Below are 72,089 nucleotides of genomic sequence, written 5' to 3' on the forward strand. Positions count from 1 at the left end.
AAGTTAGAGTACCCATCTTAAAAAAGAGGTGAAAAAGATAAGCAAAATTATTGAGGAGCATATAGTGGAATGGAACAAGTTTGGATGTTCCATTATGATGGATAAATGGATAGCACGGAATGAAAAAATGGTCATAAATGTGTTGGTGAATTTTCCAAGAGGGAGTATTTTTCTTGAATCTTACGATGCTAGCAACTCTTCTACGGATGGAAGCAAAATGTACAGCTTATTTAGAAAGACTATTGATAAAATTGGAAAGGAAAATATTGTACAAGTGGTTACCGATATTGCTAGTGAGAATGTTAGTGCGGGTAAGATGATGGAAGCTATGCATCCATACATTTATTGGACTCCATGTGCTGCCCATTGTATCAATTTGATATTTGGTGACATATTCAAGGAAAACCCATTAGCTTCAGGTAACTTTAATATAGTTATATTTAAAGCTTTAGCTTTATTTATACTTATGTCCTATTAAGTATTAACTATAAAATTGTTATTGTTACTTTTACTGTTTTCACTAAGGTCGTCAAGATATATTCTTACATCAGTCAGAGGCCATTGTTGTTGAATTTGATGAGGAAATTCACAAATGAAAGAAATTTGGTGAGACCGGCAAAGACTAGATTTGCAACGGCTTTCTTGACTTTGCATAGTTTTTACTTGCAAAAGAAAAACTTGAGAAAGCTAGTTCTTTCAAATGAATGGAAAGATAATAGATATGCAAAGGAAGCTGCGGGGAAAGAAAATGCCAAAATTCTTATTTCTCCATCATTCTGGAATAACGTCGTTCGGGTTCTTAAAGTTGATGGTCCTTTGATTAGGGTGCTTCGTATCGTGGATGGGGAGAGAAAACCACCAATGGACTATCTTTATGAAGTTATGGATAGAGCCAAATAAACTATTGAAGCGTTTTTTGAGGGAGATGTTAGGAAATATGAGAAAGTTTTTTAGATTATTGATAGCAGGTGGTCGAATTAACTTCATCGGCCTTTGCATGCAACATGCCATATTCTGAACCCGGAATTATTTTACAAGAATAGTAGAGATGGCACTTTGGATTCGTAAGTGTGGGTTGGATACCATAAATGTCTTGAGAAGTTGGTCCCCGATGCAGCGATGGTAGATCAAATAGGGGAGGAGTTTGGTAGGTACTCACAAGCAGATGGCCTAGTTGGTTTACAGTCGGCCATTAGAGCTAGAGACATAAGGTCGCCAGGTAACTAACTTTAATATAGATATCTTTATAGCTTTAACTTAATTTATTTGATTTATTTATACTTATTAACTTTTAAAATAATTTTCTACAGTTGAATGGTGGATGCAATTTGGTTATCACACTCCAAACTTGCAAAAGTTTGCCGTCAAAATACTAAGCCTAACTTGTAGTGCATCTGAATGTGAGAGAAATTGGTAAGAAGTAGATTTATTATATTAATATATTATATATTGTACTATTATTAGTATTTATTAATTAATCTAAACAACTTATGCGCAGATTCACTCCAAGAAAAGGAATAGGCTTGAGCTATCGCATATCAATGATCTAGTGTATATTAAATACAATAGAACATTGAGGTGTCGTTATAAAGCTCTCGATACCATTGATCCAAATTTGTTGGATAACATTGACGAGGCAAATGAATAGTTAACTGGAGCCTCATAAAATCATGAAAATGAACAAGTGTATGCAGGAGATGATCTTGATTGGTCTACTGTTTCTATGGCGGCTAGAGTTGAGCAGAATATCTATGGTCTTAAAGGGAGTTCTTCAAATTCAAATTATAAGGGAAAGGGAGTAGCAAGTTCAAGCCGGTACCTAATTGATGAAGACTCCGAGGATGAAGAAGACGATAGCCAATATAATGCTAACATTCTTGAAGTTCAAAAATTTAAAAATCATGAAAAAGAATAGATGTAGCTTGTTTTAGACATTTAATTTATGAATCTACTATGACTATCTATTAATTTTTGAATTGATATATTTATTAATATATTATTACTATTAAGTTTTTAGTTATATATATAATATTTTATTTTTTTGTATAAATTGTTGCTTCACATCAAAAAGGCGAGCGCTTCGCTGCTCGCCTCTCTTCTCAGTGAAGCGGGCCCTCGTCGCTATTTGCGTCGCACGCTATCCAAAATACTGGAGCCTTCTTATTCCGATACGTGACTATTCATCTTCCAAGGTTTAACAGCCACGTCTCAATTAAGCATTGTGAAAAGTCTCAAATATCCTCAAATAAAATTGTAAAGACTTTAAGCTAACACGTTGAAATTATAGCTTTTCTTAAATTCAAGTTTATTAGTTGCCCCCTCTCTCAAATCCAGCATAAGAAGTTTTGCCTCATGGCGAACAACTGAGAAAACCAAAAACAATCCAAAGTTGAGCATGCGTCGAGTTTAAAAATGCATTGTTATCGCTCGATTTAACACATACCAACCATGGAGTTGCAAAATTAAATTTCATCAAAAGAGCCCAAAAGAAGATAAGGCAAAACATAGAAGAAGGGGAAAAACGATGAGGAAAATCAGCCATGACATTGCAAAATTTAGAAGATATGGAGAATCTAGATTTTCTTCCTTTAATTAGCCATGGTACCCATACCAGTATTATCATTGATCTCAACCAAAAAATTTACATGTTGGATGAAACTAATGAAAAAGCACAAGAAGGAGAAACAAATACAAAACTACAAAATTGAAGTTGAAGATTAAGGGATTGTTTAATATATTAGATGCACAACAAAAATCATTGGCAAAATTGATTAAAATCGTACCACTGCAGGTAGAAGGAATTTGAGGAAGACGAAGAGAATTGGAGAAGCAATCCAGAATTTGAAAGTTTATTTTATGCACAAAGAAATCTGGTGAAAACCTAATATGCTCTATAGAACACGCGTGGATTCATTTAAAACATCCACGTATATGGTTTATTTGTAAGAATTGATGTAAAATAACTTAATTGCACTCAATTTTTATTAAAAAAAATACTTTTAAGCATACATGTCGAAACCATCAGCCTTTCTAATAGTAAAGTAACATATCAAAATTCTTGCAAAATTATTTATGACAAGTGACGTGAATATATCCTTGTCTTTTTGTGTATCATAATCACATGACATCATAACGTGTATGCAATAAAGTTAATATTTTTATTAAAGTGTACCTAATAATTGCCCAACACTTGATACTAAAAGAGACTGGACCGGCTAGAAGATTTTGTTCTTCTTGGGCTCTACAGAACTAAATTCATTTTGGCCCATATCTAATTTTTATAAGTCCATATCTCATGTTGCTCTAGATTACACGCCCCAATAACAAATTCAAACAACTCGAGCCCAAATCCCCAACCAACATTGTCCAATCAGCAACTCATGTCCCTAACTTAATCTTGATAGCTCACTCAATTATTCTAATCACACTTTTTTTATTTTGACAAATTTAACAAAGAAAAGGAACCTTTCTACTACAACATTATGAAACAAAAAATGATAAAAACCCAAATGACTATCACATACTTTCGGAACATGATACTTGAGAATACAATAATTTATAAAAAAAATTGGTTGCTGCTAAATTTAAACACTTCAATGTGTATTTCTATTTTTTTGAGTTTTGCTTAATTTAGACACTAATTAACATTAATACATAACCCGAAGAACAAGATAACTCTTGTTGGATTAATAATGCAATTTTTTCCACACAAAAAAGTAATCGGTGAACCAAAAATGACAAAGTGTTTAAGAGCAAAAATAGATTAAGTTATGGTATCAATTAAAATGTAAAGAAATGTTATAGTTTTAAATATTTATTGCATATGCTTGATATTTACATACAAAAGTATAGAAGAAGAAAATATTTTTAAAGCACGGAATAAACTACAGAAACTCAAGTCATTTTATTCCCCCTTTCAGGAAGAAATCACCGGCGAGCCGCTAAATGCAGGATTTTAGGGCCATCTTTATATGAGCAACACTCATTTACTATGGTTTACTGTTCACTTTCAAAGGCACTCAATTTCAAATGGATGGAATCATTAGCCTTGCCCTTCGTCAGCATATAAGCTAAAACATGTATTGAACACTTAAATCATGAATTAACACATGTAATTGAGCATTGACTAACGATAATACTGTAACTACATAATGTTTGAAATTTAGATTAATGATAACACTACTAACTAACATTAACGATTGAACAAAAGTTAAAATCTAAACACAAACAAACCGTCAGAAATCAAAAAATTAAGAATAAATAAATAAAACAAGGGATTAGGTTTTACCTAATTCCGAATTCAAGTACACGGGACATTTGGCAGTAACATTAGTATACGACAATGTAGCAGTGTTTCGATCCGAGCCAGATCAAGAAAAATAGCTAAAATTTTACTAAAAGTTAACCCAAAAAATTATAATTTAGATGATTTAAAATGGTACAAAAATTAGGTATTTACAATACTGTCTCCGATAAATTAACTTTGAGATTTACTCTAATATTTTCTTCTACTATTAATAATACTAGTTTAAGGATATGCGTGTGTACCTTATATGTATGAGTATAGCTTTTTAAAAAATTAATAAATAATATATTTGAGTTATAAAATAAAATTTAAAAAATATAAGCTCTTGCAATGACAAATATTGATCCTATTTAATAAAAAAAATAACATATGACCTAGATAAGCATGGAAACAATTTAGATAAATTTAAAAGCTTAATGATCTATCACGTATCCGCTTCTTTTATTTTAACATTGTATGAAAATGATTGCTTTAGGTATTGTGTATTCTAGACAGGTCAACTAATTGAAAAAATTGCATCAAATAAATTATGTAGCTAAGAAAATCCCATCGCTCAATAAAAAATAATGACAAATTATCAAAAATCACATCCAATTCAAGGTCATTAGTTATAATATCCTTAATATCATTAACCGGATATAAAGATTTTGATCTTCCTGCAACAATGCTACTAAATTTAGTTATTATCACCATCCTCTAAATTACATGATCATTAAGAAGTTAGATAAAATTTGTCAAATTTAATTTGTATTTAAAAAATTAGATAGATAGAAGAAATAGAAGTGGTTTAAAAAGAAAGTGGTCAAACACCATATAACCTGTTTATGCTTGTAAGGGTTCCTTTTTATGTTGGAAAAGAATAAGTAGTCCTAAGTATTAGGCCTACTAACAAAATCTTGTACGAAATCGTGGAAGCAAATATTTAAATAATGATAATTAATTACTAAAACTTATTGTAGCAATTGAATTCGGATGTCTTTATTAAAAGCGTCTAAATTAGTTAAAATATATTGCTCTTATGCCTTTTAAAATCTTGGAATTGTATTCAAATAAGGAAATATTTTTAAAATATTGAAATTGTATTTAAATAAGAAAATGTTTTATAGTAAAAATCATTAGTTAATTTTGAAATCCTAAATATTAGGAAAATCATAAAATAATTATTTTGTCTAGTATGAATTCTATTTTAAAAGGGTAAAAAGGCGAATAACATTTCACAAAGGGCCTTCGTGCTTTTAATATAGTACTCGCATTGCGCGTGTTCCTCATATTAATAAGTGCATAATTTTTATAAGAAATACATGAATATTATTACAATGTATTTAATTTATGAAATAAAAAATTAAAGAAAAAGGTATAAATTCCTAAAAATAAAGAATATTGATCTCATTTAGCTAGCTCAATAAGAATGAAATTATGCCCTTAGTTAGAAGTCCACATATGACTTATTGTATATTTCTATGCGGAAATTTTTTTTTAATGACAACCCATTTAGAATTTATTTTATCTTCTACTATTTCATCCTTACTAGTTCAAGTTTGCATTTTTACCAATTTGACTCTCGATCAATTTCACTATCGATATTATACTATAACTGATTTTACTTTATTTTCTGATTTCTTTCGCCCCAGTGCTCTTCTTATGGAAAATAACAACTTGAAAATTAATTTTACTTATATATTGAATTTGGGAAGGATTGAACTGGAATTTTTAACTAATTAGCTGATTCAAAGATTTTTTTTTTGTAAATTCAAAGACTTAATTATTTGTTATCAATATTAAAAAAATAATATTTTTAAATTTAAATCTATAATATTAGCTCATTCCAAGTTTTAAATATTTAACTATACGTATATGTTTATCCAATAAGAATTCAATGTTCAAAAGATAAAAATTGATCTAACAGTTTGTCAGAATACTTTTAGTTAATTTTAAAGTCCTAATATTATAAAATAATTAAATTATGTTTTTAAATATAAAATCTACTTTTAATGTATAAAAAATTGGCTACACTTTATTATAATAAATTCTAAAATTTAATTATTTCTTTAGCTTCGTTATTAGAGTGTGAAAATTTAAATCCATCGAAAATGTTTAAATAAGATACCAAAATCAAAAGAAGACTACCTTGAGTCATTATGTCAGTATGTGCATACGTTTGGAGAACTTTAATTTGGATGTGATTAATAATACTAATATTAAGATTTCTTACCTAGTTTAATAAAGAAAAATTCAATAATCAAATATTTAACTTATAACAAAGTCCTAAATAGTAGAAACGTAACTAAAATTATAATTTTGTCTAATGTGAAGGCTATTTTTAAAGGGTAAAAAAGGCGAACGATATTTCGCTAAGGGGCTTCGTGTTTTTAATATAGTACTTGTCTTTATGTACATGCTTTGCACGTAAATCTTCGGTCAATTATTTACATAGAGGAGCAAAAAATTAAACTTAAGGAAAATTATACACGAGAAATAAGTTTGTTTGAAGATATGATCTTTTTTAAATAAGTTTGAAGTATCTTCAGTCCATTGTTTGTTTTTTAAAATAAATTTTATTTTCTACTATATTTTTTATTTTTAAATAAATTTTTTGAACCAAAAAAAGCAATTTTTGAAGTTATGGTAGTAAGTTATTTAAACAATTCACCTCAATTTATACAATAAAAATTGAGTAATTACATATACCTATTATAACCTCTAGAGTTTTCATAGAGCAATTTAAATACAATAATATTAAGATAAACTCGATCGTAATAAATAACATCACATTATCAATAAAACTCAAAAATATTAGAAGACAAAAGAAAAAAAAATACTCTATGTATAAAAGCCTATCAATATTTTTGCATCGATTCAAAAGAATAAAAAATTAAACACAAAACTTACACTTCATAGACAAATTAAAAAGCTATATTTTTGTCATATTAAGATGTCTATGTGTTGTCTTTTGACAAATAATTATCTCTTCTAGAACTCTGTACGTAAAACTTACACAATGCAACATACATTCATATATATATAGAGAGTCAAATAGTCATGTAAGTTTAAAGTTATATACAGTCAAATATAAAATGAGTAATAAAGAACAAAAATTAATCCAACATCCATTCAATAAAGAAGGAAGTACTTAGAAGTAAAAATATTAACAAAGGTGCTTATTTAAACAACTCTGTGTCCTTAGCATGGCACCTATATTGGTTTTTTTTTTTGTCAAATCTAGGTCCTTTTTTGGTCCCTCTGAATTTCTTGTTTATTTTTAAATACAACAAATCTGTTTTTTTTTACCATTTCAAATTGTATTTGATGTCAATTTCTATGTCTTACTTGAAGAGACTCGAGCACTATAATTTATCCAGGAACATAATTTTTTACCATTATAGTTGTCTAGACCTATGAATTATGCAGTCGCCATCTTTTCCATGCTAACCCCATAATTAATAGGAGTACTTTGATTTTCTTTAATTATGATAGGAGTACTAAATAAAATTTCTACTCATAAGAATAGAGGTAAGAGTTGTTAAAATCGCTTTTGTACTTGTAGAGTTGGTATGCTTTTAGAATTTTCAATTATAGGTAGGACATGATATTCCAAATAGCTAAATTATTGGAATTCGATAAAGATTAGAAGTCCATATAATTAAATTTATTAGTTAAAGTAGCACTTTTAGTGTTGTGCTTTTATAATAATAAGAAAAATTGTACATTAAAATGCTAAATCTTTAACCCAATTATGTAGAACATAAATAAAGTATACAAAAAATTATCACATAATTATTATTAAACTGTAATTTAGTCGAAGAAAGAAGAGTGGAGAAATTAGAGTGGAAACAGTTGCAACTTGAATTGGGAACGGTTTCAAATTCATATGGGATTGACCAAAATTCAAGTAGACAGAAGTAGGGTTGCGAATCGAAACTGTTAACCGAATCGAATCGATGGCTTATCGGTTTATTGGTATTGGATTATTGGGATAATGGATGGTAAACGGATTGAGATTTTATAATTAACGGCTTATGTAACGACCCGACTTGTCATTTTAAGAATTAACGCCCCGTTCAGTGACTTAAGGTCTCGAGCAGCTTCATAATATGTATTATGACCCGCGAGTGTGGTCGAGTTTGATTTTCGGAAGATTCGGAATTTAATTAAAAGAACAATTCTCATTTTTGAAATTTAAATGAAAAGAGTTGATCGGAGATTTGACTTATGTGTAAACGACCTCGGATTCGAATTCTGATGATTTCAATAGTTCCGTATGGTGATTTTGGACTTAAGAGCGTGTCCGAAAAATTATTTGGAAGTCTGTAATGGAATTAGGCTTGAAATGGCGAAAATAGGAAGTTTAAGTTGGATGCTTGATCGGGGAGTTGACTTTTTGATATCGGGGTCGGAATCCAGTTCTGAAAATTTTTATAGGTCCGTTATGTCATTTATGACTTGTGTGCAAAATTTGAGATTAATCGGACTTGATTTGATAGGTTTCGGTGTCGAATGTATAAGTTGAAATTTCTTAGTTTCATTAACTTGAACTAGGGTATGATTCGTGGTTTTAGCATTTGTTTGATGTGATTTGAGGTTTCGACTAAGTCCGTAATAGGTTTTGAGACTTGTTGGTATGCTCGGACAGGGTACCGAGTGGCTCGAGTGAGTTTCGGGGTGGTTTCGGACCATTTCTAGACCATTTTTTAGTTGTTGGTTTTTAGCCACAGAGGTATGCATCACGATCGCGGATAAACGGTCGCGATCGCGAAGAGCAATTTTGTTGTTTCGACACTGTGAATCGCGATTGCGGAAGACTTTTCGCGATCGCATAGAGGAAACTCCTGCCGCACTGATCCGATTTTGGAAACTCATATCTCGCAATATATAAGGAATTTGGAAATGATCCAAAAATAAAATTTATAGTCCTTTATGTTTAGTTTTCGAAAAAGTAAACCATTTGTCATTTGGAGGTATATACAAAAAGTTGTGGTAGATATACTACAGGTTATCCGGGAAGAATTTAGAAATCTCTGTTGTATAGGGCTGACTTTAGATGCCTATATCTCGAAATATATAAGGAATCGGGAGATGAGAAATAAATAAAAGGTATAGTCCTTGAGGTCTAGTTTTCAGAAAGTTAAACCATTCATAATTTAGAGTTTTGTACAAAAAGTTATGACCATTATACTAGAGGTTGTCTCGAAGAGTTGGGGAATTTGTTCTTCGCGATTGGTTTTCCCCGATCGCGAAGAGCAATTTTGGGGCTGAAAAATTTTGTACTTCGTGATCGCGAAGAGTAAATACCTGGGCAGTAGCTATATTTTGAGGTTTCAACTATTTTTAACATATTCGGAGCTATGGAGCTCGGATTGAAGCGATTTTTTAGGCGATTTTTCACTATATGGATTGGGGTAAGTGTTCTATATCCTAAAGTATTTATATTTCATGAATCTATGATTATATTCATCGTTTAATTCGGATTTTAATGGAAGAAATCAAGATTTTTGTAAAATCTTCCAAAAATAAAAATTTAAGATTTGGAGGTCGAGTTGTTATTGGAATTCGATAAAATTGGTATGATTGACTCATATCGGAATGGGTATTCGGATTTCATAAAAATTATATCGGGTTCCGAGGGGCGGGCCCCACGTTGATTTTTGTTGACTTTTTGGAATAAATTTTTTAGTTGACTTATTATTATCCGGAATTATTTTCGATGAATTTTAATGAAGTTATACAATTAATTTGGATAGATTTGAGCGGTCCGGAGGTCAATTCAAGCAAGAAGGTGATTTTGAAATATCGGCATAACTTCAAAAATGTAAGTATTTTGCTTAACCTCGAGTGGGGAAAATACCCCTTATGCATTGAGTATTATGTGCAAATTATGTAATTGAAAACCATGTACGCGAGGTGACGAGTACATACTTGGTTTATATGTGCAAAATTCGTTGATTAAAATCCTTAGATGCCCTTAGGTATTAAATTGAAAATTATTGATACTTATTAAATCCTCTATTTGTCATGCCTAGGACCTTGTTTGTTGAAATTATTTTATACGATAATTTGGTGTGATTGCCACCTTGATTTTATGTGAAATATTATTTTGTTGAGCTGTTCACTCCCGGATATTTTTATTGAGATTTTGTGCACATTATGGTCGAGCCATGTGCTCCTTAATGTGGAAAATAATATATTATTGATTTCTGTGGCAAGATGTAATATTTGGGCACTTGATGTGCAATTTGTGATATGTTGTAAGATTTGAGCACTTGATGTACAATTTATGATATGTTTCGGCACTTGAGGTACAAGTTGTATTATGTTGTGATATTTGGGCACTTGAGGTACAATTTGTGGAATATTGTGATATTGATACGCATGCGGTGAGATAAGGGTGGCTTGAAACGCGTGGCTAGTAGGAGAACTACTAGAAGTCATGCGGTGATATAAGGTCAGGGTGTTGAAACACATACGGTGAGATAAAGGTGACTTGAAACGCGTGGCTAGTAGGGGAACTACTAGAAATCATGCGGTGAGATAAGAGTGGCTTGAAACGCGTGGCTAGTAGGGAAACTACTAGAAGTCATGCGGTGTGATAAGGGTGGCTAAAACGTGGGATTCTATTTCGAAAAAAAATAATTTTTTTTTAAATTAAATGTTAAGGCTCCTGCGGTGATATAAGAAAATGAGATATTTTGAATTTATTTATGATTTGGGACTACGAGGCGGTACCTCGGGAGTGCCCTGTTGATATTTCTTTATTTATGTTTCTGTCTTGTGTGATTTTATTTCATTTAATATGTAAATTATTGTCTTCTTCTGTGATGTACTAGTTGACTTTGTAAATTATTACGTGTTTTGTGCTCCTAGTTATATTGTGTTGGTTTTGGCTTTTTAGCACGTGACTCTGAAGAAGTATATTTTTGGTTTTTCTTACTGATTTTCGATGATTGAGTTGATTTAAATAAAATAAATTATTATATTTTAAATTAAATAGTTTTACATCCAAATTAGTAGTTGACTGATGCTTTAATTTAAGTGCAAATGTTATTTTCTTCACCCAAATGATTTCTAAAATAAATTCATTTCTTTGTTGATTTCTTACTTGATTTAAAAATTATAAATTTACTTTATTGAGAATAAATTGATCATGCGGATCTTATATACATTTATTATTGACACATAAGTTGTCCGTGTGATTGTGATAGAAATATGGGCACGAGGTGCCGTAAAAAATATGAAAGTAGGATGAGACCCGTAATTTTTATGATTGTGAAATGAGGTGTCACGTGGTGACTTTTACTTGAAAAATATATTTATTTGAAAGAAGTTCATTCAAAATATATTTATTTAAAAGAAGTATATTCGAAAGATATTTGTCTTAAATAATAATATGTGAAGGAATTATATTTGTAGGACTTGATTAATTGATTGTACTTGTGTTCCTTATTCGTCTGAGCAATAATTATGATGTTCTTGTTGCCCTGATGTTATATCACTAGTTGATTTTATTGTTATCATTGTTAGTTATTTTCCAGTACTTTTGGTATACTGCTGTATTGCACAGGTTAGTTAACTAGTAAGTGTCTTAACTGTACCTCGTCACTACTCCGCTGAGGTTAGTCTTGATACTTACTGGGTACCGACTGTGGTGTACTCATACTATACTTCTGCATATTTTTGTGCAAAGACATGTATTGGAGATATCGGACTTAAGTAGAGTTAAAGCGGGATCGTAAGGATTCAAGGTAGAGCTGCTTGATCGTCGCAGTCCCTTGGAGTCTTTTCATTTCATTGTACTGTTAATTTTTAATCAAACAATATTGTATATTCTGTCCTCGTGATCATCCCATGTATTCAGTTAGAGTTCGTGACTCAATACTACCAGTCTTGGGAGGTTGTATATTCATATTTGTTACGCTGTTAGTTTTAATTATTTATTTAATTTAAAAAAAATGGCTTCAAAATGTAATTGAAATCGGCTTAGCTAGTCTTAGAGACTAGGTGCCATCACGACGCCTGTGGTGTAATTTTGGGTCGTGACTAGTTGGTATCAGAGCTCTAGGTTCATAGGTTATACGAGTCACGAACGAGTTTAGTAGAGTCTTACGGATCGGTGCGGAGATGTCTGTACTTATCTTCGAGAGGCTACAGAGCTAGTAGTAAAATTTCCACTTCTTTCATTCCTTATCGTGCGACATTTATTCAGCTTGAAGCATATATCTTATGTTCTTTTGCATCTACTCGTGTATGAAACTGCGCACTCGGTATCAACTATGCGCCAATGGTTCGTGATACTACATAGTGGTTATAAGGGAGCCCGGGTTGCTCAACCATTGTTATAACGTGTCGTCCAGATCGAGGATGCGGAAGTATTGAGAGATCATTCAGTTGTGCACATGGGGTGCAACAGGTTCTGACATTTGGTTGATAAGTATGATCTTGAGAAGGTTTAATTGATTTCCTAATCGTCACAATCGTGGTAGGTTCACGAGGTAGATGTAGATCTGAAGATAGTTGGTGGTATCAGAGACTATGTAGTTCGTATGAGATTTGTATTTAGCGAAGGGTACATACTAGCAGCCAAGGCACTGGAGGAAGCGAGTTTAACTGTCACCAGGATGACATGCGCCAAATAAATGGCTTGAGGTGTCTTATGACCGGTGTCGTACGAGCGATGCAGGTTAGTGTTGTGGATCATCGGATTGTGTCCTATAGTTTCGCGGCAAGTGAGAGGAGTCCACTATCAACGATCAGATTGTGGGGTCACGTGTTATATCAATTTTGTCCTGAGATATATTTATGTGGTATTGAAAGGTTCTCCGGAATTTGTATATGATTAAGAGTTGAGATTTATATGGGATGATGCTCGGACTTGCGGTATTCCCACTTCCTTAATAAATCTATATTTCAGTACCAGCGAGGTCATAGAAACAATTTCAGAATACTCAGGGTGCTACAGTAAGTTCTTTTAATGCACCACCAACACGGGGTTCCTACAATGGTTATTTCAGTTATCCGTCAAAGACTCAGTATGAGTAGCCGAACCCGCAAAAGGATTATTATCAGTGTGATTGTACTAGGCAATTCATGAGAGAATGTCCCAGACTTGGGAGAGATGGAATTCATCAGAATACTTAGGCTACAAGCTTTATTCCAGTTAATACTCAACGTGTACAACCAGTTAGGGGTGGAGGATATGCGGGTAGAGGGCACCCAAGAGGGGAAGGCCCGACCCATTGATATAATTACTATGACTTGGTTGAGACCAATACACTAAATGGTGTCATACATGCATGATTTAATTTATAATAAAAGGAGCACCATTCTTATTTTGATTCAATTCTGAATATTGAGGTGAGTCCTCCTATTATGCTCCGCTTATGGGTGAGTTTCGTAATTTTGTGACTCACTTATATATTTGTCCATGTTGGGAGATTTGAAGATGTGAGCCTGTGTTAGTCATTTTTATTTTTTTGGGCACCATTGAGGGCTATAAGTCCAAAAGCAATTTTTATTATTCATTACAGTGGGTTTGATGTGGTTCGTAATAATAGAATTCAATTTTATGAATTATATGCCCTATCGGGATGATGGTTCATTATGTCTTGAGAAAATTGTTTACGACATTTATTGAAAAGAAGAAAGAAAGAAAATTGAAAATTTCAGTTGGCACGGTGTGCAAAATACTTGTGATTCAGAGTTGAGGATGAGGTCCTCGTATTTTTATATGATGTGAAATATTTAAACCGGGTTACAAGCCGTGGTGGAAGTTGTATAAGGATGAGGTCCTTGTGGTGAAATTTTTTATGAGTTAAAAATTTTCCTTTGTGAAATTTAAATTTGTACTATAGTATTAATAGGGAGTCATACCTGGTGGGCTTATCTGATAATTCTTGTATATCTTTCTGTGCATATTTAGGCATAATTGTGCTGTAATTATTGAGTTTTAACCTACGAGGTGAGTGCCCGGGTGGTATTAAATGTGACTCGTTAATTCGGGTAAATAATTATGAGGTATTCATGTCTCGCATGTTGCTGTCAGTGTTATGAGAAGTTGAAATGAGATTTTGGTTAATACGAGGTTAATTGGCGATGTTGTAATCGATTATGAACAACTATTAAGACCAGAGATGTGGTGATGGGCATACATATGATGTGCTTCATGTCCTGATATCATTATGATAATGCGGTGCTTGTAATGTTAAGATTAGTGCTATTGATATATACATTGTGGTGCTTTGTTGGGTAGTGGATGTGTTGTTAGAAGTTGTTTTGGTGTTACTCTGCCAGGTGGATAGGCCCCATTTACAAGGAAGATTCTGCCGAAATTTCTGAAAAATTTAGGAGGTTGTATATTCATATTTGTTCCGCTGTTAGTTTTGATTACTTTTTTTTTTTTTTTTAAAAAATGGCTTCAAAATGTAATTGAAATCGGCTTACCTAGTCTTAGAGACTAGGTGCCATCACGACGCCTGTGATGAGATTTTGGGTCGTGACAACTTAACAGTTTGGGGGCGGATTACTCAATTTTCTTATCGGGTAAACCGTTAACCCGTTAAGAATTTTTATATTTATACTTTTACCCCTATGTATATAAAGTACTATTGAAACCCTAAATGGCTAAATCCCTAATTTTTATTTTCTAATTCTCAATTGTCTGTAGTCACCAGAGGTAGAAAAGTCATCAGTCTCGTCTCTCTCTTGAACTGAGAAATGAGAAGTCGAAAATTCGAAATCTCAATGATTAATACGTGTATATCTGTATGAGTAGTCTTGATGGTATTAAAAATTTGGTCAATACGTGTATGACAGTATGAGTAGTCTTGAAGACTCTTCAATTAAAAAATACCGTTTGATTAGATCTTAGATGGTATTAAAAATTTGGTATTGATTTGAAACTGCTTGGTATTGATTGAATGGTTGTTCAAAAAATTTCTATTTGATTTAGTCGATAAGCACCCGATAACCGCCCGATAATTGGATGGCTAGCAGATTACTATATTTATAATCCAATAACCTTAAGGCAAACCGTTAAGCGTAATTATTCGCCCGATAAGCACCTCTAGGCAAAAGTTTAGTTGAATTCAGAATTCGAAATATTTGGTGAAATTAAATTTATAATTCTATCCAATATAGATTATCTCTTAGAATGAATTTAGTCTTGTAAAAGATATAGATAGATAAATAGATATAGATATATAAAGCGATAGTCAAATTAGTATAAGAAAAAGTTAAACCTTCACAAAATCTCTATATGTAGAATATTATGAATTCTTTAAATATATTATTTTTATACATCTATAGAAAAGTAACATAAAATAAACTTGAGAAGCAAGATGAATTGTCCAGACTCTAAAACATTGAGATACTTTTTGACAGTTTGTAAGTAAACATCCATAAAAACGTAGTTCATAACAGAATTTTCAATAAGCCTTTATCTCATCTTCATCTTCTCCCGTTTCACTGTCAACCGACAGCCCACAATTGAAAAAGTAAACAACAAAAAAATCAAAAATATAAAAAGAGAAGAAACGATGTAAGGAGTAGTTGAAATATCAAGAAAAACTATAAAAAGAAATGGTGAAATAAAATAAAATGGAAATAATTGAAGATCTGAGTAAAACAAACCAACCCCATTTCCCCATATTTCTTTGTTTTGTATCTCTCTCTCTCTCTCTAGTGCTGTCGGTGGAGTGATTAGAAGGACATAGTCCACAAAAGTGGACACACTCTCTCTCTCTGAAACTCAGCTTCACTCATTCGCACTCACACTTTGGGTAGCAGCTCCTGTGTCGCTTTCGTCTCGTCTAAGTCAAGTAGCCAACTGTACCTTTATAATAATTTGTTTATACACAGACATACTAACAATATCTCCAGCTAATACACACACTCTACACACCAATATCCCTTTCATATATATCTGTGTATTTATTGGCCCCCAAGAACACAGATTTAGAAAGACAACCGGACTGTTAGACAGAGAGATAGAGAGAGAGAGATTTGTCGGCATTGCTGCGGATCTTTCACTTTCTTGCTATTTTGGTTTCTGGATCTCTCTCTAATCTGATTTGCTCTAGTGGATCGAAGGATCTAGGGTTGAATTGATTGATTTAGTTTTTTTTCATGTGGTGGTGATTGTTAGAGCTGCCGCATCTTGAGGTACTCTTTTTGGAAATATTGATGATTTCTCTATATTCAAATTGATGAAATGAAATTGTTGAAATGTTTTGATTTGTGGGGTTTTTCAGTAGGGTGGGCTAGCTTTGACTAGGGCTTTACTTTAATCAAAATGCTTGTGATTGCTTTTCTTGAATTCTCCTTCTAACTGAACAATGAGCTAAATCTTTTCTTTTTCTTTAATTCATAATTTCTGCTTTTATTTTTCCTGGTGATTGAAACAGATCTGATCTGTAATTTTGGTAACTCTAAAAAAGCAGATCCTTAGCTTTTGTTGAGTGGCTTCTGTAAGTTGGGCATGTTGGTCGGTAACCTATCTGGCTGAGGCTGTTATCTGATTGCAAATCGATTCAAGTAGAGTAATAATGGATCCAGAAGCTGATGTTAAGGTTAGTTCTTTATTAAAACAAATAAAGACTCTACCTTTACTGTGGTTTTGCACTTTTTGTATTCGGATTGATATGATAATATCACTTCTTGTCATTTTCCAATATGGGTTTGGTATTTTGGTCAGTTAATTTGTCTGTGGTGTTCCATTACTCTGTGCTCTCTGTCACTATCAGGTTGAAATGATTGTTGTAATTTGTCAAGAACGGAACTTTAATTTTGTGCTATTTTTCCAATTGACATTCAGAAGGTATTAGAATGTGTAGATCTTTGATTTGAAGCTTAATTTGGTGTTGTTCTACAAATGATGAGTAGAAGTAGTTCTGATCTTGTATAATATTCGGTGATGCTTGAATGATAATTTTAACAAGCTTATATAAAAGTTAGGAAGTCCCTGATTGTGCTGATTTGCTTGCACAGGGAAAGTCCTTGAAGACCTTAGGTGGTCAAGTCTGTCAGATCTGTGGTGATGGTGTTGGCACTACTGTAGGGGGCGAGCCATTTGTTGCTTGTGATGTCTGTGCCTTCCCTGTTTGTAGGCCATGCTATGAATACGAGAGGAAGGACGGGAATCAATCTTGCCCACAGTGCAAGACCAGATACAAGAGACATAAAGGTATGGATGATTCTGATTTGAGCAATTGAGTTGAATAGCTTATATATCAGTCAAAATTTGTTGGCCAAGAGAAGATCTTAAGTTTTTGATTCTGGTGCATGATTGTATATGCTGACTGGCAACTTTTTATTTAAGATGGTAAAATAATGATTTTCTATCAAGAGATTGTGGATGAAGTTAACTTGTTTTCATTCTAAGTGACAGAGGACAAACTAAAAGAGAAAGAAAAAAGGTTTTGCACCTTGCTAATCTACTGAAAGATTTGAATGGCAGTTAATTAGAACAAGTCCTAGACTAATCTGATTTGAGATGTTGATGTGCTGTATTATTTGATTGTTATAGGAAGTCCTGTTAGGTAGAATAAGTCCTAGACTATTCTGATTTGAGATGTTGATGTGCTGTATTATTTGATTTGTTATAGGAAGTCCTGCTATTGGTGGTGAAAGTGTAGAAGATGGTGATGCTGATGATGGTGCCAGTGATCTTCACTACTCTTCTGAAAACCTGAATGAGAAGCAAAAAGTGGCTGACCGTATGTTGAGCTGGCATGCGACTTACGGGCGGGGTGAGGAGACTGGTGCTCCAAAGTATGATAAAGAGGTCTCCCACAATCATATTCCTCTGCTTACAAATGGAACAGATGTATGATTCACAGTTGCTAGTTTTTCATGTTATTATCTTCCACCTTTCCTTGGCTGTCTTGCCTGGTATAAATAATTGAATGAGTGACTGGATCCTTTTTGGCGTCTTACCTTTAGGTTTCTGGGGAACTGTCTGCAGCATCACCCGAACGCTATTCAATGGCATCTCCTGGACCTAACGGTGGTGCAAAACACATCCATCCACTCACATATCCAACAGATACTAACCAATCACGTATGTTCCTGTTTTATTCTACAAGTGCTTACTGAGTTATCTGTTCCTTCTAGATTTTTGAGGCTTTACTTTCAATTATTTTGGCAGCTAACATTAGGGTTGTAGATCCGGTAAGGGAGTTTGGATCCCCTGGACTTGGCAATGTTGCTTGGAAAGAAAGAGTTGACGGCTGGAAGATGAAGCAGGATAAGAATGTTGTGCCACTGACCACTAGCCATCCTCGTTCGGCTCCTCCTTCGGAACGAGGAGTTGGAGATATTGATGCTAGTACTGATATTCTGGTGGATGACTCTTTATTGTGAGTTTTTTCTCATTGGGCTGTGTTTATGTATTTTCTTGTTTCTGAGTGATTGTTTTGATAGATCATCTCTGATATCTCCCTATTACAAAGAAAAAGGAGAAGAAAACAAAGCATCTGTGTTCGCGATTCAGCGTTGTGATGGAATATTGAAGTGGTTGTTGAAGCATTCGAGTTTTGTGTTGTCCTTGAATATAGCGAATTTTCTCTAATGGTACGACTTTGTTGGTGCAGGAATGATGAGGCTAGACAACCTCTTTCAAGGAAGGTGTCTATTCCATCGTCTAGGATAAATCCTTACAGGATGGTTATTGTCCTCCGGCTTGTGATTCTCTGTATTTTCTTGCACTATCGAATAACGAATCCAGTGCCCAATGCAATTCCTTTATGGTTGTTATCTGTAATATGTGAGATTTGGTTTGCAATATCCTGGATTTTGGATCAGTTCCCCAAGTGGCTTCCAGTTAACCGTGAGACATATCTTGATAGGCTTGCACTTAGGTTAGAGCTTGTTCTTTTCTCTTCATTTTTTTGTTTTTTTTTCCTTTTTGTTTTTGCTTGTTTCCATTTTTATCTTTTATACTCAGTTTTAATCATGATGTATGATAGATATGATCGTGAAGGAGAGCCATCTCAATTAGCTGCTGTTGACATATTTGTCAGTACTGTTGATCCTTTAAAGGAGCCGCCACTTGTTACAGCAAATACTGTCCTGTCCATTCTTGCAGTTGACTATCCTGTTGATAAGGTTTCTTGTTATGTGTCTGACGATGGTGCTGCCATGTTGACATTTGAAGCCCTATCTGAAACGGCAGAGTTTGCAAGGAAATGGGTTCCTTTCTCTAAAAAGTACGCTATAGAACCACGAGCTCCAGAGTGGTACTTTTCTCAGAAGGTTGATTACTTGAAGGATAAAGTTCAACCATCATTTGTAAAAGACCGAAGGGCGATGAAGGTCAGTTTTAGTTTTTGCACAGCCTTTTTTATTTTCTGATTGTTGTGTGCTCATAATGTTTCTTGGAATCATAATACAGAGGGAGTATGAAGAGTTCAAAATTCGCATCAATGCCCTTGTTGCAAAAGCTCAAAAGGTCCCTGAAGAAGGATGGATAATGCAAGATGGTACACCATGGCCTGGAAATAACACCAGGGATCATCCTGGGATGATTCAGGTAACTTTTAGTTAATTGAACAAACATTGAATAAAACAGTACCCGAACTAGGACACCAGAATATCGAACCATGAACGAAGAAAGGCACGAGAGAAAAGCATATTGGCTAGTGATTGTTAAGCTCACACTAACCCGTCAATTTGGGATCCGAATTCGAGATTTTCCTTGGGAGGTATCGGGAAGGATTTGGAATGGAATAATATCGATTCATACAGAAGAAAAGGTTCTCTATTGATTCAAACACCGTACCTTCTTCTTTGTTGGCTGTGCTTTTTAGAACAAACGATATCAGTGTCGCTCAATTATGCTACACATGTTTGACGTTGGTTTTGCGTACTTCTAATTAGCTTTTCGCTGAAAATTCTTAAATTTGCCAGGGCATTTTCTGTTTCAAGTTCATTCCTTAGCAGGACTGAACTTAGTTCTGGGAATAACTGTATTATCTCTGTTGCTTACAGGTTTTCTTGGGCCAAAGTGGAGGGCTTGACAGTGATGGAAATGAGTTGCCTCGACTAGTATATGTTTCTCGTGAGAAACGTCCAGGCTTCCAACATCACAAAAAGGCTGGTGCCATGAATGCACTGGTAAGTTAAAAATTAGTATTTTTTTTCTTTCCGGACAATGTTGATTATAAACGGGACATCTTTTGTCATATAAAATGATCGTGCAGGTTCGAGTGTCAGCAGTTCTTACTAATGGACCTTTTATGCTGAATCTTGATTGTGATCATTACATAAACAACAGCAAGGCATTGAGAGAAGCGATGTGCTTTTTAATGGATCCTAACCTTGGAAAATATGTCTGCTATGTTCAATTCCCTCAGAGATTCGATGGTATTGATAGGAATGATCGATATGCCAACCGGAATACAGTTTTCTTCGATGTAAGTTTGAACTTCAGTGACAGCTACTGACTTATACTCTGTGAGAGGCTAGAATAGTATGCAGCTCATGCACTTTTATACTCGGATTAATTCATGTGGATCTTGGTTTGAAATTACTGTTCTTTGTTGAACCAGATTAACTTGAGAGGTTTGGATGGAATTCAAGGCCCAGTGTATGTGGGTACTGGATGTGTCTTTAATAGAACAGCTTTGTATGGTTATGAACCTCCTATTAAGCCAAAGCATAAGAAAGCAGGGTTGTTCTCTTCCTGCTTCGGTGGATCAAGAAAGAAGAGTTCTAAATCAAGTAAAAAGGGCTCAGACAAGAAGAAATCTAGTAAGAATGTTGATCCCACTGTGCCAATATTCAATCTGGAGGATATAGAGGAGGGAGTTGAAGGTATAGTTCAAACTACTAAATTTTTTCACTTCATGCTTATCGACGTTATCTTCGTCTGAGTAGTTCGCCAATCCCAGAATGATTATTCTGGTGCTTGTCCTGCTACACCTTGCTTAGCAACTCCTTTTTTAGTAAGTTAATTGGCAAGGCTTTTCTAGATAACAATAATTTTCAACCACTTCCTTCTCCATATAGACTTCATCTACCTTGTAGTTCATTACTTATGATAACCTCAAATATTCTTCATGTAATTACTTCTGAACTAAAAATAGAAGATAACCTTTATGCTGTTGACTAGCTTGTAGAATATCAATCAACCAATTGTGTGTCAATCCAAAATTATTTTGGGTGTTGCTATAGGAATTCTTCATATCCATTACTTCGCTTTGTTGATTAGCTTGTTGAATATGGTTTTGTAAAATTTGTAACTGCTAATTCATACACATACTGCAAGAAGTATTCTAGGTATGCGTATACTTATGTGTGTTCTGTTGCTTGCCCACACTTCTTTCGTAAAAACAGAAAAATCAAATTGTAGGCATGTAACCGATCTTCTTAAAGAAAATGCTTGTGAAGAATTGAGAATTGATTAGCATGCTAAAATTATAAGCAAGGAATGCAACTCATCCCTGTGTATAGACACCACTTTCGTGTTTTATCAAGTTTGAGGATTAAAGGACCTTTTGTCCTCATTATGTTCCTGTGCACTCATTATTTACAGGATTATCCTATTTATTTATGCTTGAAGACCCTTAAGTCTATGTTGTGTTTCAATATATTCTTGAAGTTTTGCTAACTTCTCACATGCACTGTCTCCTCTCTCTCAATCATGAAATCAGGTGCTGGATTTGATGATGAGAAGTCACTTCTCATGTCACAAATGAGTCTGGAGAAGAGATTTGGGCAATCAGCTGTTTTTGTTGCTTCGACTCTCATGGAAAATGGCGGCGTTCCTCAATCTGCTACACCAGAGACCCTTTTGAAAGAGGCTATTCATGTTATCAGTTGTGGTTATGAAGATAAATCAGAATGGGGAAGTGAGGTAATGCTGTGTTCTGGAATAATTTTCCATAAAGTCTAGGATTGGTAGGTTTCCAAGGGGATGATTGAGTGGTTGAGTTAGATGAGTAACAACTTGGATATTCCAAATTCAAATACTAGCTAGAACACTCAATATAAGCTCATCTCCGCATTTGTGCTTATGAGCCATAGCAGGTTGCTTGGTGGATTAGTCGAGATACACACAAGCTGGACCAAAGACCACCATTAAAAAAGATGTTCTAGGATGGGTAGGAAATTGTAGATGGATAATTTCGTTGCGAGGGGAACTGTATTGACTGAACTTGAGATGACTTATTGCATAGTGTTTGACCTTCTGACAGTAAAGAAACCAAAAAGAGATCCAGTGTTAATGTTTTTAACAAAAATCATACTCCATTTCTTTCAATCTAGTGAAGGAATTGTCTTTCCCCTTTATAAAGAAAAGCTTGTCTATCCCTGCAATGAATATTAACTGCTTGTATAATATGATAAATGGATTACTGGAACTGAAACATGCTGCAACCATGCATCCCTTCAAGAAAATGATGAGCTACTTCTAGATCACTAAATTCCCAGATGCATAGGTTTTGTTACGTTATAAACATGTGAATTTCTTTTGTGGTACTACTTGTTGTAGACTCTATCCGGACCATGATGGTTGTTACTGCTATGAAAGAAATGTGTTTGAATACTTAATTTTCTTTGTATATGTGCAGATTGGATGGATCTATGGTTCTGTCACAGAGGATATTCTTACTGGATTTAAGATGCATGCCCGTGGTTGGCGATCTATATACTGTATACCCAAGAGACCTGCCTTCAAAGGGTCAGCTCCTATCAATCTTTCAGATCGTCTGAACCAAGTGCTTCGATGGGCTTTAGGGTCAGTGGAGATTCTTTTCAGTAGGCATTGTCCCATATGGTATGGATACAGTGGAAGGTTGAAGTGGCTGGAGAGATTTGCTTATGTCAACACCACCATTTATCCAATCACTTCCATTCCACTTCTTATATACTGCACACTTCCAGCTATCTGTCTACTTACTGGGAAATTCATTATCCCTCAGGTTAGCTTTTTGATCTATAAATTCTTTTCAACTTGAAAAGCATGCTTGTTATATCTTTTCTTCTTTTGCGTGTTCAAGGTTATTTAATACTCATGTTTCATTTTATCTTGCACACTTTCCTTTTTCTTTGTTTGTTCCAAAAGGATGACACTTCTCTATATTTAGAAACAATTTAACTTAAAACTTTCCATTTTACCCTTAATGTCATGATTTTATAGGCACGGAAATGTCATGGCATGTTAAGTCTTTCATTCTTAAACTTTGTGTCCAGTCAAACACCTCCACATTCTTATATGATAAGAGGTCAAAACACCTTCACATAAAATGAAATGGACGGAGTAGAGTATTGTATTTGCTAAAGCTATGGTCTCCTATTTAATTCGGCTGATGACTGATACTTCTGTTCAAGCAAACTGTCAGTTGGCCTTAAACTGTGTATAGTTTTCTAAACTTGGAAAATAATTTGAATACAAACGTAACTAACTGCATAGCATTTCATTAAATCACATTTAGCATACATTTGCCAATATATTGTTTAACAGGGTTTTATGGAATTTTAATTCTTGCTTTGCAGATTAGTAACCTTGCTAGCATCTGGTTTATATCCCTCTTTCTTTCCATTTTCGCAACTGGTATTCTGGAGATGAGATGGAGTGGTGTTGGAATTGATGAATGGTGGAGAAATGAACAGTTTTGGGTCATTGGTGGTGTGTCAGCTCACTTGTTTGCTGTCTTCCAAGGGTTGCTCAAAGTGCTTGCTGGTATTGATACCAACTTTACTGTCACATCCAAGGCATCAGATGAAGATGGTGACTTTGCCGAACTCTACTTGTTCAAGTGGACTACTCTTCTTATACCCCCCACTACACTCCTCATTGTAAACCTGGTAGGAGTTGTGGCCGGCATCTCATACGCTGTCAACAGTGGTTACCAATCATGGGGTCCACTCTTTGGTAAATTATTCTTTGCTTTCTGGGTGATTGTTCACCTTTACCCCTTCCTCAAAGGTCTCATGGGTCGCCAGAACCGGACACCCACTATTGTGGTCGTATGGTCTATTCTTTTGGCCTCCATTTTCTCTTTGTTATGGGTGCGGATTGATCCCTTCACCACAAGAGTTACTGGACCAGATGTTCAGGAGTGTGGTATCAATTGCTAGAAAATAATTCCCAAGTTTTGCATGCAACTAGCCTGAAGGTTATTGAAGTACCATTTACTCAACCATGCAAGCAAACAAACTCGAGATGCTCTCTAGCTGCGTAATCTATCATCGTTTTCATCGGAACTTGGGTGTGTACCTGTTATTAGTCCATGTCAAGTTTACTTTATTTGTGCAGAATTTAGCCATGTAAAAGTTCCTTGTCGATCCAAGATCAAACAACAAACACGTTCAAAATTTGCTCTGTTTTAGGTTTTATTTTGTATTGCCCCGTATTGATGGATGCAATGTTGTAACTTATAGTGCCCTTAATGCTCTCGTGTATTTATTTATTCATTCAAATTGTGTTGCAATGTCAGGACTTCAAAGATTATTACTTATATGGTAAAAAATTGTTTTCCTTTTCTGAATTCTCTACAGCGTTGAGTATCTTGTTTTAACTATGGTAGTAATTTCTTTATCCAATCCGAAAGTTATCTTGGCAGAGATCAGAAAACTTTTGAATTCCAAATTCGAGGAGCCACATTTATCTTCAGTTTAATTTTTAAAACAATGTCAAATTTCTATATTGGGCATTTTTTTCTCTTTTCGGACCTTATATATCTCCTAAATGACAATTTTCTCCTTAAAACGACTTAAGTTAAAGTGAGGAATAGTAACTAGTAAGATGTGATACTGGAAGTAGTGTCAAGATAAATTCGAGACCCATCATTGTAGTAATATGAATTCGAGGGCCTTGTGGATTCCATTATTTTTTGCCAACATCAAGATTATCATAATAGAGGAGGATGACTTAGCTACATTTGAGTTTATTGGTGTAAAAATTGATAACACTACTAGTAGTACTACTGTTTTGCCTTTTTTGGCCTTTCTCTACCAGACTTTTCACTTCAATCATAACTATCCCAGGCCCCAGTATTTAACTAAGCAACAAGGTTCACATACTAGTTGCTTCTCAATAATTTCATGCATTATCCCTTTTCAGCATTGATTTTGGTTTTCTCCACTCTATTTCTTCTTGATCTGGGAATTCAAAATTTTGAATAAAGGAGCTTTCTTGGAATAATTGGATCTATAAATCCTTCCTTGTTTTTCAATTAGTGAGGCTGATGGCTTATGCTTCTGTTGTTTCTCTTGCTCAAACTGTAGACCAACTCAGTTCCAGAATCTCAGGTTTGTTTTCTGACCCAACAGTAGAATCTCTAGCTGGATCTCTTGAATATTTCAAAGGCTTTCTTGATGACAGTAGCAACAGAAGTTATCACCAAGAAAAAATCACAGTTTTGGTTGGAAAGTTTAGAGATGCACTAAATGAAGCTGAAGATATCATTGAACTTAAGATTTGTGAAATTCATCAAAGGGAAAGTTTGAGTGGTATTGAAAACGCAAGTGAAGATTTACTAGCAAGTTTACTACCAGTAGTACAGAAGATTGAGATAACAAGGAAAGAGTTGGCGCTGAGTCTTGAGACTTGCACTAGCTATGGCAATGACATTGAACCTGCTGATGATCATTTCAAAACTCGGGAATCTATGCTTGGAAGTCCGTCTAGACGTAGTTTTAATACAAATGCTGTTGTGGGTCTTGATGATGATTTGGAGAAGATCATAGAAAGACTACTTGGGTCCTCATCCGAGAGAGAAGTTGTTGCAATTACAGGTAGGGTTAATTTGATGTATGATCCTTCAACTTTACCCACTAGAATAGTAAAGTCACAAAACTAAATTCTGCTCATAATAAAATTAGAACTTTAACCACTATAACAATAGTCAGTAAACTATTTTTTGTCACATTGAAGTAACTAAATTTACCCACGATAACAGTAAAGTTACCTTGACAGCTAGGTTTTGTTTTTATAGTAGGTAAAAATTTACTGACTATGTTCAGTACTTTAATGTGACAAAAGTAGTTTTGTGACTCTATTGTTATAGTGAGTAAAGTTTAGTGACTTTGCTTTTAGTGGGTAAAGTTCAACTGCTTTATTTTTGGAATGGATGAAGTTTAGTAACTATGTGTGAGATCAACCCTTGCAGGTATGGGTGGTATTGGCAAGAGACACTCGCTAAAAAAGCTTATGATCATCTTCAAGTTAGGTCTCGCTTTGACATTCATGCGTGGGTTACAGTATCTCGAGAGTATGAAATGAGAAGATTGTTGTTAAGCCTCGTCTGTTGCATTCCAGGCATGGCTGATAAATTTCTAGAGAAGACTGAGGATGAATTAGCAGAGTTGTTATATGGAAGAGTAAAGGATCGAAGATATCTTATTGTCGTTGATGATATTTGGAGTACCAAAGTTTGGGACAATGTAACAAGATGTTTTCCAGATGACAACAATGGGAGTCGAATCATATTAACAGGCAGGCTTAAGGATGTGGCCACTTATGCGAATCCTGATAGCCCTTTGCATGAGATGGGGGTATTAAGTTTAGATGATAGTTGGAAATTACTTTCTATTAAGGTTTTTGGGGCAAATGATCTTTGTCCTTCTGAATTGGAGGTTATCGGGAAGCAAATAGCAGAAAAATGTGGTGGACTTCCTTTGGCAATTCTGGTGGTTGCAGGGCATCTTTCTAAACTTGCTAGGAGAAGCGAAAGTTGGATTATTGTTGCAAAGACTGTAAGTTCAGTTGTTGCTAATGATCCTGATAAATGCCTAGGAGTGCTTGGTATGAGTTACAATTACCTGCCCAACCACCTCAAGCCATGCTTCCTGTCTATAGGGGCTTTTCCGGAAGACTTTGAAATTAAAGCTCGGACATTGATCCAAGTTTGGGTTGCTGAAGGATTTCTAAAAGCCGAAAGGCTCAAGAGCTTGGAAAAAGTTGCAGAAGAGTGTTTGGAGGATCTTAGTAGTAGAAATCTGATAATGATAAGAAAGAGGAGGTTTAACGGCGAGATCAGAAGTTGTGGCATACATGATTTGTTGAGGGACTTGAGCTTAAGAGAAGCTCAGAAAGAGAAGTTTCTGCATGTGACATCAATTCGATATGTCTCAAACTTTCTGGCTCAGAGGCATGAGCGTCGTGGCTTTAGCTTTCTTTCCGACATTTCTCTGGATGATTCTAGTGAGTTATCATCTCAAGTTGTTCGATTGATGTTTTTCTGGGGTAAACTATTAATACATGCTCCGCCTCATAGGCAAATTTCCTTATTCACGAGCTTCAAACTTATCAGAGTGCTGGCGATTTTTTCTCATTTGTTTTCTTCATTCCCAGTTGAGATAACGCAACTAATTCATCTGAGGTACCTTTGGATTCGATCAAATGGTAATCTTCCTGCATCAGTGTCTCAACTTTATAATCTGCAAACATTGGTATTTCAACAGCCGGAATTATACTATATGTACAAAACTTTAATTTTGCCTCGGGAAATCTGGAACATGACACAGCTGAGGCGTCTGCGTCTACTGAGTGGCAACTATCTGTCTAAGCCTAAAAGAACTGATGAAGGAGCAACAGATACCGTTTTGGGGCTGAGAAATCTAGAGGAACTTTCTCATTTATGTTTTGCTAGTTGTACAGCGGAAGTCTTCTCATGCCTTCCCAATATACGTAAATTGGGTATTCTCGATGCTGCTTCAGACGATGCATCTGAATACTTAAAAAATCTGGTCCTTTTGGGGAAACTTGAAACGTTGAAGTGCGTCTGCTATGGTCAAAAGCGGCTCTCCTTGTCAAACTGGTGTGCTTCCCTAACATCTGTTAAGAGGTTAATATTATCTGGTTGTCTTCTGCTTTCTGAAGACATGGCAAATCTTGCTACATTGCCCAATCTTGAAGTGCTTAAACTTAGAGATAACGAGTTTGAAGGTCAGGCGTGGACACTAAGTGATGAAGATGAGTTCAATCAGCTAAAGTTCCTACTGCTTGCTGAGCCGCGTCTAGTGAACTGGGAAGCCGGTAGTGTTAACTTCCCAACTCTTCAAAAATTAGTATTACGGAAATGCATACGTCTTGAGGAAGTTCCGAATGATATTGTGGAGATATGTACATTGGAGGTAATTGAATTGATCTGCTGCAGCATTCGAGAAGAACAAGAGAGCATGGGAAATTCTTGTCTTGATGTTCGTGCTTATGGTAAGTTTGTAGAAATATCAGCTCAATATTTAGCATTAGTTTCAAATTCTGACTGCTATTGATATGAAGCATTTCATGAAATCACTCCTTGAGATGCTCAAAATTCTACAAACTAATATTGATTAGATTATGCCCCTAATATATGAGTAGGCTGTTGCTTGCTACCTTTGGATCTTCTTTTTTGCCCCTCTCCTCATGCTATAATAGGCTTTTCTACTTTTTGGATCTTCCATTACTTGCTGTTTACTGACTGATGAGTTTCTCTCTTGCAGCTAATGATGAATCTTCGTCTTTGTTCGACTTCTGGAGAGCTGTACTAGATTGAGTTTGAGAAATATATACTAAAGACTGAATGCACCATCTTGAAAGAGAGTCTTAGAGCAACGTAAAGTTGTATAGGTCACGGGTTCGAGCCGTGGAAGATTGTCTACGTCACACCCGTGTGGCCCCTATCCCGGACCCCTGAGTGCACATCTTCTTATCCTAACCATAGGATGTGCCTATAGGATGCGCCTGTTGTGCTACATACTTAGTTATGCGCATTGCAATGGTTGAAAATATATTGTAAATGACTGGATGTTGTTATTGACTATGATTTGGATACTTAATTAGTCAAGGATCAATAAATTCCTCGATCCAATAATCAGTGAAATCTTTAAGGAAAATAAATCGCTCATTACAATTCGAATCAACATATACATAACACATAATAATAGTTATATCTATTAATTGACACTCTTCGATTCAACTTATTAGTATACATAAAATTATTAATCTAGTCGAGATTGAACAACTGATTTCGTCAAAGTATAGTTATAAAGTTTAGCTTCCAACAAATCAAACCGTTCTCCATTTGGATATATGTGATCATTTATCTCGAGGTATAAAATATTATCGATGATCGAGGCGAAGTGTGATATGTAACATATATTCCTACTTAACTATAAATTAACATATATGTATAAGTTGTAAAATTTGCTTAGGTTATATCGTGAAGTCTACTTTCTTATGAATTAAACAACGTACGATTTAAACATTCTTATTTCACTTCATCTGAGCAAAATTAGCAAAGATCGGAAGAAATCGTAATCGCTAAATATACATTCTACCCAACTCTGCGCTAATCTAGAATGAGTATGTCGTCGTTGTATATTAGATTGTCTTTGCAGCAAATAAAAATGTTCACCCTTTGAAAACTTGCACTTCACTATACAGAACGGTTAAGAAATGTCAAAAATGAATTTTCTACCCCACGATTTCGATACTCTAATTGATTTTTTATTTCATAATTAAATTACAGAAAATTTGGAGTAACGATAAAGTAGTCTTCGTGTTAATTGTGATCGAAGCCGTGGAATTAGACATTCATGCTTGCATCAAGGAATGCTGTCCATGGAAATATACCTGATGGTCAACGTTTGAGATGATCATTTTAAAATGGAAAGCAATTCTCAACTAAGATTTGCTTGTGTCTCGAATAATTCTGAAAAACTCTTCCTTCCAAAATAAATAAACAAACAAATAAATAAATAAAATTACCATTTTGGGCAAGAAGTCTGAAGTCCAATTCTTAAGGTTGGCCCGTGTTCTCCAAACGATTGACAGGCAAAAGAGAAAGTAATAAGCTCAACCATCTGGTACATTGCTTCTTGATTAAAAAATCTCATTTGTCAAACAATTTTGGACCTCAGAAAAAAACTACGTACATAAAAATCCCAAAATGTGTTTTCAAGAATCTACATCAGAAAGATTCAGCCACCACCCCAACTGCTCTCTACCCCATCAATTTCCCATAACAAAGGCCAAAAAAGAACATAATGGTGGGAACTATATCTGGGACTGGAAGATCATTAGCTGAAACTCACTCTTCTCCATGTTTATGCTTGAATCCTAGTCTTAACTCAGGCAGCTTTAATTTCAAGACTAATGGGGAATTGGGATTTTGGAGAAGCTTAAAGGGGAGGAAGCAGTTGAATTTAAGCAGCAGTTTCTTGGAAGCATGGTGTGATTGGAAGTTATCCGCAAAGATGATAGCTTTGGCTGTAAATGGGGTTTCAAGGAAAAGACAGAAGATTGGGAAATTCAGTGTTGTTGGTGGGTTGGAAGTGGAGGATGATGATTCAGGCGAAGATGTTAAAAATGTGAGAGCTTTGTTGTAAATTCTTACTTTTAATCATGTTTATTACTACTACTACTACTAGGAATTAGACCAGAATTTCCAATGTGAATTGTATAGTGATCAATTTGTGACCTTTATTAACTGCTCAAAACATGATAGTGGATTCTTTATATTGATGAAAAATAGCTTCTCTTGTCACTGACATTAATAGATTGTATACAGAGCAATCTTGTCTAAATGTTGAAAAATTCCTGGTTTTCTGGTGGGTTATACATCCTAGGAAGAAATGTGAACGGATAGAAAGTAGATATAAGTGAAGTAAGGGGTATGGTCAAACAGGAAATTTATGGTTAAGGGGCAGTTCGGTGCACGAAGCATTCCGCGTTCACACATGGTCGGGGAAGGGCAACACCCAAGGGGTGTGATGTAGGCAGCCTACCTTGATGGGGGTGTGATGTAGGCAGCCTACCTTGATGCAAGCATCAATGACTGATTTCACATGGAGACATCTTTAACATTGCTCCAAAGCTCCCCTTCGAGAAACTTACGGTTGTGTTGTGTAAATTGACGGTTTTTACATTTTATTATAGATTGCTCTCATTGGGCTCTAGCGAAAAACTTGCCACTTTATACTTTATAACAACGGTTTGAAGAATGTTGGAAGGCAGGGGATGAGGTAGCTCAATAATATAAATTCATCGCTTAAATTGTCTTCTGGTCTTTTCTTTTTGTCAAATGGCTTTCACTACTCCTTTTGTTGCAGAGCCAATCGATTCCTCCACAGGTGCAGTTTAGCTTATAATTGCGAAAAAGTCAATCTTCTTTAAAGTAAAAGATATCAGCTGGAATTATGTGATAAGTAGTTATCCTGAACTTTGACTCATTACTACAGTGCTCTCTTTGTTGATTCTATCACTTGATTTTTTGGTCATCCATTAATTAAAAAACTGTTGAAACTGTTTTGTCCTCGTTTTGCTGTAACTATAGGACTTCAAGGTGAACTGTGCCCAATTTCTTTTTGCAGTTCCGTTTTCATTTGATTCATATTGAACTCCTTAAGTGATTGGCATTTGCAGGAAATAATCAATGTTATCACTTACAAAGCTGTACGGACTGTTCTTCAACAACTCTATGAGATGAACCCGCCACAGTACACATGGTTTTACAAGTAAGTTTAGATTTCTTTTCCTCTTAAGGGTATCTATAATCCAGATAAGATGAACCCCTAGTTTTAGCTCAATGATTCAAGTTAGCACTTAGGCTGTTGATGTTATAAAAACTGTTAGTTTAATTCAATTTAAACAAAATCAAATGAGGAGAGATAGATGCAAAGACCAGGACTGCAGCTGAGACAGTTTTATGCTTCTCTCGTTTTCCCTTGCTTTTCTATTTTTCTATTTTATAATTCTATGAGCATTTTATCTTTTGAGCTTTTCTATGTTTCTCCTTTTATAGTGCATTTTATTTTTCATTTAACATTCTTCGGTTGCCTTGAAACTTTTTTTATTATTTTTTTATTTTTTTATCTTCTTTCTTCCCTTGCCAAGATATCTGTTGATCTTGATTTATATGGAAATTTGGAAAAATCTTGTCCAAGCTTGCTTTTCCACTTGAAAAGTAACACCAAAATTCTCCTGGAGACTCGTATTATAAATCACCCATTCCCGAGAGTATACCTTTTTAAATTGGATTATACTACCACTTTTGCCAATGTAAAACTTAGTATGCTCTGATTTGGAGCCGCTAAAGGGGGTGACTGAATGGTCGAAGAAGTGGAGTAACAACCTCGGGAAGCTTGGTTCAAATCACAGTAGAGGCGATACTAGGTAAATTCTTCTCGTTTGTGCCTTGATGGACAAAGTTGAGTTACCCAATATATACCTGCTGGTGGGATTAGTCAAGGTGCGCATAAGCTAGCCTAGACACCACTGTTAAAAGAAAAGAAAAGAAAAGAAAAACAAAGCTCCAAACTGGAAGTACAGGGTCTAGAGTGTATCACCTTATAAAAAGTAGCAAAACTGCTCTTTCTTGAAAACATTTTAAGTCTTTGTCGAAGAATCTTGTTTGTTCAATGACATCGAGAGATATGAGCCTTTTGATAGTTTTATTCATTAGTTGTTTCACTAAATTCTTTGCTTTTTTTTTTTTTTTACAGTTTTATAGTAAACCACGTGCCTAACACCGGGAAAGATTTCCTTCAACAACTTTTCAAGGTAACAGTAGATAGTGATAAATCTTCTTTCTATATGGAAAAGGTGATATGTGGCAAGGATTTCCCCACGTCTTCCGCATCCAATAAAAACATGATTTCAAGGAAATAGCACCATAATAATGTCCCTTTAGGTTTAAGGATAACTAGTCTCATATTAGCTGAGTTTTGCCTTTTGTCTGGATTGTTCTGTGTGTCTGATAGTTTCTAAAAGTTTTGCAGGAAAAGCGGGAACTTGCTGAGAGGGTGATGATAACGCGTCTTAACCTTTACAGCATATGGATGCAGGTATGCCACCTTCATTTTAGCTACTGCTCGATTTGAATTTTTTCGCTCCTTCAAAAGTAGGGCGTTTGTGAATTATATATATCTTTGTTCAAAAGCACTCTATTGGCAATCACCATGCACTGCTTAATTGGAGTTAGTTCTTTATGACAAGCTAATGGTTTAATTCATGGCAAAAGGAGTACTAATCCCTATTTTCTATCTATCATTTGTCTACGTTGTGTCGTGGACAAGTGGCGATTTGCTATGTCTGAAAAGTGAAACCCGGTACGTTTTCAACTGCAATGATGTAGAGAAAAGCTAATGAATATTTTCTGTTGGATGTAGAAATGTGATCATGCTGAATTATATAATAGAATATCTGATCAGAACGTGGAACTGATGCGTGAACGACTCGCTCAAACTGTTATATGGCTATCTGAAGATGATGAGATTGCTGGAAGTTTGGATTGATTAATGGGAGTAGCTCTCTTTGGTGGTTTTGCCCTTACTTTATCCTTTAGTCTTGATAGGCAAAACTGTTCTTGGTGGTTGTCATTGGTTTAAAGTACTAATTTCAGCTCCGGATGTGGAACCATATTCTCGACAGACGGTTGTTGCGAGTGGGCGGAGGAATGGAGGATGTGCAGTGCGTCCTGTTGAGAAATATATCATGCTTTGATCTATACATCATCCATGTATGACCTGAACTTTTATTGTTCTGATAGGGATGAAGTATGTACACCTATCATTTTTCAAATACTTCCTTTTTTAGCCTCTATGTATACTTAATATTGTTAGTATGTATTACAAAATATGTTATCAGCAGTCCTTACATTGCTTTAAATATTGATTTGCATAGTGCATTGGTAAAACCTGCTTAACAAAATCTGTTGAAAGAATAGAAATAATATGAAGCATACATACTTTTGCTAAGTCTTGTTCTACAGTTCCATTGTCCTGTAGATTAGGTTTAAATGCAAACCAGAACAAATAGAGACTGACAAAGAAAGAAGTTTACTCACTTCCTAGTACATATATACTTAAGAGAAACAGATCAACTTGCGAATTGCCTAGCTCAAAGGATTTTAGAAAGAATAGTTTATTGAAAGACTTTATACTATGATTTCTCACCTGCAACAAAACATAGCTCTATGTGTACAGGACGTAAAACGAACCAAGTATACTAGACTAGTCCGGATTCTTGTACTCTTGACATTAAAAAAAATCTAAAATTAGTTACGAACTTTATCATCAATCTGTCGTTGAATTGCTCATAGCTAATAAAATTTCTTGATAATATATTACTAATGCATCCCTAATAAGATTAACGACGAATTTTTCTGTTAATTAGCTACAGAATTTATCCGATAGTTAATTCGTACTTTTTGGTAGTATGACGCATATACGAGGAAAAAAAATAACGGAAAAGGGTCAGAAATGCCCTTAACGTATTAGAAATGACTCAAAAATGCACTCCTTCCATCTATGGGTTCAAATTTACCCTTAATATTATTTTTAGGCTTAAAAATGCCCCTCTTAACGGAAATATGACATGATATTGATGGACATTTTAATTAAACATGTAGCATTTATTTAGTCTGGAAAAAAATGATTTTTTTTACAAAAAACTGAAAAAAGCAAAAATATTTTTTTTCCAGTTTTTACAAAAACACTGCTTTAAAAAAAGCTGAAAAATATTTTCTAAAACAATATTTTTGTAAAAACTGAAAAATAATTTTCTAAAGCAATGCTTTTGTAAAAGCTGGAAAAAAATATTTCCTCTTCTTCTTCTTTCCTTGTTTGTCCATATACTTTCTCAGTTTATTTTTTATATATTTTAGTTCTTCTAATGAGTCAGTATATCAAAACTGAAATATTTTCGTTTTTCTCAGTTTTTAGTAAAAAATAATTCATTAGTCTCGGAAAATGTAGAATTTATTTAGTTAAACATGTATCATTTATTTAGGAATAGATTGGCTTTCTGAGTTCTGAAAAAATAGCATTTTAATTAAATATGTAGCATTTATTTAGTCTGAAAAAAAAATAATTTTTTTTTTTTTACTAAAAACTGAAAAAAATAAAAATATTTCAATTTTGATGTACTAACTCATTAGAAGAACTGCAATATATAAAAAATGAACTCAGAAAGCATATGGAGTTATGGACAAACAAGAAGGAAGGAGAGGAAATATTTTTTTTCAGCTTTTACAAAAACATTACTTTAGAAAATTTCTTTTCAGTTTTTACAAAAATATTATTTTAGAAAATATTTTTCAGCTTTTTTTAAAGCAGTTTTTTTTTATAAAAACTAAAAAAAAATATATTTTTATTTTTTGCAGTTTTTAGTAAAAAAGAAATTCACTTTTTTCCAAACTAAATAAATGCTACATGTTTAATTAAAATGGAAAAAGATCAGAAATACCCTTAACGTATTAGAAATGACTCAAAAATGCCCTTCTTCCACCTATGAGTTCAAATTTACCCTTAATGTTAAAATGCTCATCAATGTCATGTCATATTTTCGTTAAGAGAGATATATTTTTAAGTCTAAAAATAACATTAAGGACAAATTTGAACTCATAGGTGGAAGGAAGTAATTTTTGAGCCATTTCTAATACTGGAGGCCATTTTCTGAAAAAATCAATAATTTTTCTTGGCAGCCTGGTTTCTTACGTGATAAGAACAATGCTCGCCCTATAACGCTGATTTGGCTCACGTAGACAGACCAATGAGCACATGGTTCTTGATTTGGAATTTTCGGGGGTACACTTGGGATCGGAATCCAATGGCACGAGAGGATAACCTGACAATTTCATACATATCCACTGCATGCAACCTCAAACGTGTCAACACAACATAGATACCAAAACATCATCATATATATCCCTCATTAAACATACGAGTATTACAATTTGTAATGTGTCAAGTGCCAGTTGCTCTTCTTGCATCCTCCCACGTATCCCCTCCCCCACTTTGCTCTCGCCGCCTAAAATCACTACTAAAATCCCTTCTGCTCCTGCGAGTTTTTAACACACAACACAAAGAAGAGAAGAGAAAGAGCTAAAGAAACGAGAAGGGAAAGAAGAAGAAAATGGCAGCTGTGGAAGAACCAATACTCTCTAGACTAGACAGACTTGACAATATTGTGAGTATACAACTTACATTTACTTCTATATATTTGCTGTGTCACCTTTTAGATTTTTTTGTTTTTGGCATTTTTGATGCGTGAGACGTGCAATTTAATTTTTGTAGTACGTATTTCTACGCTTGTCTAATTAAGGCAAGTTATAATTAGAACTAGCAAGGTCTTGAATTGTTTCTTTCATTTCCTGCCTTTAAGTTGGTAGATAACCTGTATTCCGTAATTCTCCTATGTTGATTTCATAAAAAAGAGTGGAACGTCTTTGAATTAAAAAGAATAATACTGTATAAAAAATAACTTTGCACTTAAAAGTACCAAACCGTGGCAAAAACGTGAGGGATAAACAAGGTTTTGGGTTGGCTTCCGACGTACTTAAACTGGTGTGTGTTACCCCTTGTTATGTTATTTGATAATCTCTATGATTCCTCTAATTACTAAAACAAAAATTAGTGGTAAATTTATTTTACGCGAGTATATGGTGAGCGGTTTAGAATTTGAATAGAAAAGCAAAAATGAGTTGATATATTATTTATATATGCATTCAGGTCAAGAAATTGGAGGAAGTTAGAGGAGGTGACCATTCCCCAAAGACTTCAACGGCGTCAAGCGAGACACTAACGAGCGACGGGCAAACTTCATCACTGGATTTCTCACCACGAAGCATGGAGAAGCATTGTCGCCCCATAGACGACGTCATTACAGAGACGGAGCACAAGGGCACACTCATTGAGAGGCTGCTCAATGTAGAAAACAGGGTGTTGAATATGTGTTTGCAGTTAGAATCAGAGTTGGAGATTATGAAGAAGAAGAAGAAGAAGAAAAGAGAAGAGAATCTTGTTATAGAAGAGAAGAACAAGTCACCTTATAAGAAGGGTCTGAAAACCTTTGTTAAAGCTTGTGTTAAAGGGAAAGGTATAGGGAAACATAAACATAACAAGGAGTGAGATCTTTGTGGAATTCTAATGATGTTTTTGGTATTTGTTTTTTTTTTTTTACAAATTTCTTTGTTGTGGTTTTAAAAGTTTTAGCTCCAAAAATAGTGGGATGTAATGGAGCAACCAATGTGACAATTTTGGCAGTTTGAAGTATGCTGGTTTTGTAAATAAGTTTGAACTTAACGTAATTAATGCGCTTTAATGTTTCCCAATTAACTTCTAAAAGAAGTAGCTCATTTTGACAAATACCTCCTTAGTTTGATAAATTAATCAAGTAAATGCGTTCTCTTTAAGTTTTCTTTTCCAGGCCTAGCTCATCCCTTGGATATTAAGCCGATCTTTTGTTTTTATTTTCCTTGTGCAATTGCAATTTTGATGAATAGTATAGTATACTACTACAAGAAACACATACAAGATAGATTTGTTCCACTATAATATGTTAGATTCTTAACTATGTTTAATTTGGGGCTGGGTTAGGCTGCTTTATAAGCTATGTCGTATGTACTGGTGATCTGGTCTTAGATGTTTGCTTAGGTCCAATTCATCGGGCTTAGATCTGCGGGCCAGGCCCGTGAAAGACCTTGATTTTGCTTTCTTGGGTTCTTGCTGTTTGGTGATTTTGCAGGCTTCACGGATGTGGCAATCAGATATGGTCTTGTTGATGGATCAAACAGCACGCTAGCCAATTTTCGGACTGGTAATCGAAAATAGTCAGCATTTGTAAAGTTATTGAAAAATAGCTATTATTTTGCTGAAACATGAAAAGTTTCAGCATAATATGCAGGATTATGGAGCTCCTGCGTATAAACTTCAATCATATTATATTGGAACTCAAACATATAAACTTCTCGCCTATTGTGTTGGAACTTCAGCACATTATGAAATTCAACACATTATGCTGGAAGTTCGTTCGAACTTTAGTATATTATGTTAGAATATTTTTGAATTTTTAAGGGTGTTTTTGTTCAAATTTTATCTTTATAAAAAATGACTAAATTTCGATTACTTTTGAAACTGTGATTATTTTTCAATTACCGCTCGTAAATATGGTTATGTTTTATTTTTGAAGTGAAAAAAGTTAAGTTTGTGTGAGTGAGCTTGGTTTTTGTCCTTTTCTTTTCCTTTATTCCATATTAATAAGTCCTATATTACTGCCAATTTAATATGAATGGATGAAGTGAGTCAGGCTTAATTAACCAAGAATTTAAATTACGTATAAGGTTTATATTAAGTTAACATTGAGGATTATTTCCTAGCATGCAGTTCTTTTGCTTTGCATTAAAAGTAATCTTATTCTCACCCTTCATTATACTCGAGTTTTGAATCTAAAAGTGAACATCACGAAACCAATAGCTAAATATATATAAGTATACAAACTTATTTCCGTACATTTTCATTCTTTTCATTTTGCTTAACTCATTTTGTATTATCAATTATGAGAATTTATCATGAGTTGATAAATTTTACGCTGACAGTCAACCTATCGCAACCCTACTCCTTTATTCGACTTTGAGATCGACAATATGAACAAGTTCATGCCTACGGAATTAAACGTATTTCTGTACATCATGAGCGCAAATTCCAATCGACCTAACTCCTTGGCGCTGACTATATATTATGAAGTCTTAGAAGGTCTTTGAACACCTTGAACGTCTTACGAATAATTGATTTTATAGCCTTGGAAGCAGAGGTGATTTAGGAATTGACCATTATGAACTCGGGTTCGAGCCACCAGTTCGAGCCACAAGTGAAGAAACTCCAATCTAGTTGGTCATAAATACGTATATTTGAGTTTTTGCAAAATAGAATATCGGTTTAAAACTTTAAATGTGCATTTCAAGTGAAATGCTGGTTAAATTTCACTTCAACTTCAATTTCAAATGTTTTTTTTCCCTCAACTTCAACTCAAATATTGTCCAGATGCTTACTCTTCACAAACTTGTAGTTGTTTTCAGCCTCAAACGCCTGCGAATTTTCACTTTAGTTAAAAAGGCAATTTTAGCGCAGATAATCAGAATATGTAACAAGAAAGAGATGAACTAGAAGTGAATATATGATGGGAATTCTTGAGATTCTCCACCCAAAAACATGCTCCTCTTTTAATTCTAAAGCCAAAATATATTCTATATGTCCTTTTTTCGTCCCAAGAGCTAAATGCTGGCATTCAATTTTATTTTCCTTGAATATTCTCGTGGATTGATTTAAAACGGGTCTGAGAAGGCGAAAAAGAATGAAAATGACAAACTGTTTTGTTTGACTTTAGAGATAGGTACAAAAATTCTTTACTCTTTATCTTTTTATCACTTTGTGCACTTTCAAAGAACAACATTATTTCAGGTGTGGAATTTAGTGTTGAGGAGGTAAACATTTTTCTAAACCTGATTTTATATCAAATCAGCAAATCTTAGACCCTTGAGCTATTGAATTATTGTGGTTTTGCATGATTAAATAGATGTATACCAAAACCATCTAATTTCTTAAATTTGCAATACTCTCCTCCCTTTCACGTTTTAACTTATTTCCGCAAAGACTATTTGAGAACTTAGTCACTACGATGATTTTTTTTTGTGTACTCGTTTAATTTTTGTCTTAGTTTCTCTCATATTTTATCAGTAAAAATAAAAGATATTTGTTGATTCCATTTATTCGACATCTGATCTCTAATTAAAGCTAAACGAATCTCAACCATCTCATTACGTAGTTAAGAAATTATTTTTAATTCGCTTTGCCATAAATTTCACCAATACATCATGCACTCTTTCTTTCTTTTTTTCTTTTTAATTCTTTTTATGAAAGATCCTTTTTTTCCTTTTCATTTTTGTATATGCTGCCTGTCATAAAGTGGCGCTAGTTCCACTGCATCACGTCAATATTGGCCGGCAATGTAAAGCACGAATAATGCTCTATCTTTCGATAATTCATCACCGTCCATAAAACAACATTCGTTCTGCTTCATCTTCTTCTTTTTTTCCTTTTTAAATTTCTTTTTCTTTGTTTATCCTATTTTTATAATAATACCTTAAAGACTTTGAGAAGTACCACTTTACCTTTAAAAAAATCTACAAGTTCTTTGACAGCTTGGTTTAGTTTGACATTAAATTTAAAAGTAAAACTTTCAGTAATATTAGGTTAGTTTTGTATTTTCGAAAAAAAAGAACCAACTGATCACTCACATAATATTTATCTTTATAGAGATATATATTTAAAACTTTATAAATTTTAAGCCATGGAAAAGTTGTAAAGACATATTTCATTGTACTTGTTTGAGTTTTTAGAACTATATTGAAGTTATACTAGTGATATTTGTTGTTTTAATCATTTAGCTCAGTTAAGTCATAAGGTTGTTGTTTGACTTGTGAAATTGAATAATTACATGGTGAAATTTATCATATACAGATTTTTCAATTGATTATACATTCATCAATTTATTCGATTATTGCTAAACTGAAAAAAAATTGGGCCCAATCCCATTAATTTGATTTGATTTGGTTTGTATATTTTGACATAGTGATAGCTAATTTCTTTTTCCACAATGAACTATCATAACAGTAAAAAACACGTTTTTATCTACCCCAACATCAAGTCAATAACACAATCACAACAGTAAGTACTAGTAATATTAATATACAGGGGCCGATGTAGTGCATTGTCGACGGGTTCAATTGAACCCATAATTTTCGACGCGGAGTAAAATTTTATATGTAAAAATTTATTAAAATTGTAAAAATAGTAAATATAAACTCATAACTTTAAATATATAATAGGTTCAATGCTAAAAACTTCAAAAGTTGAACTCATATGATTTAAATCTTGGATTCGCCTCTTCTGATTTTATATATATATATATATATATATATATATATATATATATATATATATATATATATATTCTTAATTATATATTAGTGAAACTTATTTGTTTTTAATTTGATATACATATTAATAGAAGCGACCGCTTTTTGATTGGTTTGATGTGTATGATCATGATAAATTGATAATAGTAACATTAGTATTGAATAACCAATGACTAATTCCATCATTTGACAATTTGACTTAGTATTGGAATAACAAGTCATGTGTCATGCCTTACTATTTTAAAGGGCAAAAAATGACAGGTATATTTATCAATTTCTAATGATGCAATATCATCCTTATAATAATAGTTATTGTTATTTAACTCTTTTCAAGGTTGAATGACAAGAAACCTCAACCTTAAATCTTGAGGTTGTTGGTTTGAGCCACCAAAAAACTAAAAAAAAAAAGAGTGGGAAACTCCTGGAATGGGTGAAAAAAAATCTTGAAATTGACATTCATTTTAGGAGTCAAGGAGTGTCAATCTTAAGATAAATTAATCCTTGGAAACTTGGTCGCGTTCCTCATATAACAAATACTCTGTAATAAAATACTTTTATCAATCTACAAAGTTAAATTAAGGCATGGGTTAGAAATAAAAAATTAGAGGGTTGCAATAAGTTGAGAAGGACTGAACAAGCACTAGCTTGCCAATTGTTTGCTCTTGCCTAACAATATTACTTATCTTTTGGTTACAAAATTTTGATTGCCTTTTTTCTTCAAAAGTGAAGGCCAAATATAGAATATAGGCAGCTTTTGCAGCTAATAATAATAATTTGTACACAAATTTAAGATTTTCAGAATTTTAGTTTACGATTTGTTTAGGACAGGATTTGCTCGTGTAAATCCGAACTATACTTTCTTCTTAGGTACATGTATTCATTCATCGCCAATTCATGTGAGTTAAAGAGTCTGAGAGGTGTTCAAGATTTATAGTGGGTTTGATTTTTAAAACTCTTAGTACAGAATTTGTGACTCTTTGAATTGAAACTATAAGTTCAAAATATAATATTTGTTAATTTAATAATATTCAAATTGTTCATGTTCTGTATTACAATATTGGGTCTGTTTGAACTTTGAAGCCGTAGCTAATATGCTAGATCAGCTACTGAATCTCTCCGATCTCATTTGCTGCAAGCTCTAAGCTCCAAAGGTAAATTTAATATTTGAGACAAATTTTTGATGAGCCTTTTTTGGGAAATTTTTATAGTTTAGTTAGTTGACTATCTGAAATTTTTACTTTATCGGTGAGAGTTCTATTCTCTATTTTGTAATTTTTTTTCCATTTCTCCTTTCCTCTCTCATATGTATAATACTAGACTTAGTGCACGCGTGTGTCCCATATTAATAAGAATAAACTCTTAAAAAATAACATAAATATTCAAAAGATGTATTTGTGTTATAAAATAAAAACTCATAAATAATTATAATTTTAAAATGGTAAATATTAATCATATTTAGGGGTTTGGATAAACTCCAATGGTTCTCTTTTTTATTTCCACAATCTTGATTCGTTTCTGAAGCCAAAGAAACTGATTGCTCACAGTCTTAATTTTGGAGGACCATGAATGTTGCACAACTCATCCAAGAAGTTGAAGCAATTCATATATGTAAATAGAATTCCAATTAGGTGGTTAAATTTACAATAAATTTATTTTTGTAGTCAATTATATCTTATGAGGTTAGTTTGGTAGCTTTCTAGCTAGCATTTTCATAATGTAAGTTAGGTATACAATTTTTTTTTCTCACATAGACGCAAACAGTCTATGTAGCCATATACTTCGTGGTCCTAAAATAATATCAATTTGTAATATATTCTAATTTCGGACAAATATTTTTAAAACATGTATGTAGTAAATATTTAATTTGATTTTTATTCGTATTGTCACGACCCAAATCTCATTATAGCCGTGATGGCGTCCAACGCCGTCATTAGGTAAGCCAACAACTTAACACACACCGATTGCTAGTCTATAATACAATTTTATAACAAATGATGAAATAAATGAGTGGAATTTCTCCGTTTTTATAAAATAAAAAAATACTAATAAAATATTAAACGTTCAAACAAGATCGAAATATAAATATGAATATCATACAGAAATACAACCAAGAACGAGAATCTACATCCCCAAAACCCGATGTCACAAGTGCATGAGCATATACTAGGGAGTACAATACTGATACAACCTTTGTCTCGAATATAAAAATAGACAAGATAAAATAAATGAATATTATGGAGACTCTGTGTGGGCTGCGGATCGTATCATGGAATGCAGCTCACCATAAAGTCCCCTCAGCAGTTGCGCCTACGCGCCAAGATGACCACCAAATGAACTTATTTTAGTACCGGCACAATTAGTGCAGAAGTGTAGCATGAGTAGGTAAATCAATGCGTACTCAGTATGTATCTAGCCTAACCCCGAAGAAGTAGTGACGATGGGTCGACATTGACACTTACTAGTGGTCCAATAAATGAGGTATAATAATAAAAATAAACAGGTATGAGGCATGGCAGGTAAAAGCAACAAAACAAATATACGTGCATAGCACGATCCTCAACAGAAGAATAAATATGGAGTCCTCGGTAACTAGATGCTACCTCGCATTGGATACATAATGGTCAACGTCAGATAGAATGACACATCTCAAGTCACGAAAACTCATAGGTACTCTAACTCCTTATCAAATATTACACACGATTCTGTCGAGGCGAGCGGCCTAATTTCATAAGAGTAATGGCACGATTTCCTATTGTGGCGTACGACCCAATCCTATGACAGTACTGCTGAGGCGTTCAACCTGATCCCATAATCGTGTACACTGCCGAAGGTAGACCGGCACGAACCATAGATACATCTCATAATACTGTCAAGGACGTACGACCCGATCCATAATGGTACTACTGAGGCGTTCAGTCTGATCCCATAGGAATAGTGAAACTTGACAGGTTACTAGCCCTACTCACGAATATATGTGTGAGTTATGGAATTCAAGAAACTCTTTGGACTATTTCGTACAATGAGGGAGAGATCCGTAAAAAGAAGTACAACTTCTACTGCTAATGAAGTAGCTCACCAAATATCTAAAATAGCAAGTCTGATACTTACTCAAGTGTAGTCTCACGCAAAAATGTAATTTAAAGAATTTAAACATTAAAGAATAACTCAAATATTACAATTAAAGTATGGCGTGAGTCTAAGTCTACCCTGACCTAATCAGGAATCCTAGCATACGCACGACACTCGTCACCTCATGCGTGCGTAGCTCCCACGACATGTAACACATAGCAAATATAACACATATGGGGTGATTTTCCCCTCATAAGGTAAGACATGAGACTTACCTTGCTTCGAAATATGATAACCAGCTCCAACGCCCCCTCTAACTCCTCAAACCAATGCCAAACGATCCGGAACTAGTCAAACAACGTACAAACCAATTAAAATATACTCAAAAACTTATAATTTAATCAATTTATAACAATTTTTACCTCCGCTCGAAAAGTCAACAAAGTCGACCCCGGGCCCACGTACCCAGATTTGAAAAACAATTGAAGATAAGTATTACTCATAGCACCACAAACTCAAATATATAATTTATTCTCAATTTCATGTCCAATTTCATGGTCAAAATCCAAAAATACTATTTCTAGGTTTTTTTCTTCTAAAATCCCACAATATCTACAAATTTTCATCTTAAAATCCATAAATAATTCATGTATTTAACTCACAATGAGTATGAATCACTTGCCTTATAATATATGATGAAAATCCCCCCTCAAAGAGCTCCGAAAATCGGCTAACCCAAGTGAAAAATGAGGGAAATGAGCTAAGTCATGTATTAAATTCATGCTTTGCCCCTATCTTTCCTCTTCGCAATCGCAGAAATTCCCTCGCGATCGCGAAGGCCAAACTAGCCTTACCCTAAAATTCTTCTTCGCAAACGCGAGGTCCCTCTCGTTATCGCGGTGCACAGACAACCCAAGCCTACACGAACGTGATCCAAGCTCCACGAACGGGAAGGCAAATCTTCCAGCCTCAACAACTTCCTCTTCCGCAATCGTGAAATACCTCACGCGATTACGTAGAACAATTCCCCCATCAAGCCACTCCTACAAACCACATCGCGTTTGCGACTCCAACCACACTAACGCATAGAAGAACCTGACCACCTTCCGCGATCGCGACCCTATTCTCGCGATTGCGATGAACAAAATCTTCACTGGCTCCAACAACCCTTCGCGATCGCGAAGTACACGCCTGACACCAGAAACCAGCAATAGCCAAATAATGAGAATTGGTCTGAACCATCTCGAATCACACCCGAGGCCCCTGGGACCCCGTCCAGTCACACCAACAAGTCCCAATACCTTATCCAAACATATCTAAAGACTCAAAACGCCACAAATAATATCAAAATCACGAATCGACAATCAAAACCTGCTCTTAACATATAAACATTCAAACTTCGCCGAATACGTCCGAATCACACTTAGACACTCCGGATCACGACCAAACTTCAAACACAAGTTCCAATTAATAAAATAAACATATCCAAGGTCCCGAAACACTGTTCGGAGTCTGATAACACAAAATTACACTCTAAGTCAAACTTAGAGAATTTCAAACCTTCAAAAATACAAACTTCCGATAATAAGTGTTGAATCGCCCTCGGATCATCAAGTACTCAACCTGAACATATACCTAAGTCTGAAATTACCTTACAAACCTATAGTAACCTTTAAATCTAGATTCCAAGGTCATTTACTCAAAAATCAAACCTTGGACAACTTTTCCAACTTAAAGCTTCCGAATTGAGAATTATTCTTCCAAATCAGCTCCAGACTTCTCGAAAATCCAAACCAACCATACGTGCAAGTCATAATACATGAAGTGAAGCTAATCAAGGTCTCAAACCATCGAACAACAAACTAGAGCTCAAAACGATTGGCCGGATCGTTACATTCTCCTCCACTTAAATATATGTTCGTCCTCGAACGTGCCAAGAATTGTTCCAAAGTTTGCAAAAATCAATGTATAATACCTCTTGTACCTATCCATACCACCACAATCCATATGAGTACATTAGCTCAATCCAGACTGAAGATCCTTCCTGCTACCTTAGCCCGCAAGCCTTAGAATCAAATTCCAACTACAAAATTCTCTACAAAGTCTGATTCAGTATACGTACACTGTATCAATCTCAACAACTTGTACCAAAACATGATCATACACCAATACTGTAATCATACAATGAACCACATAATTCATTTGCCCATAGTAACATCCTCCAACCACAATAGCTGTAAATTTACAATATCGGTGTCCGTAATACACCTCATGACACACACAAGCCCTGTTCCAACCCTTGCAATAATGCAACAATGAAAGAGGTGTGTTGAAACTCTTAACCACCCACCAAATCAATAATTCATGGAGTCTCTCTGCTTGACAAGAACCATTACCACCTTCTGAACTGATTAGTGACATTTTCCCTCCAACATACATTATACTAGTCTGATTATACTACTTCCAAGCGCAGCAACCTCGTCTCAACCAATACAAGTTGGTCGGTCGACAAGCCACATCAAAACTATCTAAAATCACATATAACGTCATGAATGAGACAACAAGCTACAACTCGATTATGACCAATAAGGAAAAACGAATATGAGTACAGAACTATCCACCCCGCGTAAAGAATAAAACAACCAAACAAATACTATGAACCTATCTCAGAGGTGAGAAACAAAATACACAAAATAAGTATATAGAACTGTACCCAACATCTCCCTGTTGTGGCATGCAACCCAATCCACACATGATATTGTAGCGGCGTGCAACCCGATCCAAATATCATACTCGTGGTGGCGTGACACTCGATCCACACATAAAAATCTACCTGGAAATCAGGGGAAAATTTACCTTTGACCAAGCGGTGTCACATGACACCGCTTTGTCGAAAATTTTTATTAAATAAATATATATAATTAAAAAATAAAAATAAAAATTAAATAAATATAATACATTGACACCTCTTGGCATGAAGAGCTAAGAAGCTCTCTTGGTCAAGCGCATTATTTTTCTAGGGAAAGCCAAGATTTGAATCTCCGTAGCTTCATTTCCTTGTTTTAGAAGTTTTGTGCCTTTTGTATTACTATATTAACAAAACACCGAACCATTTCCTTTCATCCATTTCAATAAGTTGCTCAGCTATTTTTTTTCTTTCTTCTTCATCTTTTTTCTCAGCTATGAAGTTAAAAATGATTTACAGAATCAAATAAATAATGAGCTTTTGACTGATTGTTTAATGCCTTCTATAAAAAATAAATTAACAAAATTTAGTATTATTTCTAATCAGGTTATTTTGAATAAATTTCAAAAAATGAAAAGTCATCATAAAGAGTTCAATGATATACTTGAGTTATTTTTTATTAATATGATTCAAATTTTGTTACTTTTTTAATATGATATTGCTACAATAATTTATTTACGTGTTCACTTCTTAAAATAGTGACACTGCTTATGAAAAGTTTGGCGTACGCCATTGATGGGAATGCCCATCGAGCCAAATGCTCATACTCACTAGACACCCGTATCTCAACCACAAGCACGTCGAGTACATAAACATAACCTGGGGAGACAGATAACATCATATGCTACAAAGGCTCAAGAACGACTAAGGTGCAATAAACAAATCAACATCTCGAGAGCCATCTCACTCACATAACACCACAAGACTACACATGATCACAACACACGTGTGAATAATCAAGTTGTCTCACCACCCACATGGCATAATAGAGTAATACATGGAATAGATGACGACATGAATAACATCCAACACCCAAAGACTCATCCATAAGAATTGCTATGCTGAATAAGCATATATGATGTGGTGTAGAATATATATTCATATTAGGTCTACAAACGGACCTCAAAGCCGATTTTGATCATCCCAAAATAGGTCAATAACCTTCCAAAGATCCACAATGACCTTATACATGACACATACGATCTAACGTCCAATCCGGAATAAACTTCCACTGTCCACAACCAAAGAAATAGAGTGTCTCTCATACATAAACTCTCCAATCGGCAACAATACCAAAATCTTCATACCTGATTTTAATCTCTACCACTTAAATGATTGACATGTCACACTTATACAATCATCCCATGGGATACTCTCCCACGACCTTCCGCACTAGGAAGCAAAATTTGAACATCAATGGCCACCAACCATGCTATTTTATGTAGTGCTGGTCCAGCATCCACAAATCAATACCCAATACTTCTTCCACAAAACAGACTATCCTCAGGCTATTCGAAAATAGTGCCAGCATACTTTGAACACCTGAGACATCCCTCTACTTCTCTGAGCCCGTGACATTACTGTCAAAAGTGAATCGCAACCTTGATCCTTCAATTCCAATTCCATACCGCTCACTGCACCTCTCATGTTGTTACACGATAGTACAAGAATTTCATCATAACTCCTGAACCACAAGTAAAATAAATACTTTATCGACTAGAAGCCTTTCAATTGATTCATTTCAAAAGGAAAAACTGCAGCACGCAACCCACTTCCCATAACCGCAGAAGACACAAACCTCAAGTTGTGGTTTAAACTGCCATAACTCTTCGGGACCAGTTTGCACATAACCGGACCATTAAGCTGAGTCTTCTAAATCAAATGAGTCACACAGACTACCAAATCCACAAGTATAGCCACAAAATAACTATATAGCCTTATCATACAGAAGGAACCGATCATTTTCCTTACCACGCTGTTCCAAGCCAATGTTAAACTGAACCCCCTTCTTCAGATTTACTCTTGACTTGCTTTCGAAGCAATACCTCTTTTCCAAACACATAATGGACCTCAATCAACACTAATCCCAAGTGACCCCAAGTCATGAGACTGCGTCATCTCAATATCCATAAGCCATTTTATACGTTTTCATACTCTCAATAGTTCTTCCAATTTCTACATATGTTCCGATGAGGCCTCTTGTGAACCAGAAATTGTTTCTTCCATCTCTCTAACATTGTACTGTAGACCTGATAATAATATAAAAATACTCCAAGTACCCTTTACCCTTTGCTGCAAAACCCAATCTTTAGCCACATCACGAATCCCGAAAATCCATAGGCACCACACCTTAAATCTCGAATCCACTTGAACCATTATCGATAGTCGCCCACTCTAATCGAGTCCTAATTAAATAACCAAAAAACTAGTGCTCATTTAGCATATAAATACTTTAAAGAGCAATCGAATAAATCCCACAATCTTCACAAGAATTGATAAGGCAAAATGTAGCACACATCCATTAGATTCGTTGCTCGAATTTCCCCCTGATGTTCTCTTTCTCAATCATAATTGATCCATCAACGTACTGATAACTAGAAATTGCAAAGACACATAACCACGTGACCCAATCATCGAAGGTAGGCACCCCCACTTGGCTTTAAGCCGCAAATCGCAAAATCCAAGGACCCACAATGACTTCTCCTTCTAGTTACCATGATCTCACATTGTTACTCCGCCAAATTCTCACATGCTCTTGTTGTATTGATCATAACACACCATGAATTACCATCCCCAAACGCATTCTTAACCTCCTAATAGTCACACCATCTTCTTCACGCGATCCAAGCCCACATCGTAGTACGTGCATCCCGTTGAATGGAAAGTAGAACTCTTCATAGGAACTTCATCATAAATTGTATAACCCCTAACCTGCTCACAAGATATAGCTTACCTATGTAATTCCATATCGACGTATTCCAACGACATTTTTCTTGTTACAACCACCATAAAATCAGTATATCCTCCTGATCGCATACTCGTCCACCAGCTGTAAGAGTCTGTTTATTTTTCATTAACATCAACTGAAGATCCAACAATGTGTTCAAAACTCGAAGTCATATAAAATACCCAAGATGATAATCAAGCATTCACGTTTCCTCCGCATTATAAACAACTCCATTTGTCAACTTCGATTTTTTTTCAAGTACAGAAGCCACCATCCCAAACGAAATACACAGACTTAGTCATATGTCCACCATGACCAAAATATCTCTAAACTTTCTAAAAGAATATGGCTATCATACCACAAAATTCATACGATACACTGCCACTCCCACTATGGTTAACTATCTTCTTAATCAAACTATTTGGCCTCTATTGTTCCTCTGCCACTAATAATGCTACCACATATCACGATCCATCTCCGTAGTACCCGAACAAATAGAATTCCATCAAGTCTAAGTTTCCTCAAGGATCGTCTCTCTCGAACCATCAACACTGGAAACACTGATTCGACACCGAAGTCGCAACACACTGTCATCTCCGATGACCGCTTCTTAGGTACCATTTCACAATATCGCGCCCCAAAGGTAAATAAATGAAGAACATCATACTGACGAGGCTTAATGCGTTCAAACAAGGACGACGACACCACAACAGAGACAAAAATTCGACCAAGTTTGGAGATATCAAATCTCACTACTCCATCGGCCAAAGCCTGAACATCCATAGCCCAATTACCTCTCCGGCGCTAGAATTAAATACTGAATCTTCCAATCACGAACCAAATAATCCTTTTCCTGAAGCACTCACTGCCGCAACACATGAGTAAACACCCTGTTGTTCACCCAATACTGCGCGATAACACCACATGAACATCATAATACGTTGTGTAAAGCCTCGAAACCATGGGCAACATAACACTGGGCTGAAACGACAGAGCACTCCTCCACAAGACAACGATAATAGTCTGCCTACATACGCAGGCAAATACATCCTACACCACATTTGTAGCATCTCCATAACTCGTCGGTAGGGGTATTCATGGTTCGGTTTGGATCGATTTTTCCTAAAAAGAAACCAAACCAAGTAAGTCAGTTCTTCAAATATCGGACCCAAACCAAACCAATTAAATCGGTTTTTTATCGATTCATTTTTTGTCGGTTTTTTTGTTTTTTCGGTTATTTATCGGGGGTTTTCTTAAATATGAGACATACACTACCAAACACATATTCCGCCTACTATATTTTCAACGTAACATTACCAAACTAATTGCTCTTTGAGAAATATATCATTTACCAAGATGTATTGATGATAGATGAATAAAATAGTGATGAATAATTTAATTACTCAATTAAAAATTAATTATTTTTAACAAAAAATAAATTCTTGTACTTAGCAAAAGAAAACTACCATTCAAACTAGAATGTAAAAGCAAAGAATTAGATTGTTATAATAGCAAAGAACTAGACTAAAAATACAAACGACTAATCGTACCATAAAATTTTAAAAATTTTATATAAAAATATACATATATATAGGTGTAAATAATAATTTAAATAGCTACTTCTATAGTTGGTTTGGTTCTGTTTTTTTCGGTTATTTTTTTTATTTAAACCAAAACCAAACCAAATTTGATCGTTTTTTTTTAAAATTCAAAACTAAACCTAAAAAGTATCGGGTTTTTTGGTCGATTTGGTTTGATTTTTCGGGTTTTTATGAATACCCCTACTCGTCGGTGCCCAACTAATATCGAATGGTCGACATCGCATACGAACGAGTAGGAAGGAACTGAAGACATACGCTTCAACAAAATCAAATCGCACGACAAGAAATCAAGAAAGGAAAGTTCTCCAAATAGCCATGTAGCCTCTCGAGGATAAGTACAGACGTATCCGTTCAAATCCACAAGACTCTACTAGGCTTACTCATGACTAATGGGTTCGTAATTTAACCAATTTATAATAATTCCCAACTCCGCTCGAAAAGTCAACAAAGTCACCCCCTGAGGCTCACGTGTCCGGATTTCAAATATTTTTCGAAGATAAATATTACCCATAATACCACAAACTCAAATATATAATTTATTCTCAATTCCATATCCAATTTCATGATCAAAATCCAAAAATACTATTTCTAGGTTTTGTTTTCTTCCAAAATCCCACAATTTCTATAAATTTCTATGTTATAATTCACATGTAATTCATGTATTTAACTCACAATGCATGAATCACTTACCTTGTAATATATGATAAAAATCTCCCCTCAAAGAGCTCCGAAAATCGGTTAACCCAAATGAAAAATGAGAGATATGATCTAAGTCACGTATTAAATTCATGTTTTGCCCCGATCTTTCCTCTTTGCGATCGCGGAAGTTCCCTCGCGTTCACGAAGGCCAAACCAGCCTTGCCTCAAAATTCCTTCTTAGCGAACATGAGGTCCCTCTCGCAATCGCGATGCACAGACAACCCAAGCCTATGCGAACGCGAAGGCAAATCTTCCAGCCATAGCAACTTCCTTTTCCGCGATCGCGAAATACCTCACACGATCATGTAGAACAACTGCCCCAACAGGATAGACCCACAAACCACACCGCGTTCACGATTCCTACCAGACGAATGCATAGAAGTTGCATAGAAGAACCTGATAACCTTCCTTGATCGCGACCCTCTTCTCGCGATCAACCTGATCACCTTCCGTGATTCCGACTCTCTTCTCGTGATCACGAAGAACAAAATCTTCACCAGCTCCAACGACCCTTCGCGATCGCGATGCGTCCTTCGTGATCACGAAGCATACGCCTGACACCAGAAACCAGCAATAGCTAAACAATTAGAATTGGTCTGAAACTACCTCGAATCACACCCGGGGCCCCGGGGACCCCGTCCAATCACACCAATAAGCTCCAATACCTTATCTAAGCATATCCAAAGACTCGAAATACCACAAATAATATCAAAATCATGAATCGATGATCAAAACATCCTCTTAACTTCCAAACATTCAAATTTCGCCGAACGCGTCCGAATCATACTTAGACACTCCGGGTCATGACCAAACTTAATACACAAGTACCAATCAATAGAAATGAACCTATCCAAGGTCCCGGAACACCGTATGGAGTCCAGAAACACCAAAGTACACTCTAAGTTAAACTTGGCAAATTTCAAACCTTAAAAAAATATAAACTTCTGATAATAAGCGTCAAATTGCTCTCGGACCATCCAATACTCAACCCGAACATACGCCTAACTCCGAAATCACCTTCCAAATAAGCTCCGAACTTTTTAAAAATCAAAATCAACCACACGTGCAAGTCATAATACATGAAGTGAAACTACTTAAGGTATCAAACCGTCGAACGACATGCTAGAGCTCAAAACGACCGATCGGGTCGTTACACGTATACGTACGATCAAACATGTTTGAACATTCTTGGTTCATTAATTTACATTATGAATTCGTGTGGTTGTTGGACACATTCTTGGTGATTTTTGTACTAAATTATATCTAAGTTAGAATAACTTGAAGCTCGTACATTATGCGAGAAAAGAAAATACAGAAAAACATTACTTCCTCCAAATATGAATTTGAAGATCTTCAAACATATGGTTACTAGAGGATTCATATTAATCATTCTAACATATATTGTGTAAAACAACGATTCATAGTTAAATAGTGAGGCAAACTTACACGTTCAATTTAATGCTGCATTCACACTCCCATTTCAAAATCCCAAATTAGGAAAAGTATTATGAAATGAATTAGAATTATTTTATATAGTTTGAATAAAGATTTTTTATATATATAATGCAATGTTTTATTTAATTTTTAATCTCTTAATTTTATAATTTGTGAAATAATTTAAATAAAAAAGATTTATATTAGGTTTAGTTGTTAAGATTTATGTGTATTTAAAGGAAAGTATTTTCTTATTAGTTTTACATGATTAGGGTTCATATATTTATTTTAAACTTATTTTTATATAAAACGAGTTTGAAAAAGATTATATAAATTAATACGAAGACAGAAGCTTGAAAATAGAGCTCCCATAACGATTGATAAGTTTTAAAACTTGGAAACTTGTAAGGTCAAATCTATTTATCTATCTATCTATATTCTATATTATTATAAAAATACAAATATTATGAAGCTAAATGTTAGGAGACAAAAATATCCATGAATTATTGATCGACATTTTTGTCCTTTATAGGTGATATATCCTCTATATAACAATTTATGATGGGTATAAATATAATTTTGAATTAGGACTAAGTAACCTTATTCCGTTGGGACTCAATCCATTCTAAAATATAAAATTTTCCTTCGAAGAAGCAACTCCATAATGGGATAAAATTATAATATTTAGAGTTATGATAATTACTTATATAAAAAAAGTTGGCAAAATAGAATTCTACGAGCACTAAAAAGACTTGTCATATTGTATATACGAGTACTGTTCCATTTATCACAATAAGTTTGTACATGAGTTTACGTGTAGAATTATAAAAGTTTTAAAACTTTATTCTTGTCCCAAATTATATGTTTCTTATTTGATAAAATCATAAATTCAGCTAAAAAGTATTTAGCAAAAACTAAACCTAATAGACGAGCTACTGTAAAGTTAAAGTTACTCCTTCACACTCATTCTATTCAGACAATTTGATTTCTAATATGCTATTGTTGTTTGAATTCTAAGAAATTAACCCGTTCAAACTAAAATAAAAGTGCGACAAAAGTCTTCTCCAAGCTATATCTATTACCTCAATTTATAATCTAATCATAATAAGCCCCAAAACCCAACTACACTTAGCTTAATTATCTATGCCATGCCGTAAGTATTTTTGCTTTTTAAATTTGATATGACAATATTTTACTTCAATAAAACTTAATTATAAAAATTGAGATTAAAAACCATAGAAATGTAACTACATTTAATTTAATTTTTCGGAGTTATTGTTCATTTATTAAGATTAATCTTTCTTTCGCTCTTCTCATTATGTAGAAATCACAATGGTCGTATATGCTTTTAAATATGTGTTTATTCACAAAATTCAACTTTCACCACAGAAAATAAAGGATATAGATATCCTTTTAGGATTGCCCGAAAATAATTGCATGTACGCTTATGTACTGTCATTACATTAAATAAAATACATAGCCAAATAATTTCAAATGTGTAGACTATAATTGATATAACATATTATTACATGGACAATGATCACTTTTAACCTGTGGTCGAAACTATTTATATCCCGTAGCAGCAAAAGTGTATAAAATTTGTATATTTTTCGTATAACATACAATATGTATATATATTCACAAAAAAATATACTACATCTGCTTCAATTTATGTGAACCAATTTGATTGGGCCCGGAGTTTAAGAAAAAAAAAAGACTTTTGAACTTGTAGTATAAAAAATAAGGCACATATATTTTGTGTGACTATAAATCATTGCATAAAAGTAAATTGTTTCAAGTAGAAATGGGTCATTCTTTTTGGCACAGGCTAAAAAAGAAATAGATTCACATAAATTGAAACAGAGGGAGTATATTTTTATGGCTATTATTTTGAGAGCAACTATATAATATCTTTTCCCTTATTATTAAATTGACTTGTATGTTGTGTTTTCAAGAGGGATATCAATGTTGACAACTAGAGTTATAATCATAACCAAGCATACAAAGTATCATAAGGGAACAAACATAAAAAATATTGTATATAAAAAAGTATTAGTTAAGATATGACTACATTTCTTGTTAATAAGTACATACATCATTCACACAGGTTCAGACGATGATGTTGAATCATTTTAAATTCAAATATTATGTAAGTGTAATAACATTTGACGATTATTACCTTTTTTTCCAGATCAAATGTTGCGTTCATATAGATAATAAGTGAACTTAATTCCTGGTTCCTTAATATATATAAATAATTGATTGAGAACTTAATTGAAAAGTATGAATGTCAAAAAAATTAGCGATCAAACATCAACGTGTAGTTGTTATCGTGCAACACACGTCCATAAAAACTAGTACTATATTAAAAGCACGAAACCCTTAACGAAATGTCGTTCGCCTTTTTTATCTTCTAAAACCAGATTTTATATAAGACATAATTTTCATTTACTTATTTTTTCTAATTTTTAGGACTTTGAAATATACTAAAATTTTAATTATTAAGTGCTTCCTTATTTAAATTATGTAAAAATTTCTAAAATTTAGAATTTCAAAATCAAATAAGATTTACCAAATCGACTACTTAATTGTATGGACTTTGAACGAAATATTATTTGACTTTCTATTTAATTTTTTACATTTTGTTTTGTTCCAAGAATATTATTTTGTTGTGTCAAAATGACTCATTAATGCATTCGTCTATATTTTATGGCTTCTCATCTTAGTCATGTATCCGATTTTGTTTTTAATTTTAGTTGTCTAATACTACTATTTTTTTAATTTTAAATTTAGTCTTTTATGCTATTATTTTTAATCCAAGCAGTTACGATACAGACCCAATAAATCAGGCAAAAATGGATAAGAATATTTTTGAGCAAGTTTGTAAACTGGATAAACTAATTTGACTTAATATCCATCTAATTAGTCAATATAATAAGTACAATATTAGTGCCCGCCTTATATATATATATATATATATATATATATAAGATAATTTATTTTAATAAAAGTTGTGTATATTATTTGTCTCGCTAATAGGAATAAAATTAATTGTCCTATGTAATATGTCGCACGTAAGACGAAATACCTTAGAAAGACATCATATGTATAATAAGATACGATTGAGATATCATTTATAATAAAGATTAGTATTGGCTGAGTTGGGATGCCTAATCTGATTACTAAGGCATGATCAAAATAAGGACACAAGTTTTAGCACTCTCATAAATTAATAAAATACCGATAAAACTTTTTCAATTGTTGATAATCTATCAGGCTCAGATTTTGTAAAAATTAATATGACATAAACGCACGTATACTTTGTTAGTCCCGCCAATATTGCTGTATTTATAAATAATAATTCTGCAAAATATAAGTTATCGTAATGAAACAGTAATTAATTCGAGCCCACTGAATTCACAGTATTTCCTTAAGGAATTTAATCCCCTCCTAGTACCCAAGGTTATGGATTATTTCCTCCCAAGATAGAACGAATAACACACTGGTGTAGTGGTACTTCAAACCCCAATGTTTCAGCGAACACAAAGTTTGGTAGCAAATCACACTTACAGTTGCTTTGTTTGAAGTTAAAACAATGCAGAACGAAGGAGTAGAAACTCAGAAAATCGTATGAAAATGCTGAGAGGAAGGAGTGCAATGTATAGCCAAATCTGTTGAGCGTTTTCAGTTTTGTGTCTTGTGTATTGTGTGTGTCTTTCTTCAACAGCTGTTGCACATATATATAGCAGCCAGTGTTGAAGAAGAATGACCGTCCACCCTCCATGGTGGAGCATACATTAGCTTGTTTGCATTAGGCGGCTTGTTGTCACAGCTGGTGGTCAGTACACGGATTAGAACATATCCGTTACAAATGCGGATAATCTTACGTTAATATTTATTATTAATAAATAAATTTGGTCCAAAATATTAATCAATCAATCGATCATTTGACCAAATCCAAATCCAAATCCGAATCCGAAGCCGAAGCCGTAGCCGAAATCGAGCCGAGCGAGCGAGCGACGACGACGGCGCGAGGCTTGCTTTCTTCTTAACTCTTTAAGAGCTACAAGAAGAGCAATTATATATATACCCACCAAAATTCTTTTCCTCTTCTAATATGGGACAATGTCTCATTGTCAAGAGGGGAAAACTTAAAATTTTACTCAAAAATTTCATTTTCCCTCCATTTCCCATTCACCCTCATTTTAAGACTATTTCATCTTAAATAACAAAAACCTCAACAATCCCCCACATGAATGGGGAATGGCTATATCACGGAAGTATGCATGGAAAAACTGTGTGATTTGCAAGCAAGGATTAATCGCATCTGGATAAGTAGGTTTTCCTTTGAACTTTCCGTAGTGAACTTATGTCAGATATACTCGGTCAATCGGTAGATTTGATATCTTTGAACCGTCGAACTTTGGTGTATTCCTAGACAACCATAAGTCACACAATCAACCCTTAATCGTCTTTGGTTCTCATTGTTGTGTTCGTTTCAGCCATGAACACCGCCTGATTTCATAAGTGCGTAGAGAACTGGCCTTATAAAGTTCTTCTTTGAAGCGGCTAACACTTCACACTTACATAGGTGATTCCTAAACGTGTCATCCTATAGATACACTATTTGATATACCCTGTATCAAATTTAGAAATTATTGAAAAGCCTTAATGCTTTATCCTTGGTACTGAACATTGTCTCATCACGAGAACAGACTAAAATTTTATTTGACAATGTTGAACCGTCATTAATGACTTTGTTTGATCTCCTTGAACCTAGATCTTGGGATCTCCAGTGTTCTAGGTAGAGTTACCGCCATAATGACTTATTCTCGGCCATAGCCCCATTCCCCTTGATGATTTCTTAACTACCTCTCTAGTTAGGCCTTTTGTAAGTGGATCCAACACATTATCACTTGACTTTACATAGTCAATCGTGATAATTCCTCTAGAGAGTAATTGCCTAACGGTTTTATGTCTTCGTCGTATATGACGAGATTTACCGTTATACATAACGCTCCCAGCCCTTCCAATTGCCGCTTGACTATCACAATGTATGCATATTGGTGCCAACGGTTTGGGCCAAAATGGAATGTCTTCCAAGAAATTCCGGAGCCATTCAGCTTCTTCACCGGCTTTATCTAAGGCTATGAATTCAGCCTCCATTGTAGAGCGGGCAATACATGTTTGTTTGGACGACTTCCAAGATACCGCTCCTCCACCAATAGTGAATACATATCCACTCGTGGACTTAGAATCAGTTGAACCGGTGATCCAATTTGCATCACAGTATCCCTCAATCACCGCAGGAAAATTACTGTAGTGCAATTCAAAGTTCTGGGTATGTTCTAAATATCCCAAAACTCGTTTCATTGCCATCCAATGAGATTGGCCTGGATTGCTCGTATATCGACTCAGTTTACTTATAGCACAAGCTATATCTGGTCGTGTACAATTCATGATATACATTAAGCATCCCAACACACGAGCATAATCCAATTGTGATATGCTTTGGCCTTTATTCTTTGCTAATGCAAGATTCACGTCAATTGGAGTCTTTGCAACTTTAAAGCCCAAGTGCTTGAATTTTTCAAGTACTGTCTTAATATAATGAGATTGTGACAATGCCAGACCTTGAGGAGTCTTATGGATCTTAATTCCCAGAATTAAATCAGCAACTCCCAAGTCTTTCATATCAAACTTGCTATTGAGTATACGCTTAGTAGCATTTATGTTGGCAATGTCATTACTCATTATCAGCATATCATCCACATATAGGCAAACAATGACTATGTGATTTGGAACATTTTTAATGTACACACATTTATCACATTCATTTATCTTAAAACCAATTGACAACATTGTTTGGTCAAATTTCGCATGCGATTGTTTGGGTGTTTGTTTTAGTCCGTAAAGAGACTTAATAAGTCTACATACTTTCTTTTCTTTACCTGGAACCACAAACCCTTTAGGTTGTTCTATGTAAATTTCTTCCTCCAACTCTCCATTTAAGAAGGCCGCCTTAACATCCATTTGATGAATTTCAAGACCATACACTGCAGCTAATGCTACTAATATCCGTATGGACGTAATTCTTGTAACTGGAGAGTATGTATCAAAGTAGTCTAGACCTTCTCGTTGTCTATACCCTTTGACTACGAGTCTTGCCTTGAATTTATCAATAGTGCCATCATCTTTGATTTTTCTCTTAAAAATCCATTTAGAACCCAAAGGTTTATTTCCAGGAGGAAGATCAACCAATTCCCATGTATGGTTGTTCAATATGGATTCTATTTCACTATTGACTGCCTCTTTCTAAAATAATGATTCGGAAGAAGTCATAGCTTCTTTAAATGTTTGAGGCTCATTCTCCAATAAGAAAGTCACAAAATCTGGTCCAAATGAAGTAGAAGTTCTTTGACGTTTACTACGTCTTGGATCCTCCTGATTACATGTACTTTCTTTTGTTTCTTCTCGAGGTCGTTTAGATCCTTCACCAAACGACTCACATTCCTTTTTATACGGATATATATTTTTAAAGAACTCAGCATTATCTGATTCTATAACCGTATTATTATGAATGTCGGGATTTTCTGATTTATGAACCAGAAATCGATATGCTTTACTATTTGTCGCATATCCTATGAAAACACAATCAACGGTTTTCGGTCCTATCTTTACCTTTTTGGGTTTAGGAACTTGCACTTTTGCCAAACACCCCCATACTTTAAAATAATTCAAGTTGGGCTTCCTTCCTTTCTATTTTTCATATGGAATGAATTGTGTTTTGCTATGGGGCGCTCGATTTAATATTCGATTAGCCGTAAGAATGGCTTCCCCCCATCAAGTTTTGTGGCAAACCAGAACTTATCAACAACGCGTTCATCATCTCCTTTAATGTGCGATTCTTTTTTTTCCGCAATCCCATTAGATTGGGGCGTATAAGGGGCTGTAGTTTGATGAATAATTCTATATTCTAAACATATTTCTTCAAAAGGAGATTCATATTCACCACCCCTATCACTTCTTATCATTTTTACTTTCTTGTTAAGTTGCGTTTCAACTTCATTTTTGTATTGCCTGAATGCGTCTATTGCTTCATCTTTACTATTCAGTAAGTAAACATAGCAATATCGAGTACCATCGTCAATAAAAGTTATGAAATACTTCTTTCCACCGCGAGATGGTATTGACTTCATGTCACAAATATCTGTGTGAATTAAGTCTAAAGGATTTGAATTCCTTTCAACTGACTTATAAGGATGTTTAACATACTTAGATTCCACACATGTTTGACATTTTGATTTTTCGCATTCAAACTTAGGCAGTACTTCCAAGTTAATCATTTTCCGCAAGGTTTTATAATTGACATGACCCAAACGTACATGCCATAAATCAATTGACTCAAGTAAGTAAGAAGAAGCTGAAATATTATTATTGTTTTCCACAACCATTACATTCAGATTGAAAAGGTCCTCGGTGAGGTAACCTTTTCCTACGAATATTTCATTCTTACTTATGACAACCTAGTTGGACACAAAAATGCACTTAAAACCGTGCTTAACAAGAAGTCCAGTAGAGACTAAATTCTTTCTCATTTCGGGAACATGAAGGACATTGTTCAAAGTCATGACCTTGCCAGAAGTCATTTTCAGAAATATCTTCCCATATCCTTCAACTTTTGCTGTTGAAGCATTTCCCATATAAACTGTCTCTCCGGGTCCAGCAGGAGCATAAGTAGCAAAAGCTTCTCTAACTGCACAAACATGGCGAGTGGCTCCTGAATCAAACCACCACAGTTTAGGATTTCCCACCAAGTTACATTCAGAAAGCATGGCACACAAGTTATCAACATCATCATGTTTTACTACCATGTTTGCTTGACCCCTTTTTCTTGTCTTTCTTCGGAGCACGACACTCTGTAGATTTGTGTCTGTTTTTTCCACAGTTGTAGCAGTTTTCACTGAACCGCTTCTTGCTTGGATTGTATTTCGGACCAGAAGCCTTCTTCCTCTTTTTGTTATCTTCAACAATATTTGCTCCCATTATTGTTGAATTTCCACGGCCTCTCCTTTCAGCAGCTTTATTGTCCTCTTCGATTCTCAACCGAACAATGAGATCTTCAAGGGACATTTCCTTTCGTTTGTGTTTCAAATAATTTTTGAAGTCCTTCCACAACGGAGGCAACTTCTCAATCATTGCTGCTACTTGGAATGCTTCATTGATGACAAGACCTTTGCAAGTAGATCATGAATAATCACTTGCAATTCCTGGACTTGGGTAATAACAGACTTGCTATCTACCATTTTGTAGTCCAAAAATTTTGCGGCAACGAATTTCTTTATCCCGGCATCTTCAGTTTTATATTTCTTTTCAAGCGCATTTCACAATTCTTTTGACGTCTCCACGCCACTGTATACATTATACAGATTATCATCCAGTCCGCTAAGAATATAATTCTTGCATAAAAAATCAGAATGCTTCCATGCTTCAATCACGATAAAGCGTTCATTCTCTGGAGTTTTATCTGGCAGATCAGGAACATCTTCCTTGATGAACTTCTGTAGACATAACGTAGTTAAGTAGAAGAACATCTTCTGCTACCAGCGCTTGAAATCAATCCCGGAAAATTTTTTGGGTTTTTCTGCCGGTGCCAACGCCGGTGTTCGCTTGTCGATGCGTTGGCAGTCACCATCGGAACAGCTTGGTTTTCGCTTTCAGTCGTCATTTTTTCTGGGAAAAAAATGACACAAACAAATGTTTAATACACGTTTTCAAACTGGAGTAAAAATCACGTAGATTTTAATCTCCAACAAAACGCCATGAAGGCTTTACTCTCCAAAACGGGAGTACATAAAACCACAAAGGTTTTAGTTTGCAGAATAATAAGAACAACACAAATACAGAAATAAATATTAAATTCCTTAAGATTGTTAGTCCCGCCAATATTGCTGTATTTGTAAATAATAATTCTGCAAAATATAAGTTATCGTAATGAAATAGTAATTAATTCGAGCTCACTGAATTCACAATGTTTCCTTAAAGAATTTAATCCCCTCCTAGTACCCAAGGTTATGAATTATTTCCTCCCAGGATAGAACGAATAACACACTGGTATAGTGGTACTTCAAACCCCAGTGTTTCAGCGAACATAAAGTTCGGTAGCAAATCACACTTACAGTTGCTTTGTTTGAAGTTAAAACAATGCAGAACGAAGGAGTAGAAACTTAGAAAATCATATGAAAATGCTGAGAGGAAGGAGTGCAATGTATAGCCAAATCTGTTGAGCGTTTTCAGTTTTGTGTCTTGTGTATTGTGTGTGTCTTTCTTCAACAGTTGTTGCACATATATATAGCAGCCAGTGTTGAAGAAGAACTACCGTCCACGCTCCATGGTGGAGCATGCATTAGCTTGTTTGCATTAGGCGGCTTGTTGTCGCAGCTGGTGGTCAGTACACAGATTGGAACTATTAACAAATAAATTTGATCCAAAAAATTAATCAATCAATTGACCAAATCCGAAGCCGAAGCCGAGCCGAGCGAGCAACGGCGCGAGGCTTGCTTTCTTCTTAACTCTTTAAGAGCTACAAGAAGAGCAATTATATATATACCCACCAAAATTCTTTTCCTCTTCCAATATGGGACAATGTCTCATTGTCAAGGGGGAAACTTAAAGTTTACTCAAAAATTTTATTTTCCCTCCATTTCCCATTCACCCTCATTTTAAGACTATTTCATCTTAAATAACAAAAACTCACCATACTCTTACGTTAAATGGAACAACCTCTTTATTTTTCAACAAAATATTACTACTATAATGGGTTTGTACAATGAAGCAACCAATAGGAAAAAACTAGACGAAAGAACTGCTAGACTGGATCCAAACCCCTAAACATACTAGAGGAGGTAAAGCCTGTGCTGTGCACGGGCCCAATATTAAAAACCTAAAATTGTTCTTGAAGTGTTTAAATATTTTTAAACAATATTTTTTAGTGTTTAAGGGAAATTCTATAAAATATTTAAGTATTTTACTGACTAAGTGTGCATATTAGCTGATGAATATTATGGACCCAATAATTTATGTTATATTATCTTGTCTAAAATGTGTTTCAAGATTTTTGCACACTCATTAAGAAAATCAGTTGATAATAGTGATTATAAATATATCTTTTAACTAAAATTATCCCTAGTCCTCTATCCACTTAATAAAGTTTGTGGTAAAGCTGAAGGTAAATATTTACAAATATGTTTAGGCACTTAGAATTTTATCATGTATTGTTGTTTGTGACTTCAGTGAATCAAAAAATGCTTCTTGTCAATATAGTTTACTCTTTGTTGGTCTATCAAAATGTTTTAACTACGTGATATCATCTTATGCTATATTACAATATACAACTATTATTTCTTGAAGAACAATCTTGATTTCATTTAATTATTTTTATATCTCCACTCCTCCCACGGAAGAAAGAAAGAGAGCTTAGTTAAATTTTCTATTTCCTGCAGTGAGTCAGAGTCCCCAAAAATCACTTTAATCTGATTTTCACTTCTTTAGTTGCCTAAGATCTGTTTGTGAACCTCTAATACTATTTATTTTGTTTGTGCTATTTTTATAAAAATGATGCCTTTTCAACTTGTGGCTCCTGCTTTTTCCTGTACTCAATGACCATGGATTTGGGTTTGAAGCATGAATGTTTTTCACCGAGGTTGTAAATGTGCCTTGACCTTTTTTGTACAGCGCACTATTTTGTGGTTACAAACCAATGTCCTTTTTAAATATTCCGACGAATGTGTAATTACATATTATTGTTATATATCTAGACCATAGTTCAAGCACGAGTTCGGACGTGGTTCATACTAAATAGTAATAACACATAATTAGGAAAGCCTCAAGTATCTCCGAGAAATGTGGTTGTTTATTTAGTAAAATATTTATAGATAATATAGATGTTGAAATATTTTTTAAGATGGCTAATTTAGTCTGACTGTGCCTATTTTTATAGCTCTCCTATTGTTTAATGAAAGTGGTGATTTGTAACTTTAAAGTTACATTAATTAATCTTCCATAAAATTCATAGATTCTCTTGCACTTGTATCAAATGTTTTGATTGACCAATATTTCTGAAAAATTATTTTACTAATTTCTTAGCTCGTTAAATATAACCAGAAAGAGTCTCAATTTATTTTATCCTTGCTAATTTTTGAATAACCAAGGAGATTGAATTTTTCTTCGTTGACAATTCATTAGTTAATAATATTATATAAAATGATATATCTTTTTTAACACAAGAAAAGTTAATCATAAAATGCAAATGATAAAGATATTAACCTTAGACAAAGACAGTAATACCATGAGTTCTAATTGGATCCCATGATATTTTTCAATCAAATCACTATTTTCTTATTAAATACCAATTACTTTACTACTAATATTTAAACTAAGCTGGAGCTAAAGTTTTTTTCCCTTTTTAAATGGGAATGGCTTAAAGTAATGATTAATAAAAGTAACATAACGTTTTGATTTGAAGTGGTGCAGTAACATTTAAGGATTAGCTTTATATGATTAATTTATGGTGTAGAATATTTTTAGTGACTTGATTATAATAGTTAATATTCTCCTTGTTACTATTTTAAAATCAAATAAGAAATTAAAAGAAAAAAATATTTACACACTTCAAAAAATATTAAAACAAAAAATTGCTTACAAACTTTTAAACATTATATATTTAAAAAAATATAGAACTTTTACTTTACATTTAGGATTAAAATTATGCATTATTTAATATTTTTAAAACTATTATTAGCCTTAGTTTTCTCTACCATTTTTATTTGATATTCTATTTTTTTATTTTTAGAACTATCTTGTAATACATCTTGCCATGTAAGTAAAATACAAAACTCCTCTCTTCCCCAAATAAAATTTGATTGACCAAAAATATAGTAACAAATAAATGATATTATGAGAGTACATACATATTCAAAATTTACATAAAATGAAACTATAAAATACAACTTGTAAGAACTTAAAAATAAAGTGTGTGTACTATGAAATCGTCAGTGTCAGCAGAAGAGTACTAAGTAGAGCAATAAGAATTTAGTGGGCCCACCATAATCAATATTAGAACTTTAAGCTAAAGAAGCAAATGTAGTTTGCAACTTGTATTTTGGGCCTTGAAAAAGCCTCAAAATTTCACTTATGTTATGAAAATAATTATATTGTGGATGTTCATTTATTACTCCGCTATAGATAATTTTCCTGAAGAAGATTATTCATTTAGTACTCTGTTGAAGTTTATCTACAAGCAGCTGATGCAGGTAGGTTACAAACAACTCAATGAAATGATTTGCAGCAGCTTCTTATTAAACAGACAGGTTGCAAGCAGCTCATGCAGACAACTTACAAGTAGCTAAAGAAAAGTCTCGCAGCTGCTTCCTTTCTTCTATAAATAGAGGAGTTTTCAGTTCATTATGAACATAACTTTGAAAGTTGAATAAAATATTAATCCCCCTCTATACTTGTCTTCGGTTTCTTTATTTTACAGTCTTTATTTTATAACACGTTATCAGTACGAGACTCTGCCATTTTGAGCACCTACATCGAATTTAATTTTTATTTCAGTGTTCATCTCCGATGTAAGGCGACACTCTTATGTTTGTGATCAGATCATGTTCATTCTGAGCATCATAAGGCAGATTATATCCTTGATGTGGTGAGTTTTTCTTCTTGGCATTAGTGATGTAGATATCACTTACGTATTGAGTGGTCAAATTTGCGTAATTTAATTTGAGCCTTTTGCTTATATTTTAATATATTTATCATCGCTTGCTTGGTTATATGTTACGTATACAGTACCTATTTTGGTATTTGTTTTCATCCTTATTATCTTAATAAAGGATTACAAAGTGGATAACATTGTTAGATCCACTTAAACTCCAGCAGAGTTTGCAAGAAATATACAACCACCAGAAGTGGCTATATTTCGTATATCTCATTGTAACTAAATTTTGTTAACCACCAGAAGTGGTATATGCCTATGACCACCAGAAGTAATAATTTAGGCTTTATATGGTTACAATTAAAGATAAGCTAGAGAAATATTCTCTATATTACATGCATGCCTCGATTTGCTCCTGAAGTAGTAAATATTTTAAAAGAGGTTGAAGCATCACAATTTGATGTGATTAATGCGCGTTCAGATAATTATGATCGATTTCCTAAAGGATAAGAATTTTTGATAAATATTAATCTATTCCCTGAAGTGAATATGATAATATTAATAAAGTCGTAAATATGAACGCGCTCTTGTTGTAAATATATTACAATTCACCTCCAGAAGAGGTAATATGATTGAGAGAATATATACTCAATTTTTCGTATTTTAATTTGCTCCTGAAGAAGTAACACAATTGAAATTTTCTCCCGAAGCAGGAAAATATTATGAAACTGTGTCTTTCTGTGCGTAAATAAAATAATGAGCTATTCAAAGTTATTTTTGAAGTATATTTTCATTCCCTGTAGTGAATGAAGAAATACCACAACTCACTTCCGGAAGAACTAGAATAACAAATGATATAAATATTATTTTTGTGGCATAAAGATCATTGTCGCACGTACCTGTTGTACATAAAATATCTTGGATAATTTTATTAAGTATCATTCTAAGGCAAAAGCATTGCTTTCTACTACAACCACATTAATATATTATGGTTAGTTATTGAGTTCCCCGAAAGAAATAACAACTTGTGTATCTTTCCTTAAAAGATGCAATGACTATGTGGTTGCCATATTGATACAAAATATTCATATGTCAATGATATTTCTCCTTGAAGGAGATATTTGTCACAAAATTAGTAGTAGAAATATTAAAATTCTTAATTTTCGTCATTTATAAATTTAGAATTAGCTTTATATTGTTCATTTGATTAGGATTTTCTCTCATGACACCAGAAGTGTCTGAGTAATATTTGGTAGTACAACAAAAGCTCCAAAAGAGCTAATTGTTGTCTAGAAGACACATGACACCAGTAGTGTCTGGTAAATATTAGATTGTGGATAATAAAGGAAGGCTCTCGAAGAGCTTATATACAAATATGTCATCCATATTATATGATTATGGTTAAAACATATGTTGTAGTAAACTTGGAGTTTACTAATACAAATGGCTATCATATTGAGACTATAAATGATCGGAAGATTGAAAATCTTCATGTTTCCACAATCATATGGGATAAATATGTATGTGAGAAGATACTGCCTTACTCTTTAAATTTGTACTACATCATGTATCACAATATACCAGAAGTTTACTAATGCAAAAACAGTCACAGTAAATGAGAAATTTACTGATACAAATGTAGCCACAGTAAATCAAAAGTTTACTGATGCAAAAGTTTATGCCATAATAAACCAGAAGTTTACTTAGAGATAACACATGCCATGATAAACTTGAAGTTTTCATGCCATTTTTTAAATGAGCTATTTGAGAATTCAGATAAGCATATACTGAAGAACTAGAAGATTCTTCAAGAATTCTCTTGTGTTGCTTGTTCTCATAATAACTTGATTATACCAACTAAAGTTGGGACTAAAATTCCCGAATTCTGAAATATATAAAAGGTGAATGTGGGCCCATTCACCTATCATGTGAACCACTTATAGATGCATATATAAGATGGGTACGAGTATGTTTATTACCTGCAGTTTGACATTTGAAATTGTCTTTCTCAATTAAGAGCATAATTTTCAGATTATGAAATCAAGATAGTTCATCTTGATGATGCTAGTTTATATTCAAGTTAGTTTAGCATTGAATACCTTATATTAATGGCTAAATTATTTCTTATAAGAACAAAGTCTCATGTGTTGGTCTAAGATTTTCTAAATTGCATACAACAACACTTATATGCATCAGACCAACAAAATATGATAAGTCCTCCCCTCTCAATTGGTTTAGGATCAGAAAACAAATATTTGTATTATCTAATAACTTTTGATGTGTGGTATATGATTAATTTCTCTACCACAATGCACAAAGATATATTTCCCAAAGAATATTGGGGATATGAGTTAGTTTTTCTAATATTTGGGGGGATGGAATAAAACAGCTGAAAAATATGTTATATGAATCGAATTATCATTAATATGATCCTCGCTTAGAAGATAATTCAAGTCAAATGCTAGAAGCATTTGCTGATCCAAAATTAAATATCATATTTCAGCTACAAATGCTCTTATTAAAATTAAAGTTCTTGAAGGATAGAGTTTACTGTACGCATGAAGCATGGTAGACCAATTGGTTCCAAAGGTAACAATCATTGAAAAGAATATGAGCAAATGATCAAAATAATCATAATAAGGAGGAAATAAGCTCTGGAAGAGCCCACGACATAACATTCATGAAACTCCAGAAGAAGTTCAGGTACTTGAAAATAAAGAAAGTGATGAGATCTCAACAAGTTATGTCGCTTGCGAACTGATACGAAATGATCGTCAACGATATATTTGATACAATATAGTTCACAATATTGTAAAAGATTGTGAGGATCAGACTTGTAGTCCAGACACCTGAAGATTTCATGCCATCTAAATGCAAGTCATAACCTATATGACTCATTTGATTAAGTCTATATGAAGATCCCTGAAGGATTTAAAATGCCTAAAGTATATAGTTCAAAGTATCGTGAAATGTATTCAATCAGATTACAAAGAACTTTGTATGGTTTAAAGCAAATTGGGCGTATGTGGTATAATTGCCTTAGTGAATATTTGCTGAAAGAGGGTTACATAAATGATGTTATTTATCCATGTATTTTTATAAAGAAAATGGCATCAGAATTTGTTATACTTGCTGTTTATGTTAATGACATAAATCTTGTTGGAACTCTAGAAGAGCTCCAAAAGGCAATTGAATATCTTAAGAAAGAATTTGAGATAGAAAGATCTTGGAAAAATAAAACTTTGTCTTGGATTGCAAATTGAACATTTAGCAAACGGGATCTTTATGCATCAATCTGCCTATACAGAAAGGGTTTTAAAACGCTTTTACATGGACAAAGCGCACCCATTGAGTACACCAATGGTTGTTCGATCACTTGAAGTGAATAAGGACCCGTTCCGACCTCCATAAGAGGATGAGGAACTCCTTGGTCCTGAAACACCTTATCTTAGTGCAATTGGTGCACTTATGTATCTTGCTAATGCTACAAGGCCTGACATAGCATTTTCTGTTAATTTACTAGCAAGATATAACTCTTCTCCTACTCGGAGACATTGGAATGAGATTACGCATATTTTGCGATATTTAAAGGGAACTCTTGATATGGGTTTGTTTTATGCTAACAAAGGTAGTGCAGATCTTGTTGGTTATGCAGATGCAGGTTATTTATCTGATCCCCATAAAGCTCGATCTCAAACCGGGTACGTGTTTATATGTGGAGGTACTGTCATATCATGGCGCTCCACAAAGCAGTCAATTGTTGCTACTTCTTCAAATCATGCTGGGATAATAGCTATTTATGAAGCAAGTAAGGAATGCGTATGGTTGAGATCAGTGATTCATTTTATTCAAGAAAAATATGGTTTGGAGTGTGATAAAAGATCCACAATTTTATACGAAGACAATGCTGCATGCATAGCCCAATTGAAGGGAGGATTTATAAAAGGAGATAGAACGAAGCACATTTCACCAAAATTATTCTACACACACGATCTTCAGAAAAATGGTGACATTGATTTGCAGCAAATCCGTTCAAGTGACAATCCGGCAGATTTATTCAATAAATCTTTACCAACTTTAACTTTTAAGAAGATGGTATACAAGATTGGAATGCGGAGACTCAAATATTTGAAATAAGGTTTTCATCAGGGGGAGTAAAATACGCGATGTACTCTTTTTTCCTTACTAAAGTTTTTTCCTACAGAGTTTTCCTTATAAGGTTTTTAACGAGGCAACTAAAAATGCGTATTACTAAATATGTGTACTCTTTTTCCTTCACTAGAATTTTTCCCACTAGGTTTTTCCTAGTAAGGTTTTAACGAGGCACAATATTTTTTAATGAACATCCAAGGGGGAGTGTAATGAAAATAATTATATTGTGGATGTTCATTTATTACTCCGCTATAGATAATCTTCCTGAAGAAGATTATCCATTTAGTACTCTGTTGAAGTTTATCTACAAGCAGCTGATGCAGGCAGGTTGCAAGCAACTCAATGAAATGATTTGCAGCAGCTTCTTATTAAACAGGTAGGTTGCAAGCAGCTCATGCAGACAACTTACAAGCAGCTGATGCAGCCAGGTTGAAAGCAACTCAATGAAATGATTTGCAGTAGCTTCTTATTAAACAGGCAGGTTGCAAGAAGCTCATGCAGACAGCTTACAAGCAGCTAAAGAAAAGACTCGCAGCTGCTTTCTTTCTTCTATAAATAGAAGAGTTTTCAGTTCATTATGAACATAACTTTGAAAGTTGAATAAAATATTAATCTCCCTCTATACTTGTCTTCAGTTTATTTCTTTTATATTTTTTATTTTATAACAACTTATTCACTAAAATATGTGATGGCAATTGATGTAATAAGTTACAAGAGGCAACAAAGATATTGATTAAAGCAGGCCTGACAATTAGGCCTTGAAAATGCCATAAACGTTCCCTTTATTTACTAAACTGTACGATGGCATTAAACGTAATTATATAGAGCAAAAGTGGTAAATATATTTTTGCTAAAGCTCAACGAAGTGCTGTCTGCTTCTGTTGTTCTTAGGCACTTCTTATATAGGAGAATGATTAACAATTATTATTTTCAAGAACTTATAATTTTATTGCTAATGTTTGTTTTATAAGAGATATATTTGAGTATTATCGGAGAAGGTCTAAATATATTTTTGTATTTTTAAAAATATCTAAAAATATTCTCATTATACTATTGAGTTATCTATATCACTGCAGTCATATTTTGGGTTCAAATATACCTCTCATTTAAACGGAGGGGCACGTGTTATCATCTTATTGGCCAATTCTAAATATATCCTAATTAATTAAAAATACCCATTATTCATACCCGAAAATAATTTTATAAAGCAATTTTTTTTTTGTAAAAATTGGAAAAACTGATTTTTGCTTTTACTAAAAACTGAAAAAAATGATTTTTTTTTCATTTTTTACAAAAAAATCTGCTTTAAAAAAACTGAAAAAAACTTTCTAAAATAATATTTTTGTAAAAACTGAAAAATAATTTTCTAAAGCAATTAAAAATGGAAAACAAAAAACCGATTTTTTTTCCAATTTTTAGAAAAACATTGCTTTTAAAAAAAACTGAAAAATAATTTTTAAAGCAATTATTTTTGTAAAAACTAAAAAATAAAAACTGAAAAGCAATTTTCTAAAGCAATAATTTTGTAAAAACTGAAAAAACAAATATTTGTTTTTGTTTTTAGTTAAAAAAAATCAATTTTTTCAGTTTTTAATTGGTTTAGAAAATTATTTTTCAGTTTTGTTATCTAGTTTTTACAAAAACATTGTTTTAAAAAATATTTTTCAGTTTTTTTTGAAGCAAAACTTTTGTAAAAAATGGAAAAAAAATATTTTCGTTTTTTTTCAGTTTTTAGTATAAAAATAATCAGTT

General features: G+C 34.0%; 4 protein-coding genes across 5 annotated transcripts; all 4 read left to right on the plus strand.

The window, feature by feature from the left end:
• The first annotated feature begins 16,005 nt into the window (after nucleotides 1-16,005).
• On the plus strand, nucleotides 16,006-24,783 carry LOC104097033 (cellulose synthase A catalytic subunit 3 [UDP-forming]). 2 transcript variants are annotated; one of them, XM_009603540.4, is made up of 15 exons: nucleotides 16,006-16,456; nucleotides 16,699-16,863; nucleotides 17,282-17,477; nucleotides 17,899-18,119; nucleotides 18,236-18,353; nucleotides 18,441-18,651; nucleotides 18,886-19,152; nucleotides 19,261-19,606; nucleotides 19,686-19,823; nucleotides 20,282-20,407; nucleotides 20,494-20,706; nucleotides 20,842-21,106; nucleotides 21,946-22,148; nucleotides 22,864-23,214; nucleotides 23,789-24,783. In XM_009603540.4, exons 2-15 carry the CDS (start codon nucleotides 16,840-16,842, stop codon nucleotides 24,371-24,373), a joined length of 3,264 nt encoding a protein of 1,087 aa, XP_009601835.1. In that variant the 5' UTR covers nucleotides 16,006-16,456; nucleotides 16,699-16,839; the 3' UTR covers nucleotides 24,374-24,783. The 2 variants fall into 2 exon arrangements, with proteins under 2 accessions (XP_009601835.1, XP_009601834.1); XM_009603539.4 differs by having other exon boundaries at nucleotides 16,735-16,863.
• A 312-nt stretch (nucleotides 24,784-25,095) lies between these two features.
• Nucleotides 25,096-29,097, plus strand: LOC104097032 (putative late blight resistance protein homolog R1B-14). The gene is made up of 3 exons (XM_009603538.4): nucleotides 25,096-26,032; nucleotides 26,407-28,451; nucleotides 28,724-29,097. Exons 2-3 carry the CDS (start codon nucleotides 26,516-26,518, stop codon nucleotides 28,774-28,776), a joined length of 1,989 nt encoding a protein of 662 aa, XP_009601833.1. The 5' UTR covers nucleotides 25,096-26,032; nucleotides 26,407-26,515; the 3' UTR covers nucleotides 28,777-29,097.
• Nucleotides 29,098-30,111: 1,014 nt separating this feature from the next.
• LOC104097031 (chaperonin-like RbcX protein 2, chloroplastic) lies at nucleotides 30,112-33,871 on the plus strand. The gene is made up of 5 exons (XM_009603537.4): nucleotides 30,112-30,592; nucleotides 31,647-31,738; nucleotides 32,726-32,783; nucleotides 33,002-33,067; nucleotides 33,392-33,871. Exons 1-5 carry the CDS (start codon nucleotides 30,269-30,271, stop codon nucleotides 33,515-33,517), a joined length of 666 nt encoding a protein of 221 aa, XP_009601832.1. The 5' UTR covers nucleotides 30,112-30,268; the 3' UTR covers nucleotides 33,518-33,871.
• Nucleotides 33,872-35,985: 2,114 nt separating this feature from the next.
• On the plus strand, nucleotides 35,986-37,335 carry LOC104097030 (uncharacterized). The gene is made up of 2 exons (XM_009603536.4): nucleotides 35,986-36,191; nucleotides 36,734-37,335. Exons 1-2 carry the CDS (start codon nucleotides 36,138-36,140, stop codon nucleotides 37,130-37,132), a joined length of 453 nt encoding a protein of 150 aa, XP_009601831.1. The 5' UTR covers nucleotides 35,986-36,137; the 3' UTR covers nucleotides 37,133-37,335.
• The last annotated feature ends 34,754 nt before the right edge of the window (nucleotides 37,336-72,089 follow it).

The sequence above is a fragment of the Nicotiana tomentosiformis genome, chromosome 1, assembly GCF_000390325.3.
Source record: "Nicotiana tomentosiformis chromosome 1, ASM39032v3, whole genome shotgun sequence".
Lineage (NCBI taxonomy): Eukaryota > Viridiplantae > Streptophyta > Magnoliopsida > Solanales > Solanaceae > Nicotiana > Nicotiana tomentosiformis.

Excerpts from the sequence above, each read along its gene's own strand:
- LOC104097031 (XM_009603537.4), top strand. The coding sequence starts at position 30,269 with ATGGTGGGAACTATATCTGGGACTGGAAGATCATTAGCTGAAACTCAC. Across the intron at positions 30,593-31,646 it reads CAGGCGAAGATGTTAAAAAT|GAAATAATCAATGTTATCAC; the intron begins GTGAGAGCTTTG and ends TGGCATTTGCAG. Across the intron at positions 33,068-33,391 it reads TTTACAGCATATGGATGCAG|AAATGTGATCATGCTGAATT; the intron begins GTATGCCACCTT and ends TGTTGGATGTAG.
- LOC104097033 (XM_009603540.4), top strand. The coding sequence starts at position 16,840 with ATGGATCCAGAAGCTGATGTTAAG. Across the intron at positions 16,864-17,281 it reads ATCCAGAAGCTGATGTTAAG|GGAAAGTCCTTGAAGACCTT; the intron begins GTTAGTTCTTTA and ends TTGCTTGCACAG. Across the intron at positions 18,652-18,885 it reads CTGGTGGATGACTCTTTATT|GAATGATGAGGCTAGACAAC; the intron begins GTGAGTTTTTTC and ends TTGTTGGTGCAG.
- LOC104097030 (XM_009603536.4), top strand. The coding sequence starts at position 36,138 with ATGGCAGCTGTGGAAGAACCAATACTCTCTAGACTAGACAGACTTGAC. Across the intron at positions 36,192-36,733 it reads TAGACAGACTTGACAATATT|GTCAAGAAATTGGAGGAAGT; the intron begins GTGAGTATACAA and ends ATATGCATTCAG.
- LOC104097032 (XM_009603538.4), top strand. The coding sequence starts at position 26,516 with ATGAGAAGATTGTTGTTAAGCCTCGTCTGTTGCATTCCAGGCATGGCT. Across the intron at positions 28,452-28,723 it reads TCTTGATGTTCGTGCTTATG|CTAATGATGAATCTTCGTCT; the intron begins GTAAGTTTGTAG and ends TCTCTCTTGCAG.